A 72,089-nucleotide genomic window follows, 5' to 3' on the forward strand; every position below is an offset into this window, starting at 1 on the left:
ATGCTGTAAAAACAAAGCACAGCAGTTCAGGCAGCATCCGACGAGCAGTAAAATTGACGCTTCGGGCAAAAGCCCTTCATCAAGTCATTGGAGAAACATATTTTAGATAATTACCAGCTACTTCAACGTGATTTGGAAATGCAAATTCTCTGCAGATTTCACATGTTGACCAGCATAAGAGGTACAGTTACTAAGTTTGCAGATGTTGCCAAAATTGGAGGTGTAGTGAACAGCGAAGAGGGTTACCTCAGATTACAACAGGATCTTGACCAGATGGGCCAATGGGCTGAAAAGTATAACTCTATATGTTTTGTAAAGTCAATTCTGAGGAAACCAGGAAGAAACTGGAGATCAAGATTTGTATATTAAAATAGCTCAATTCAGGGATCTATGAAGTTGGATATTGACGTATATAACAATTAACTGAAGATTAGAAATGAAAACTGGATCAAGTCATTTGGTCTTTAGTAAATGAGATTATTCCCAAACCTTAGTCTCGACCTCTCTTTCCAGTACTATTTCCAATGAATCTAGATCCAGGTATACACCTTTGACATACTATGTTTTGTTTGATGTTCTCCCATCACCTACATACCAAATCTTAGCATCAATTACTCACACAATATATGAAATCAAAATTAGAGTTGTGCTGGAAAAGCACCGCAAGTCAGGCAGCATCTGAGCAGGAAAATTGATATTTTGGGCAAATGCCCTTCGTCAGGATTGAGGCGGGGAGCCTCCGGGGTGGAGAGATGTATGAAATTGTCAATCGAACAAGCTCATTTTGCTTAACCAACCCTTTGAAGACAAAAGCAACATCCTTCATGCAAGGAATATTGCTATGGAAGAAAACTGAAACAGATGTAGGTCAACAGAAGTTAACAGAAGTATTTTAAGAAATTATCCACCATAAATCAAAAGTAAACATTAAGTGCACCTGGTCAGTAGCCAAATTCTCATCAGTCAAGATATCTCCACACGAATTCCAAACTCAATTACTTAGTGAAATACTAAGCTCCAAAAATATCTTTAACTTGTGTCACTTCACAGGAAACATGTTCTAATTTCTTATTCTATATCAAAGCAGTATCTTGCCTTTGAAAATTGTCTCTTCCCATTCACAGTTCAATGTACACGCAGTCACATCGTCCTGAATTTCCTTTTATAGAGAATGATTAACACTTGTTGAAAAAAAATCTTCTTTTGAGTCAGTGGTGGATTCAATTGTAAATTAGACTATTGCTGAAAAAATACACAGTCTATCAAGACTTTTCATCTCTCATTCATCAAGACAATTCATAAGAATACCAAAATAAAAAATGCATTTATAATGTATGAAAGGAGAGTGCAAATTAGCTGGCAACAGAACTTTAATTGTTAGCAATACAGGAATGGAGTAGATCATTCTCTCCATGAGTCTGCCCGACAATTTAAAGTGATTTTGGCAGTTGGATGACTTCAGTGTTTTTTTCTCATCCACCCCTGTACATCACTGGTAATCAGTAACCTATCAATCTCTACCTTAAATATACTCTGAGACAGAATTTCCACAGTTCTCTGTGGTAGAGATTTCCAAAAGGTTCATAGCACTTTGATTTAAAAAAAAAGGTTCTCCTCATCTTAGATGGCATTCCCCTTATTTATAAAGTATTACCACTAGTTCTCGACTCTCTAACCAGGAGAGACATCTTGACTGCATCTATCTTGTCTACCCCTTTAAGTATTTAATACGTTTCAATGAGATCACCTCTAATTCTTCTAAACTTTAGAGATTAGTTTGTTTGCACAATCTCTCTTCATAGAACGTTCCTGCATTCCTGGAAAGACGACTGCCAAACATTCATTGCACTCTCTTTGTGGCAATAATATCTTTCCTGAGATAAAGAGACCAAAACTGATGCAGCTTACTATTGCACTCAAATCCTCATGCAATAAAGAGTAACATTCCATTAGCTTTCCAAAAGATTGCTGCATTTGCATGTTAGCTTGCAATGATTTATTGACAATTGCACTTCAGTTGTTTCGTTCATCGACACTTTCAAACTCATACAATTCAAGAAATATTCTGCACATTTGTTTCTCCCACAAATGTGAAAAAACTCCTGTTTTTCTACATTGCATTCCATCTGCCTTGTTCTTGTCCTTTCACTAAACCAATACAAATCCTCCTGCTGCTTTTCATCTTCCTCACAACACACACTTCACTTAGTTTTGTATCATCTACAAATTTGGAAATATCACATTTAGTTCCATCTCCAAATCATTGACAAATATTGTAAAGAGCTGGATTCGAAATACTGATCCTAAATATTGATGTTTGAGGTGACCTACTAGTCATAACCTGCCAATTCAAGAATTATCCATTTATTCCTGCTGTCTGTTTTCTGTCCATTAGCCAATCATTAATCTATGCCAGTACATTATGTCCCATTGAATGTAATTCGATTTTACTAATCGGCTTCCTGTAGGGGATTTTATCAAAAGTCCTCTAAAAATCTAAGTCCACTTTGTCCATAAACTCTCCTTTATCCATTTTGTTAGCAACATCTTCAAAAAATTCCAAGTTAATCAAAATAATTTCCCATTCATAATCCACAAGGATTATGCCCAGTTAGATAATTATCAACCAATTCTCTATTTATCCCACTCTTTATAATAGATTCTAGCATTTTTCTATTACTAATGTAAGACTAACAGGTTTATAGTTCCGAGTTTTCTCTCTTGCTCCTTTCTTAGAAATAGAGATACTGCCATTGTATCCATTGGCGTAGACTAACAATTTGGTTTAAACAAGGTTTGTTTAAATCATTGACTCTGATAGATCAGGTACTGCTCTGAGAAAAGAACGAGAGAATGACTGTCATTTTGTTCGGTTGAAATATATGCAATGTGCAGGAAGTGTAACAATACCTTAGGAATGTGTTGGTTTAGCTCAGTTGGCTGGCTGGTTGGTTCACAAAGCAGTAAGAAGCCAGCAGTGTGGGTTCCATTCCCATCAATGAGGTTACCATAAAATACTCAACCTCTTCCCCTTGCCTGAGGTGTAGTGATCATCCCCAGTTGTCTTTCTCAAATGAGAGTGCAGCTCTGTAGTCTGGTAAGACCATGATGACACAACAACTTTAAGAGCACCTTAAGCTGGTGTGATTGAAGATACTGCCAGTAGCAAATCCATCCCTTATTCAATTTACATGAAGGATGAGGGGGAAAAAAACTAGACAAAATGCAAGATGGATTACTGATTCAAGCAAGACATGATATATTTTGATTTGTTTTAACACCAAGAGGTTCCTATTTATTGATGAATGCTCATTTTTAGTCATCATAAACATTCATAACTAAAAATTCTTAGCCAAGTTGTTTTAAACTTAATGATATAACTCTCACAAGGTAGTGCTTAATATTATGAATGAATGGAAAATCAACTCACAAAGTTTTTTTTCCTTCATTTTGCAATGACAGCACAACTTTCTAAATAAACCCTGAGGCCGATGCAAAGATGATGTTCGACTTTAGAGGATGGTTTTCAAAAGGTCAAGAACATGCTATAGGGGAGGCACATAGAACAAATACAATGTAGTACAGGCCCTTTGGCCCTTGATGTTGCACCAATCTGAAGTCTATCTATCCTACTCTATTCCAGTTTCATCTATATAGAACATAGAACATAGAAAAATACAGCGCAGTACAGGCCCTTTGGCCCTCGATGTTGCACTGATCCAAGCCCACCTAACCTACACTAGCCCACTATCCTCTATATGCCTATCCAATGCCCATTTAAATGCCCATAAAGAGGGAGAGTCCACCACTGCTACTGGCAGGGCATTCCATGAACTCACGACTCACTGAGTAAAGAATCTACCACTAACATCTGTCCTATACCTACCACCCCTTAATTTAAAGCTATGCCCCCTCGTAATAGCTGACTCCATAGTTGGAAAAAGGATATGTTTATTCAATGACCATTTAAATGCCCTTAAAGTTGGCGAGTCCACGACTGTTGCAGGCAGTGCGTTCCACGCCCCTACGACTCTCTGAGTAAAGAAACTACCTTTGACTTGTATCTATCACTCCTCAATTTAAAGCTATGTCCCCTTGTAGGCACAATCTCCCCTGCACATATTGCCTATCACTGATAAGCCTATTCCTTTCCAAATATAAATAGATTTTATCCCTCAATATCTTTTCCAGCAACGTTCCCACCACTGACATTAGGCTCACAGGTCTATAGTTACCTGAAATACTCTACTACCCTTCTTATACAGGGGGAACAACAACAGCAGCCCTCCAGTCCTCTGGCACCTCACCTGTGTCTAAGGATGCTACAAAGATATCTTTCAGGGCCCAAGCTGTTTCCTTTCTTGCTTCCCTCAGCAACCTAGGATAGATCCCATCTTGTTCTGGGGATTTGTCCACGTCAATATCCTTTAGCTGACCCAACACATCTTCCCTCCTTATGTCAACTTGATGCAGAGTAAACAAGCTTCTATCTCTAATCTCAACATTAATCATGTCCCTCTCCTCAGTGAACACTGATGCAAAGTACTCATTGAGAATCTCACCCATTTTCTCAGGTTTAACGAACAATCTTCCTTCCTTATCCTTTAGTGGACTAACCCTTTCTCTAGTTACCCTCTTGCTTCTTATATAAGAATAAACAGCCTTGGAATTCTCTTTAATTCTGATCACTAAAGTTATTTCATGACCCCTTGTAGCCCATTTGATTCCTCATTTAAGATTGGTCCTACTCTCCTGATATTCCTCCAAGGTCTGTTCTGTTCTTAGTTGTCTGGATATTATGTACCTTTTCCTCTTGGCTAGTTACACGTTTATCCTGTCATCCATGGATCATGAACCTTGCTTTTCCTATCCCTTGTTTTTTAAGGGGCATGCCTATCCGGCGCTATTTTCAACCTATCTTTGAAAGCTTCCCACATATCAAATATGGACTTCCCTTCACATTTCCCAGCTCCTGCCTAATTTTGATATAATTGGCCTTGGCCCAGTTTGGTACTCTTCCCTTAGGACCACTCTCATCTTTGTCTAACAGTATTCTAAAACTTACAGAATTATAGTCACTATTCCCAAAGAACTCCCCCACTGCAAATTCTACCACCTGGCCTGGCTCCCCAACACCAGTTCTAATATGGCCTCTTCCATCATTGGACTATTGACATACTGCTCTAGAAAACATTCCTGGATGTTCCTTACAAATTCTGCCCCATCCAGACCTCTGACACTAAATGCATCCCAGTCAATGTCGGGAAAATTAAAATCTCCCATCACCACTACCCTGTTGTTTCTACATCTTTCCATAATTTGTTTTATCTATTTGTTCTTCTACCTCATGTTCACTGTTGGAAGGCATGTAATACAGCCCAACAATGTAACTACACCTTTCTTATTTCTCAGCTCCACCCATAATGTTTTACTGCTCAAGCCCTCCATGGTGTCCTCCTTTAGCACAGCTATGATATCATCCCTGGCCAGCAATGCAACTCCTCCCCCCACTTTTACTTCCTTCCCTGTCCTGTCTGAAGCATCTATATCCTGGAGCATTTAGTTACCAATCACACTCTTCCTTCAACCAGGACTCTGTGATCGCCATAATGTCATACTCATAGGCACCAATCCAAGCCCTAAGTTCATCTGCCTTACCCTCTATACTCTTTGCATTAAAGTATATGCACTTCAGGCCGCCGTTTTTTTTTTGCATTCATCTGCTTTCTGCCTACTCTTCCCCCTATTATTGTTAACTTCATAATCCTTACACTCCAGTTTCCACCTCACTGTCTACTACTTGTCTCTTCTGGTTCCCAGCCCCCTGCCATATTTGTTTAAACCCTCTCCAACAGCAGTAGCAAAAACTCCCCCAAGAACATTAGTTCCAGTCTAGTTCAGATATAGACCATCCAATTTGTGATGGTCCCGTCTTCCCCAGTACGGGTTCCAATGTCCCACAAATCCGAACCCCTTCCTCCTGCACCATCCCTTAAGTCACGTGTTTATCCTGCCTATTCTTTCATTTCTACCCTGACTAGCACGTGGCATTAGTGTCAATCCTGAGATCACTACCTTTGAGGTCCTACTCTTTAACTTCTCTCCTAGCTTCCTGAATTCAGCTTTCAGGACCTCATCTCATTTTTTGCTTATATCATTGGTGCCTATATGCACCACAACAACTGGCTGTTTACCATCCCCTTTCAGAATGCTCTGCAGCTGATTGGTGACATCACTGACCCGAGCACCTGGGAGGCAACATACCATCTGGGAGTCTCATTTTCGGCCACAGAACCACCTTTCTACTCTCCTTACAATAAAATCCCCCATGCCTATGGCCCTACAAGTCTTTTTCCCGCCCTTCTGAACAGCAATGCCCACCACAGTGCCATGATCCTGGTGAGCCATCACCCCAACAGCATCAAAACGGTGTACCTGTTTTGGAGGGATATAATTGCAGGGGGCACCTGCACTGCCTTCCTACTCTTTCTCTGCCTTTTGGTCACCCTTTCACTGTCTCTCTCAGCAATTCTAATCTGCGGTGTGACCAATTCTGTAAAGATGCAATCTACAACCTCCTCAACATCAGTCCACTGCTCCACAGTGAGTCTATCAGCAGCTCCAGAGCCATCATGCGGTTCAAACAAGAGCTCCATCTGGACACACTTCTTGCAAGTACAAGAGTCAGGATCGTCAGCCACATCCCTGAGCTCCCACATCAGGCAAGAGGCACATGCCACGGGTCTGAGGTCCCCTGCCATTGTAAGCCTTAGCTTTATATCAACTAACTAAAACCAAACAATGCACTTAAATGTATAAAAGAAGAGAAAGAAAAGAAAGCTTTACCTTCCAAAGTTCTTTTCCTCTGGTTACAGAAGGGGGTGGGGGCGTGGGCAGGAGATACTACATGTGCAGTATCTTGGGTTAGCCACGGCCCAAATTTATACAAAGTCCTTCCCAGCAAACTCCTGGTCTTCAACATCACCTCCGCTTTGTCTCCCGCTGCTCCCAGACTGGGAAAATATCTTATATGTTTCAATTAAGTCACCTCTCAAACTTCTCTGCAACAAAACCAGCCTCAAGTCCCTCAGCCTTCACTTCATAGCAGGCAACATCTCAGTAAATCTACTCTGAACCCTTTCCAAAGCTTCCACATCCTTCCTATAATGTGGTGACCAGAACTGTACGCAATACTTCAAAAGTGGCCGCACCAAAGTCTTGTACTACTGTCGCAATGCCTCAGTATCCAAAACTCAATCCCTCTTACAATGAAAGCTAACATACCATATGTCTTCTTAACAACCCTATCAACCTGGGATCTATGTACATGGACACCAAGATCTCTTTGCTCATCTACACTACTAAGAAACTTACCATTAGTCCAATACTCTATTCCTATTACTCCTTCCAAAGTGAGTCACCTCACACTTTTCCACATTAAACTCCATTTTCCACCTCTCAGCCCAACTCTGCAGCTTATCTATGTCCCTCTGCAACCTGCAACATCCTTCCACACTATCCAAAATTCCACCAACCTTAGTGTCAGCCATACGTTTACTGACCCATCTTTCTACGCCCTTATCCAGGTCATTTATAAAAATGACAAACAGCAGTGGATCCAAAACAGATCCTTGTGGTACACCACTAGTAGCTGAACTCTAGGATGATCATTTCCCATCAAACACCACCTCCTGTCTTCTTTCAGCTAGCCAATTTGTGATCCAAACTGTGAAATCAACCTCAATCCCACCCATCTGTACTTTGTGCAATAGCCTACTGTGGGGAACCTTATCAAACACCTTACTGAAATCCTCATACACCACATCAACCACTTTACCATCATCCACTTGTTTGTCATGTTCTCAAATAACTCAATAAGATTTGTGAGGCACGATCTACCTTTCACAAAACCACGCTGACTATCCCTAGTCAAATTATTCCTCTCCAGATGATTACAAATCCTATCTCTTATAACATTTACCAACACTTTGCCCACAGCCGAAGTAAGGCTCATTGGTCTATAATTACTAGGGTTGTCTCTATTCCCCGTCTTAAACAAGGGGACATTTGCTATCCTCCAGTCTTCTGGCACTATTCCTGGAGTCAATGACAATATAAAGATCAAAGTCAAGGGCTCTGCAATCTCCTTCCTACCTTTCCAGAGAACCCTAGAATAAATTCATCCAGCCCAGGGGACTTATCTGTCTCCACACTTTCCAGAATTCCTAACAACTCCTTCTTATGAACCTCACGAGGTGATGGCCTAGTGGTTTTATCACTGGCTTATTATTCCAGGGAAAGTGAGGATTTCAGATGCTGGACATCAGAGTCATAAAGTGTGCTGCTGGAAAAGCACAGTTGGTCAGGCAATATCCAAGGAGCAGGAGAATCAATGTTTCGGGGACAAGCCCTTCATCATGAACCTGGAGGTATGAAGGGGGGTGAGAGATAAATATGAGGGTGTGGATGGTGCTGAGGGAACGTAGCTGGGATGGCGACAGATAGATGCAGGTGGGGGTTGATAGTGATAGGTCAGAAGGAAGGGTGGCGCAGATAGGTGGGAAAGAAGATGGATAGGTAGGACAGTTCAAGAGGGTGGTGTCAAGTTGGAGTGTTGGATCTGGGATGAAGTGAGGAGAGGGGAAATAAGGAAACTGGTGAAATTGACATTGATGCCGTGTAGTTGGAGGATCCAAGGGTTGAAGATGAGGTGTTCTCCCTCCAGGCGTCAGGAGGCTTGGAGGAGGCCCAGGACTTGCATTTGCTTGGTGGAATGGGAGGAGGAGTTGAAGTGGTTGGTCGGTGCATATGTCCTAGAAACATTCTGTGAGTTGGCGTCAGTTCTCCATAGTGTAGAGGAGATCACATCAAGGGCAACGAACACAATCAGTGATGCGTTTGGATGTGCGGGAAATTCTCTGTCGGATGTGGAAGGATCCTTTGGGGCCTTGGATGAAGTTGAGGGGTTAGGTGTGGATGCATGTTTTACATCTCTTGCAGTTGCAAGGGAAGGTCCTGGGAGTGGAGTGTGGGTTGTTGGGTGACATGGACCTAACGAGGGAGTTACTGAGGGAATGGTCTCTGCAGAATGCAGATAGGGTTTGGGAGGCAACTACATCTCTGGTGGTGCAGTCTGACTGTAGGTGGTGGAAATGGATATTAGTGTGGTAGAAGGTGAGGATCAGGGGTGGGGAGGGTTGGGGGAGCAGTGGTTTCTATCCTTGTTGTAGGTGGATGGGTGGGGTTCAAGGGCAAAGCAGCAGGAAGTGAAGAAGATGCACTGGAGGGCATTGTTGACTATGTGGGAGGCGAAATTACAATCCTTGAAATAGGAGACCGTCCCCAGCACATCTTCTCCACTTCCCGCATCTCCGCCCTTGAACCCTCCCCTCCAACCCGGCACCACCCTCTTGAACTGTCCTACCTGCCCATCTTCCTTCCCATCTATCTGCTTCACCCTCCCCCTGACCAATCACCATCACCTCCACCTGCATGCACCTATCACCTTCCCAGCTACCTTGCCCCCAGCACCATTGCCACCCTCCAACTTATGTCTTTGCCCCCTTTCTTCCCATCCCCCAACATTCCTGATGAAGAACATATGCCCAATACGTTAACTCTCTTGCTATTCAGATGCTGCCGGACTTGCTGTGCTTTTCCAGCACTGCATTTTTCAAATATTGATTCGAAGATTAGGATTTTATTTTGGGGACCCAGGCTTGAATCCTGCCATGGTGGATGTTGGAATTTGAATTCAATTTTTTTTTAAAATTTGGAATTAAACCTAATAATGACCATGAAACCATTATCGATGGTCAGAAAAAAAAATCCATCTGGTTCACTGATGCCCTTTTTGGGAAGGTAGCTGTCATCCTTACCTGATCTGGTCAACATACGACTCCGGATCCATATCAATGTGATTGACTCACAACTGCCCCAGGCAATTAGAGATGGGTATCTATCCAGTGAAATCCACTTTCAAATGTAAATCAATTTTTAAAAAAAAAACCAATGCTGACCTCCATGGATATCCTAGCCCATTATAATCTCTCCATTCTAATACTCAGATCTGCTGAAACTTCTGCTGCAGGCTTAAATGTTTCCAGCAGGACTATGTCGCAAGAGCATTATCGGACATAGAGACTCTGATATCATAGAAAAGGACACCTACTCAGTTACATGGACTTATAAGTGATTTTCAATCTACTCTCCCTTTGCCTGACAGTGCTCTTCAGACGCAGATTACAAACTATTGATGGCACTAATAGATGAGAAAGAATTAACATGGGAGCTTCCATCATAGTCGAGGGTGTGTTGCTGGGAAAGCACAGCAGGTCAGGCAGCATCTGAGGAGCAGGAGAATCGACGTCTCAGGCATAAGCCCTCCCTCAGGAATGCAGTCCTAACTTTCTTCAAGCTGCCACCAGACAGTGATTGTGGCCTCACCTTATGAGGTTCACCTATAAAACAGTATACATACAGGGAAACTGCAGGCAGGAGCACTCTCCAGATATATTTCTGATGCGTTCGTGATGGATAATTGACCACAGTTTGTTCATGAATTCTTCAGCCAAACCTTCTGGATTTGAACAAGTCGTAAACTCGCTGAGGTACCACAATTAAGGAACCTTGGATGATGAGAACAGAGGAGCTTCTCATCAAAAGGAAGAAGGTGGCTTACATAAGGTAGAGGAAGCAAGGATCTAGCAGAACTTGAGACAATTACAGGCTTGTTAGAAAGGAGATCAGAAATGGACTGAGGAGAGCCAGGAGGGGGCACAAAAAAGGCTTGGCAAGAGGGATTAGGGAGAACCCAAAGATATTTTACTCATGTGTGAGGAATAAGAGAATGATCAGGGAGAAGGTAGGGCCGATCAGGGATAGCATAAGGAACTTATGTGTGGAGTCTGAGCAGATAGGGGAAGCCCTAAATGAGTTTTTTGCTTCAGTTTTCACAAGGAAAGGGACCTTGTTTTGAATGAGAACTTTGATGAGCTGGGATACAGTCTTGACCAAATCAAGATTGATGAAATTGATGTGCTGGAAATTTTAGCAAACATTAAAATTGATAAGTCCCCAGGGCCAGACCAGACTTATCCTAGGCTGCTCCGGGAAGCGAGAAAGGAGGTTGCTAAGCCGCTGGCGAAGATCTTTGCTTCCTCACTCTCCACGGGAGTCGTACCGGAGGATTGGAAGGAGGCGAATGTTGTTCCTCTTTTCAAGAAGGATATTAGGGAAATCCCTGGCAATTACAGAACAGTCAATCTTATGTCTGTGGTCAGCAAAGTTTTGGAAATAATTCTGAGGGATAGGATTTATCACTATTTGGAAAAGCATAGCTTGATTAAAGACAGTCAGCTTGGCTTTGTGAGGGGCAGGTCATGTCTCACAAATCTTATTGAGTTCTTTGAGGAGGTGACAAAACAGGTCGACGAAGGTCGAGCAGTGGATATGATATATATGGACTTCAACAAGGCATTTGATAAGGTTCCCCATGGTAAGGTTCCTCATTCATAAAGTCAGGAAGTATGGGATACAGGGAGATTTAGCTATCTGGATTCAGAATTGGTTGGCTGACAGAAGGCAGAGAGTGGTTGTAGATGGAACAACCTGCCTGGAGGTCAGAATTGAGCGGGGTCCCACAGCACTCTGTTCTTGGGCATCTGCTCTTTGTAGTTTTTATAATTGACTTGGATGAGGAGGTTGAGGGGTGGGTTAGTACATTTGCAGATGACACAAAGGTTGGAGGTGCTGTTGATAATATCAAGGGCTACTGCAGGCTGCAATGCAACATTGAGAGGATGCAGAGCTGAGCTGAGAAATGGCAAATGGAGTTCAACTTGGATAAATGCAGAGTGATGCATTTTGGAAGATCGAACTTGAATGCTGAATATAGAATTAAAGACAGGATTCTTGGTAGTGTGGAAGAACAGAGGGATCTTGGTTGCTACAGCTCTACAAGTCCCTGGTGAGACCACATTTGGAATATTGTGTCCAGTTCTGGTCGCCCTAATATAGGAAAGATACAGAGGCTTTGGAGAGGATGCAAAGAAGGTTTACCAGGATGCTGCCTGGACTGGAGGACTGTCTTATATAAAAAGGTTGACTAAGCTTAGACTTTTCTCTCTGGAGAGAAGGAGGAAGAGGGGTGACCTGATCGAGGGATACAAGATAATGAGAGGAATGGATAGAGTCAATAGCCAGAGACTTTTCCCCAGGGCTGGATTGATTGGCACGCGGAGTCACAGTTTGAAGATATTAGGAGGAAGGTATAAAGGAGAGTCTGAGGTAGGTTCTTTACGCCGAGAATTGTGAATACATGGAATGAGTTACCAGCAGTGGTGGTGGAAGCAGAGTCATTAGGGACATTTAAGCAACTGCTGGACATGCACATGGACAGTAATGAATTGAGAAGTGTATAGGTTAAGTTATTGTATTTTACATTAGGATTAATCCTCGGCACAACGTTGTGGGTCAAAGGGACTGTTCTGTGTTTTTTCTATGTTCTATGTTCTAATTGAATAGTGAAGTCAATTATAAGATTCAAATGTTTAAGTTTAATTTTAAGGAAAATATTATTTTTGATACAATTGCTAAATTATCAGACCATCCACTCCAGCATGGCCTATCACCATTAGATCTGCTAATGAGCAGAAAGCTGAAATGTCAGTATCCTATTGTACTCAAGTAGCTGAGTCTACATTTACACTCACACAAATAATGAGAACCATTCAGCAGCAATCCTATTAGGCACAGCAGGGCATGCATTACAATGGGTATCATCTAGTGTATGCAGGACTTTAACCTAAAAGGCATTGGTCATTGAAGGTGCTGTAGATCAGAAACATTCCCATCTTGCTCTTATAGCTCAAGGAGTCAAAGGAAAGAATGCAAGGCACTACATCCCATTGCAGATTAATTGACCATCATTCGTTAATCAGATGAAACCAATGAAGAACATCATAATGCAAATGACTCACAGTCCTCACACTGTCAGAGGCAAAATTCAAAGTCAACAATCTACATCCACTGACCATCACTAAATTGGAAAAGAATGTAAGGTAAGAGAACAGGGAAATCTCTAAACCACATGAAGTTGTGATGTCAAGGACTAAGGATGAGAGGTTGTTAGAAAGTAATTATATGCACAAATGTAGAGATATCTTTAATTGGAAGAATACTTGGGGGGAAATGTTGTATAAGGCTGTCAGGATCTGAAGTGATTAATGCCATGGAATGTCTTCAGCACCATCCACAATGATAATATACCACCAGCAGAAAAAAAATCTTAGGATCCTGAAGAAGCCAGACCTACTGTCTGTGTATTCCATATAGTCTTTCGCATAGAACATACAGTAGTACAGTACAGGAGCAGGACCGATGGTCTACCATGAGTCTGCCAACCAAAGTACTGCTCTAAACTAATCCCATCTGCATGTATACTGTCCATATCCATCTCCTCTGCTTGTTCATGTGTCTATCTAAATGCATCTTAAACTTTCCATTACATTTGCTTCTACCACCTCCTCTGGCAGTATGTTCCAGGCAGCTACCACCCTCTGTGTTAAACACGCTCTCTGCATGTCTCCTTTAAACTTACCCCCTCTCTCTGTTACCCTATGCACCCATGTACAGTATTTGACATTTCAGCCCCAGGAAAAAGACTGACTATCCACCCTATCTATGCCTCTCATAGTTTTATATACTTCTATCAGGTCGCCCATCAGCCCCCGAAGCGGTTGTGAAAATAATCTAAGTTTGTATAACCTCTCCTTATGGATAATACACTCCTATCCAGCTAACATTCTGATAAACTTCTTCTACACCTTCTCTAAAACCTTTAAATCCTTCCTATAGTGTTGTGACCAGAGTTGCGCACAGCACTCCAAATGTATCCTGACCAATGTGTTGTTCAGAGGTGACATGTTTAGCCACCATTGTAACTTGTACATAGCTGTTATCATACAATAAACGACATCCTGTTTAAGCCTAAAACATCTACTCATTCTGCTATCACGTGACTTCCCTGTACTACATCAAATCAAGCAATCCTATCCCTGAGAGTGGATGGAGGCAGAGTGCTTGTACAATGTGTTGAACAGCAGCATGGATTGGTTATAGAGCAATTTTTTTTATTCATTCATGAAATGTGAGTGTTGCTGGCTGGGCCAGCAGTGATTACTGATCCTTAGTCACTTTTGATGAAGCACTGTTGACCTGCCTTCTCGAAACATTATATTCCTTTTGTCCCACAATGCCATTTAAAACAGGTATTTCTCAATCTTACACTGACTACTGATTGTTGCCTTCCTGTGACAAATATCAAGTTGTTTACAAGAGCTTGTTATTGTATTATTCACAATCTTATGTTAATAGATAAGGAGGTAGATAATAGGATTTTAGTATTGTTCTTATTGTTGGTCTTCACATACCCTTGTTAATATGTAAGGAAGCATGTTAATAGGAACAGGAAGCAGTTACTAGGACCTATAACTAGTGCTGCCAGTCTTATTCAGGAAAACAAATATCTTTGCCTGCAACTGGGAATAAAATACACATATATGGCTCCAGACCATTTTGGCATTTTGGAGGGAGCCAGATTCCCACTGTGATTTCCGGTCTCAGCCTGTCAGAGGACATGTACACAATCAAACATTGTTAAAAATCACACAACACCAGGTTATAAACAAGTAAAATAGAAATTTTTACATTTGTGGTTCTCAACTTCATCACTCATTGCTGCCTTGTCCTTCCAGATGGTAATGGTCATGGACATGGACAGTGCTGTCTAAGGAGCTTAGGTAAATTTCTGCAGTCAGCTCGAAATGGTATACGCTGGTTCTACTGAGCATAAAGTAGTAGAGCGAGTGAATGGTTGTGAATGTGGTGCCAATCACACATGTTGCCTTGTCCCAGATGGTGTAAAGCTTCTTCAGTATTGTTGAGATTGCATTTATCCAAACAAGCTGGAATATTGTGTACAGTTCTGGTTGCCCCATTACAGGAAAATTGTGGAAGCATTGGAAAAGGTGCAGAGGAGATTTACCAGGATGTTGCCTGGTCTGGAGCAAAGGTCTTATGAGGAAAGCCTGAGAGACGTGGGTCTATTCTCATTGGAAAGCAGAAGGCTAAGAGGGGATTTGATAGAGACATACAAGATGATCAGAGGATTAGATAAGGTGGCCAGTGAGAGTCCTTTTCCTAGGATGATGGAGTCAACTTGTATGAGGGGCAAAACTTCAAATTGAGGGGTGATAAATATAAGACAGATGCCAGAGGCAAAGAATCCTCACTGGCCACCTTATCTAATCCTCTGATCACCTTATATGAGAGTGGTAAGGGTATGGAATGGCCTGCCTGCCAATGTAGTTAACTCAGTCACATTAGGGAAACTTAAACAATCGCTGGATAAGCACATGGATAATGATAGGATAATGTTGGGGGATCAGCTTAGATTAGTTCACAGCTTGGCACAACATCAAGAGCTGAAGGGCCTGTTCTGCACTGTATTGTTCTATGTTCTGTATTCCATCACATTCCTGACTTGTATCTTGCAGATAATCGAGGACTATGGGGAATCAGGAGGTGATTTATTTCCTGCAGAATTATTGAATATCTTCCTGAATAGTGGAGAAACATTGTGCTTTAGGGCTGTTATTTAAGAGATAAATATTGGTTAAGGCACTAGGGAGAACTTCATTGCTTGTTCAAACAATGAACACTATATAGGACATTTTAAGAAGATAAACAAAACTTTGCTTTAATATTTCATCTAAACATTACCTCATCTGCCAACTCTCCCTCGGTGCAGTTCTGAAATACTGGCCTGGAGCTTTTTCTTACATTAGAAATGCTACACGAATTCAAGGATTTTTAAAGAAATAATTGATGCTGTTTTCTGTTACAGTATTGGCACAAACATGTTTCATGCATCAGTTTAAATAGTGAACAGAAGAATCAGGGATATGGAGAACATTATATCCTTGTCATTCAGCTGACAAAAGCAGGGTAAATCTAATCTAACCATCTTCTCTTGACTATAAGCAAAGTAAAGGAAGGTATCATTGCTATCAAGAAATGCTCACTCAACAGCAAGCTGTTCAATAATGCTCAGTTGGGGTTCATGAGGGCAACTTAGCTTCAGATTTCATTACATCCTGTCTATACACGGTATTGAACTCAAGAAATAAGAGGAGAGTGGCCACTTTTGTCAACAATGTGTCATTTGTGTGAGTTTGGCATCAAGGAGCCTGAGCAAATTTAAATTAGTGGGGATCAGGGTGAAAACTTTCTACTGGTTCATGACACCAGTTACTGGTTAGGACAAAACACGATGGTTATGAGAGTTGGAGATCAATTGTATCAGCTCCAGGTCATTATTATAGGAGTTCCTCAAGGTAATTTTGTAGGCCTGAACATTTTTTAGCTGCTTCATTTATGGTTGTCTCTTCACTGTAGAAATGACAGTTCTCAGTGTTTAATACCATTTGTACATCCTCAGATTCTGAAGCAATCTTGCATGCAATAAGATGTGGATAGAATTCAGGCTTCAGCTAAGAAGTAACAAGCAACATTGATGCTGCACAAGTGCCAGCAATCACTCATTGCAACAAGAGGTATCTATCATTAAATATCTCCTTGACATCAATGGAATTACCATTGTAGAATTAGAATATAGAACATAGAAAAGTACAACACACAACAGGCCCTTTGACCCACGAACTTGTGCTGAGGATTATTCCTAATGTAAAATAAAACAACCTCACCTACGCACCCCTCCATTCACTGCTGTCCATGTGCATGCCCAGCAGTCACTTAAATGTCTCTAATGTCTCTGCTTCCAACATGACTGCTGGCAACGCATTCCATGCATTCACAACTCTCTGAGTAAAGAACCTACCTCTGATGTCCCCTCTATACCTTCGTTCTAATATCTTAAAACTATGACCCCTCGTGCTAGTCCGTCCTGCCCTGGGGAAGATTCTCTGACTATTGACTCTATCCATGCCTCTCAATACCTTGTACACCTCGATCAGGTTACCTCTCATCCTCCTTCTCTCCAGAGAGAAAAGTCTGAGCTTAGTCAACCTCTCTTCATTAGACAAACTCTCCAGTCCAGGCAGCATCCTGGTAAACCTTCTTTGCACCCTCTCAAAGCCTCTGTATCTTTCCTACAGTAGGACAACCATAACAGGACACCATATTCCAAGTGTGATCTCACTAGGGACTTGTAGAGCTGCAGCAAAACCTCGTGGCTCTTAAACTCGATCCCCCTGTTAATGAAAGCCAAAACACCATATGCTTTCTTAACAACCCTACCACTTGGATGGCAACTTTGAGAGTTCTATGGACTTGAACACCAATATCCCTCCTCACCAATGTTCCTCCACACTACCAAGAATCCTGTCTTTAATCCTATATTCAGCAGTCAAGTTCAACCTTCCAAGATGCATTACTTTGCATTTATCCAGGTTGAACTCCATCTGCCATTTCTAAGCCCAGCTCTGCATCCTGTCTATGTCACGCTGCAGCCTGCAATAGCCTTCGATACTATCAACAGCACCTCCAACCTTTGTGTCATCTGCAACTTTACTAATCCACCTCTCAATCTCCTCATCCAAGTTATTTATAAAAACTACAAAGAGCAGAGGCCCAAGGACAGACCCCTGTGGGACACCACTCAACATTGACCTCTAGGCAGAATACTTTCCATCTACAACCTCTGCCTTCTGTCAGCCAATCAATTCTAAATCCAGATAGCCAAATCTCCCTGTATCCCATGCCTCCTGACTTTATGAATGATTCTGCCATGGGGAACCTTATCAAATGCCTTGCTGAAGTCCAAATACACTACATCCACTGCTCGACCTTTGTCAACCTGTTTTGTCACCTCCTCAAAGAACTCAGTAAGATTTCTGAGGCATGACCGGCCCCTCACAAAGCCATGCTGACTGCCTTTAATTACATTATGTTCTCGTCATCCAAGGCTCCTTAATCTTACCCCTTCTTTCCTGCCTCAGAGGAACAAATTTGTGCATCACTCGCAACAACTGCTCCTTAAATAGTCACATGTCTGCTGTGCTCTTCCTGTGGAACAATTGCTCCCAGTCTGTATTTCCCAACTCCTGTCTGATAGCATCATAGTTTCCTTTTCCCCAATTAAATATCTTCTCTTGATAACTGCTCCTTTCCTTCTCCAAGACTATGGAGAATGTGACCAAAGTGTTGTCTCACTACAAGATCCAACACCTGTCCTGGCTCATTGTCGAGTACCAAATCCAAAATGACCTCTCCCCTCATTGGCTTGTCTACATACTGAAAGCCTCCTGAACAAAGCTGACAAAAATGACTCCATCCAAACCACCTGCACTGAGGAGATTCCAGTCGATATTGGGAAAGTTGAAACCACCCATAAAAGCAACCCTACTAAATCTACATTTTTCCAAAATCTGCTGGCCTATCAGTTCTTCAATCTCTCTACTGCTATTGGGCGGTCTGTAGAAAACCCCCAGTGAGGTGGCTGCTCCCTGGCTGCTCCTAACATCCACCCATACTGATTCAGTAGACAAACCTTCCTCAACAATCTTTGTTTCTGTCGCTGTGATGCACTCTCTGATTAGCAATGCTACACCCCTCCTCTTTTCCCATCCTCCCTGTTCTTTTTAAATGTTCTAATCCCTGGAACATCAAACAACCCTTCTTGCCCTTATGAAACCCATGTCTCCATTATAGCCCCAAGTACTGATCTACGCTCTAAGTTCATTGCTCTTATGTCTGACACTCTTTGCGCTAAAGCAGATACATTTTAACTGGTTAGATTAGACTAGATTAGATTCCCTACAGTGTGGAAACAGGCCCTTTGGCCCAATCAGTCCACACCGATCCTCTGAAGAATAACCCATCCAGACCCATTTCCCTCTGACTAATGCACCTAACACTGTGGGCAATTTAGCATTGCCAATTCATCTGACCTGCATATCTTTGGACTATGGGAAGAAACCAGAGCACCCAGAGGAAACCCATGCAGACACAGGGAGAACGTGCAAACTCCACACAGACAGTCGCCCCAGGCTGGAATCAAACCTGGGACCCTGGTGCTGTGAGGCAGTGGTGTTAACCACTGAGCCACCATGCCGCCCCTTTGTTTCATCACGTGAGAAACCTTCCCGATAGATTTGCTACATCCTGTCACTGCCCCATCTACAACCACGTCCCTCTTATTTAACATCTCCACCATTAACATCCTACTGGTTACTATTGATTGGAAAGTGAACTGGACCAGGATATAAATACTGTGACTATACAATCAGATCTGAAGATGAAACTTTTATAGTGAAGAATTTATCTCCTGACTCTCCAAAGTTTCTTCAATTCTTACAAAATAGAAGTCAGGAGTGTAGTGGGGTACTTATCCAAAAGTGCAGCCTATTTCATTTTCATTCTATCCATTTTAAATACGCTCTCTCTCTAGTGACGAGCAGTGGCAGCAATGCGTACCATCTTATTAATGTATTGGAACAAGTCATGAAGGTTCCTTCAACAGCATATTCTAAAACCTCTTTCACTTAAAAGGATCTGGAAAGCAGATGCATTAAATACCACCACATGCAAATTCTCCATCACGCCACAAGCTACTTTAGAACTACATCACTGTTCCCTTACGGTTTCTGCATTAAACTCATGGAACTGCTTGCCTAACAATACTATGTGTACACCTCCAACAGATGGACTGCAGCAATTCAAGAAGATGACTCAAATATGTCTGCCTCAAGCACAATGAATAGTGGGGATCAAATATTCATTTTGCTAACAATGCTCACATCAATGGCTGAATAAAATAAAACAAACATTCAGGTTTCAAATGCTAAATTAATTTCAGCAAGTTGAAAAATGTACCCCAAATTGTCCACACATTCTTTGGCTATGAACAAGATATCTAACTCACATTTCACTTTAATGGTCAGATGGCCTCCACTCAAAAGCATAGAAGGGAGATGAATGTTGCTGTTATGTTTCGACAGTGTATAATTAAATCCCTCTATTGTCACATCTGGCAGCCTGTGCCACAGAATCAGATACTTTGGAAAATGAATCTCAGCTCAATGTTTTAACAAATACACTGCAGATCTAATAAAGAGCGGTCGTTAATCTTTCACACCTTGAAACCATTCTTCTGCTGAGTATCTAATATCTATTATCGCATTTAAATGCCCCATAGCTTGTCACTGCTGGTTTACAGTGTAACTTGGCATTGCCTTCATATGAATTTGAATACATCCTGGGATATGCTTAATTAAATTTGGTAGCATTGCATAATATTGAAAATTCATGTACTTTTTAAATTATGACATTCACATTGTTATAGATGTCTGAGCAACTTGTACAATGATGAGATTTGTGGCAGAGTCTTTTAAGGGTCCAGTGAATCCCACCTCTATTTCAGAGTCATCTCATTCAATCTTTTATGCATTTCACAAACAGCATGGAAAGTTTCTCATTAGGAGGAAGAGAGTTGCCAATGAAATGTTTAACTGTTTTATTGATGCCACAACTCACCTCATTAATATTCATTACCGAACTCATCAAAAAAGCCAGACATCAAGAAAATCCAACATACAAACCAAAAGAGCTATCTGGCAGATTCAGCTCGCCACTTCCTCCAAACAGCTCCATGCTGCACATGATCACTCAGCATCTTGGAGCAAGATGTGTGGACCAGCCATGCACACCCCTCATCCAGGAAGGACATACTGGCACTGGAATGTGTCCAGCGGAGATTCACACGGATGATCCCTGGAATGGTAGGTCTAACATATGAGGAACGGCTGAGGATCCTGGGATTGTATTCATTGGAGTTTAGAAGATTAAGGGGAGACTTAATAGAGACGTACAAGATAATACATGGCTTGGAAAGGGTGGACGCTAGGAAATTGTTTCCATTAGGCGAGGAGACTAGGACCCGTGGACACAGCCTTAGAATTAGAGGGGGTCAATTCAGAACAGAAATGAGGAGACATTTCTTCAGCCAGAGAGTGGTGGGCCTGTGGAATTCATTGCCACGGAGTGCAGTGGAGGCCGGGACGCTAAATGTCTTCAAGGCAGAGATTGATAGATTCTTGTTGTCTCGAGGAATTAAGGGCTACGGGGAGAATGCCAGTAAGTGGAGTTGAAATGCCCATCAGCCATGATTGAATGGCGGAGTGGACTTGATGGGCCGAAAGGCCTTACTTCCACTCCTATGTCTTATGGTCTTAAGGTCTTATCCACAGACATTGGCATCCAGCATCTGCTAACCACCCATGACTACCATAGCATTCCACTGGCAAAGGCCCATGGCGAGCCGTTCTTGGAAGGCCACTGCAAGGCCACCTTGAACACACGAATAAGCACCCAGCTCTTGGATTAAACCAGCTGTATCTCAGCTTTGCTCACTTGCTCTCTTCCCACCTCCCTTAACTTCCAGCATCCATGCCTTGCCTTGTCATGCTAATTGGAGCTGTCACACAGCCAAGCAGATTTGCTTCTTGGCCAGCAGTCCTCAGTAAAGTGGACATACAGCGTGATGTATGGAAGTGTACAAATACAATCTCATACCAGCATCATGCACCAGAAGATTATGCAGCAAACACACTGCATGTGCAGCATCTAGCAGAATGATGCCAAATCCTATAGGAATAGGCCTTACTGAAGTCCATGGAGGCACCCATCAGTAAGGGTGACCTAGAACAATGAGCCAAGGCTAGTGTATAATATCAGTCAAGGGAATTGTGCACAGCCAGGTATCCGCTCTGGGTTGTACTGATCGAGGTGTCCATGTTTCTCCAGACCAGGCTGTAGGTCACACTCCATCCTCTGATTCCATAGCAGACGGAGATAGGGTGAACATGGTAAGGGAAATCTACAGCAATCAGTCAAGGAGCTGGGCACTTCTTGTCCAGGGCTATCCAATCACGTCACTCAAGGGTACGGCCAAGGTCAGTGCATTCACAGAAACTAAGAGGAAGGGGATAGGAGATATTACCACTGGATATGTCACTGGGCAAGCTAATCATTAGGACTGGATCCACTGGTGAAGGCAGGATCACTGTTATGAAGGGGGCAACAGTATCTGTAAAGGGGCAGAGTTTTTAAGGCATGGCTAGGAAGGGGATAATGTGGAACACAGTCAGGAGCAGTCAGGAGCAGCCTTGCTTCGGTTTTCACCAAGGAAAGGGAACTTGTTGCGAATGAAAACTTTGAGGAGCTGGGATACAGGCTTGACCAGATCAAGATTGATGAAGTTGATGTGCTGGAAATTTTGGAAAACACAAAGATTAAGAAGTCCCCAGGGCCAGACCAAATTTATCCTAGGCTGCTCCGGGAAATGAGAAAGGAGGTTGCTAAGCCACTGGCAAGGATCTTTGCCTCCTCACTCTCCACGGGAGTCGTACCGGAGGATTGGAAGGAGGTGAATGTTGTTCCTCTTTTCAAGAAGGATAATAGGGAAATCTCTGGCAATTACAGTCCAGTCAGTCTTACGTCTGTGGTCAGCAAAGTTTTGGAAATAATTCTGAGGGATAGGATTTATGACTATTTGGCCAAGCATAGCGTGACTAAAGGCAGTCAGCATGGCTTTGTGAGGGGCAAGTTATGCCTCACAAATCTTATTGAGTTCTTTGAGGAGGTGACAAAACAAGTCGACAAAGGTCGAACAGTGGATGTGGTGTATATGGACTTCAACAAAGCATTTGATAAGGTTCCCCATGGTAGGCTCATTCAAAAAGTCAGGAAGTATGGGATACAGGGAGATTTGGCTATCTGGATTCAGAATTGGTTGGCTGACAGAAGACAGAGAGTGGTTATAGATGGAAGGTACTCTGCCTGGAGGTCAGTGTTGAGTGGTGTCCTGCAGGGTTCTGTTTCTTCGGCCTCTGCTCTTTATAGTTTTTATAAATGGCTTTGTGCATAGGAAATCATGTCTCACAAACTTGATTGAGTTTTTTGAAGAAGTAACAAAGTGGATTAATATGGGCAGAGCGGTAGATTTGATCTATATGGACTTCTGTAAGGTGTTCGACAAGGTTCCCCATGGGAGACTGATTAGCAAGGTTAGATCTCACTGAATACAGGGAGAACTAGCCATTTGGATACAGCACTGGATCAAAGGTAGAAGACAGAGGGTGGTGGTGGAGGGTTGTTTTTCAAACTGGAGGCCTGTGACCAGTGGAGTGCCACAAGGATCAGTGCTGGGTCCACTACTTTTTTGTCATTTACATAAATGATTTGGGTGCGAGCGTAAGAGGTACAGTTAGTAAGCTTGCAGATGACACCAAAATTACAACAGGACCTTGACCAGATGGGCCAATGGGCTGAGAAGTGGCAGATAGAGTTTAATTCAGAAAAATGCGAGGTGCTGCATTTTGGGAAAGCAAATCTTAGCAGGACTTATACACTTAATGGTAAGGTCCTAAGGAGTGTTGCTGAACTAAAAGACATGGAGTGCAGGTTCAAAGCTCCTTGAAAGTGGAGTTGCAGGTAGATAGGATAGTGAAGAAGGCGTCTGGTATGCTTTCTTTTATTGATCAGAGTATTGAGTACAGGGGTTGGGAGATAATGTTGTGGCTGTACAGGACATTGGTTAGGCCATTGTTGGAATATTGCATGCAATTCTGGTCTCCTTCCAATCGGAAAAATGTTGTGAAACTTGAAAGGATTCAGAAAAGATCTACAAGGATTTTGCCAGGGTTGGAGGATCTGAGCTATAGGGAGAGGCCGAACAGGCTGGGGTTGTTTTCCTTGGAGCATCGGAAGCTGAGGGGTGACTTTATAGAGGTTTACAAGATTATGAGGGGCATGGATAGGATAAATAGACAAAGTCTTTTCCCTGTGGTGGGAGAATCCATAACTAGAGGTCATAGGTTTAGGGTGAGAGGGGAAAGATATAAAAGGGACCTAACGGGCAACTTTTTCATGCAGAGGGTGGTACATGTATGGAATGACCTGTCGGAGGGAGTGGTGGAGGCTGGTACAATTGCAACATTTAAACAGTATTTGGATGTGTTTGGAGGGATATGGGCCAGGTGCTGGCAGGTGGGATTAGATTGGGTTGGGATATCTGGTCGGCATGGACAGGTTGGACCGAAGGATCTGTTTCCGTGCTGTACATCTCTATGACTCTATGACTCTATAACTTGGACGAGGAGGTTGAGGGATGGGTTAGTAAATTTGAAGATGACACAAACTTTGGAGGTGCCTGCAGCGCAACATAGACAGGATACAGAGCTGGCCTGAGAAATGGCAGATGGAGTTCAACCTGGATAATGCGAAGTGATGCATTTTGGTAGGTCGAACTCAAATGCTGCATATAGGGTTAAAGACAGGATTCTTGGCAGTGTGGAGGAACATAGGTGTCTGGGTGTTCAAGTACATAGATCCCTCGAAGTTGTCACCCAAGTGGATAAGGTTGTTAAGAAAGCATACGGTGTTTTGGCTTTCATTAACAGGGGGATTGAGTTTAAGAGCCACGAGCTTTTGCTACAGATTTACAAGTCCCTGGTGAGACCACATTTGGAATATTGTGTCCAGTTATGGTCGCCCTTCTATAGGAAAGATACAGAGGCTTTGGAGAGGGTGCAAAGAAGGTTTACCAGGATGCTGCCTGGACTGGAGGGCTGTCTAATAAAATGAGGTTGACTAAGCTTGAACTTTTCTCTCTGGAGAGATGGAGGAAAAGAGGAGACCTGATCGAGTTATAAAAGATAATGAGAGGAATGGATAGAGTCAATAGCCAGAGACTTTTCCCCAGAGAGTTGTGAATGCATAGAATGCATTGCCAGCTGTGGTGGTGGAGGCAGAGTCATTAGGGACATTTAATTGACTGCTGGACATGCACATGGATAGCAGTGGGTTTAGGGGTGCATAGGTTAAGTTATTGTATTTTACATTAAGATTAAACCTCGACACATCATGCGCCAAAGGGCCTGTTCTGTGCTGTACTTTTGTATGTTCTATGTTCTAGATATCCACTGAGTGCTGCTTTATGCCAGGTATGGATTTTGGTAAGATGCGATAATTTCCCTCCCCTCTCCGTACTTCCACATCAAACTATACAATCGGTCATCTCATCTTTACAATACATACAGATACAGTAAGAGATTATGAATGAATTTAAAAGATTCTCCAGGTCTACTTTCACCTTTAACTGTTTCATGGATATCTCTTATCAAGTACCTTTCCACCTTAGTCTTCAATTGCCCAATTACAAAAATCTTCTTACTTTAAATTTTATCCCATTTATCAGAATCACTTTGATTGCATTAAAATCTGTTCGTCTGTGTCAATGCCTTGATTATTTAAAACATGATTTCTTGCTTTTCAGGTCACAATAACCATGTTGTCAAGGAGACGTAGATGTCAGACTCCTGCTCTTCAGTGCATTATTGCCATGCATTCCCGTGCGTTAGTTACTTCAGATGTAACACGGCTTACATCAGTATCCTAAATCCCATTCTCAAACACTTTATCTGTTGCAGAAGACAACAGATGGCCGAAGTGGCCAAGGTGAAGTCTCTGAAAGCTTTTAGCCTTTAATGTCAATAAGTAAGTTATAAATCTGCAGGAGGCCTGTGTCTCTCATTGTGGTCAGGTGGCTCATGACAGCTTTTTAAAAATGCAAAAGCAAGATCCGCCATGGCTCTGATTGGATGCCCAATAGTTTGATAATGTCCAATCATGTCTGTAAATTTAGAAATCCAAATCAAAGTTCAGTCTAAAATCATGCATCTAAGCCCCACAGGATGTGCGTAAGATTTAAAAAGCCGTCAGTAGAAAGGGTTGAATCTCTGCCAAGTCATCAGCTGATGTCATGTTGTATTTTGTTTTAGGTTTTTCACACTTACATCTCTAGTTAAAATTATTTCCTCATGGAAAGTAGAGCGACTTATGCATTCTCAGAGAGAACAAGAGAGATGAGGAGATTTGAACTCAAAAAAGAGGGGAGAGAATAAAAGAAAACCAGAGACAATTGACATTAAGCAAAACGGAGCTCCAAAGAGATAAAGAAATTAGGGAAAACAAAACAGAAATCGCTTGGAAAGGCTCAGCAGGTTTGGCAACATCTTTGGAGAGAAATCAGAGCTAACATTTCAGATCGAGTGACTTGCTCAGAACGGATGGTAGCTAGGAAAATGTCAACTTATATACAGAAGACAGGGTGGGGAGGAATAAACGATAAACGTGGATGGATCCCCTGAGTAAGCTAAACAAAAGCTCAGAATAAATAAAAACCTCAGACACATATTTTGATTCCAAAAGGAAATTTGATTTAAGCAATAGTCAATGGTCTGTGCCTAAATTTAATGAGGATGGAGTCAAAAGGTATATTATCTAGTTTGATTGTGATCCTGTGAAATTTCCCCATTGTTTCATTTTGCCCTTTGATGTTTGGTCAGCTGAGACATCAATTTGCCTCTTCAACAGTTTTGAGGGACATCTGAGCTTTTGTAGGCTTTCAAATATTCTAATGAAATTGTGCTCATCATTGTTAGTTTGCAAAACTGTCCAGGGTGATGTAATTTTTATTTTAACTGATCTTTTGAAGAAGGAATGGTTTTTAACTGGCTCTGCAAGCAATATTGGTTTATTGTGATGGATTTGAGCTTTGCGAAAGCTGTTATTGAATTCATGAATTTTATTAATAGTGGATACTGAGTGATTAGTTTTGAGCTTTGATCAGGATGTGTGAGCCGGGGGGCGGTGATGTTCTGGACTAAGTGCAGCGATTTAGGAAGGCTTTGTACTGATTTGCAGAACTTTATCAATATTTCTGTCAACAGAGGTGGGACTTTTTATCTCAGTATTGACCTCACTCTACATCTGGTGGCTAGCCCAATTCCAGACTTTTTCTATCTCTGCCAGATAAAGCTGCTGCGTTGTTAACATGATGATGGATCATAATCTCAAGAAATCCCCAACTCTCAATTGCTACTTCCAAGATGAAAATCTAGTCCCAGGTTTGTCAACTTCATATATCACCAGTGGCCTCTTAATAGTATATAGTAGTATATAATAATAGTATATATTACTATTATACTTTTATATTTTAAAGATGTTAGATATTGAATTCAGTATTCTTAAGCAAAATAACTACTGATTGAAATTACAGACATTTCCCAATCAACCTGTGTAGAGATGTAGTTACATACTTCTAGAATAGCTTGGACTTGAAACCAGTCCTTCTGACTCAGAGGTGTAGGGACATTAATACTGCACTGTAAGAACCACTGAGTAGAATAATAATCATGTAATTGTACAACAGATATTTAATTACAGAAAAGCAATCAACTTTACTGAATTTTTCCTTGGCCATTATGCCTGCCAATATTTTTTCGTCTATTGTTCTTGAATGACTTTTGGATTCCCCTTATGTTTGACATATTCAAACAAAAATATATTTGTTTTGAACCTATCAAGTTATACAAGTATATTTTGATACCACTTGCAATCTACAGATGCCATAGATGTAAGCATATGTTATAGAACATAGAACATTACAACGCAGTACAGGCCCGTCAGCCCTCAAAGTTGCACCGACCTGTGGAACTAATCTGAAGCCCATCTAACCTACGCTATTCCATTATCATCCATATGTTTATCTAATGACCACTTAAATGCCCTTAAAGTTGGTGAGTCTACTACTGTTGCAGGCAGGGTGTTCCATACCCTTACTACTTTCTGAGTATAGAATCTACCTCTAACATCTGTCCTATATTTATCACCCCTCAATTTAAAGCTATGTCCCCATATGCTAGGCATCACCATCTGAGGAAAAAGGCTGCCAGTGTCCACCCTATCTAACCCTCTGATTATCTTCTATGTTTCAATTAAGTCACCTCTCAACCTTCTCTCTAACAAAAACAGTCTCAAGTCCATCAGCCTTCCCTCCATAGCAGTTGAAAATGTGTTGCTGGTTAAAGCACAGCAGGTTAGGCAGCATCCAAGGAATAGGAAATTCGACGTTTCGGGCATAAGCCCTTCATCAGGCTTATGCCCGAAACGTCGAATTTCCTATTCCTTGGATGCTGCCTAACCTGCTGTGCCTTAACCAGCAACACATTTTCAACTGTGATCTCCAGCATCTGCAGACCTCATTTTTTTCCCTCCATAGCAGGCAACATCATAGTAAATCTCCTCTGAACCCTTTCCAAAGCTTCCACACTCTTCCTATAATGTGATAACCAGACCTGTACGCAATACTCCAAGTGCAGCTGCGCCAAAGTCTTGTACTACTATAGTAACGCCTGGTGGCTCCGAAACTCAATCCCTCTACCAATAAAAACTAACATACATATGCCTTCTTAACAATTCTATCAACCTGGATGGCAACTTTCAGGGATCTATGTACATGGATACCGAGATCGCTCTGCTCATCCACACTACCAAGAATCTGATCATTAGCCCAGTACTCTTTATTCCTTCCAAAGCAAATCACCTCACACTTTTCTGCATTAAACTCCTTTCCACCTCTCAGCACAAATTTGCAGCTTATCTATGTCCCTTTGTAACCTGCAACATCCTTCCACACTATCTGCAACTCCACTGACCTTAGTGTCAACCACAAATTTACTAACCCATCTTTCTATGCCCTCAACTAGGTCATTTATAAAAATGACAAACAGCAGTGGATCCAAAACAGATCCTTGTGGTACACCACTAGTAGCTGAACTCCAGGATGAACATTTCCCATCAACCACCATCCTCTGTCATTTTACAGCTAGCCAATTTCTGATCCAAACCGTTAAATCACCCTCAATCCCATGCCTCTGTATTTTCTGCAATAGGCTACCATGGGGAACCTTATCAAATGCCTTACAGAAATCCATATAAACTACATCAACAGCTTTATCTTCAACAACCTGTTTGGTCACCATCTCAAATAACTCAATAAGGTTTGTGAGGCACAATCTACCCTTCACAAAACCGTGTTGACTATCCCTAATCAACTTATTTCTCTCGAGATGATTATAAATCCTATCTCTTATAACCTTTTCCAACACTTTACTCACAACCGAAGTCAGGCTCATTGGTCTATAATTACTGGAGTTGTCTCTACTCCCCTTCTTGAACAAGGGAACAACATTTGCTATCCTCCAGTCTTCTGGCACTATTCCTGTAGACATGATTTGGAGAAGCCAGTGTTAGACTGGGGTGGACAAAGTTATAGCCTGGTTATAGCCCAACAGGTTTATTTGGAGGCACTAGCTTTTAAAACATTGCTTCTTCATCAGGTGGTTGTGAAACAGAACTATAAGACACTGAATTTATAGCAAAAGATTACAGTGTCATGCAGCTACAACGATATACTGAATAAACCTAGGTTAAAGAACCGAAACTAGCAAACCCATTCTAAAAGATGAAAATCTTAATCTAGGTTTGTTCATTATCTCATTTCAGCTGCATGATATTGTAATCTTTTGTTATAATTTCAGTATTTTATGATCCTGCTTCACAACCACCTCACGAAGAAGCAGTGCTTTGAAAGCTAGCGCCTCCAAATAAACCTATTGGACTATAACCTTGTATTGTGCGATTTTTAATTTTATTCATGTAGATGATGATGACATAAAGATCAAAGCCAAAGGCTCTGCAATCACCTCCTTAGCTTCCCAGATAATCCTAGGATAAATCCCATCTGGCCCAGGGGATTTATCTATTTTCACACTTTCCCAGAATTGCTAACACCTTCTCCTTAATCCTGTCTAGTTTAGTCAATATCTCAGTATTGTCCTTGAAAATATTATCTTTTTCTTGTGTGAATACTAATGAAAAATATTCATTTAGCATTTCTCCTATCTCCTTGAACGCCACACACAATTTCCCACTACTGTCCTTGACTGGCCATAATCTTACCTTCGTCATTCTTCTATTCCTAACATACCTATAGAAAGCTTTAGGATTTTGCTTGCGCCTACCTGCCAAAGACTTCTCATAATAACTCCTGGTTCTTATTAGCTCTCTCTTTCAGTCATAGAGTCATAGAGATGTACAGCATGGAAACAGACCCTTCAGTCCAACTCGTCCATGCCGACCAGATATCCCAACCCAATCTAGTCCCACCTGCCAGCACCCAGCCCATATCCCTCCAAACCCTTCCTATTCATTTACCCATCCAAATGCCTCTTAAATGTTGCAATTGTACCAGCCTCCACCACATCCTCTGGCAGCTCATTCCTTCCTAGCTAACTTGTAACTCTCAAGTGCCCTAACTGAGCCTTCACTGCTGATCTTTACATAAGCCTCTTTCTTCCTCTTGACAAGAGATTCAACTTCTTTCATAAACCACGTGTCTAGTAAACCATATGTTGCCTGTTATTTCAGTGAACGTGTTCCAGTGCAACAGAAAATGGTTACAATCTCAATTGGAATGCATGGGCTTCACTTCGTTCACAGTTAATTCACATATAGGAGAAAGTGAGGACTGCAGATGCTGGTGATCAGAGTCGAGAGTGAGGTGTTGGAAAAACACAACAGGTCAGACAGCATCCGAGAAGCAAGACAATTCCTTCATCAGGAATGAGGTAAGGGCTTATGCCCAAAACATTGATTCTCCTGTTCCTCGGATGCTGCCTGATCTGCTGTGTTTGTCCAGCACCATACTCTCGACTCTGATTCATGTGTCGGCCAGGCAGAATAAGAATTAGAAACAAAAAAAACTGCAGATGCTGGAATCCAAGGTAGACAAGCAGGAGGCTGGAAGAACACAGCAAGCCAGGCAGCATCGGTGGGGGGGAAGGCGATGTTTTGGGTGTAACCCTAAATGTTGAATTCTCCATCTCCTGCTGCTGCCTGGCTTGCTGTGTTGTTCCAGCCTCCTGCTTGTCTAGGCAGGATAAGGGTGGTAGAGTTTTCCTTTTGAAGGACATGAAAAGAAAAGAATAGAATACAATGGAATAGAATATCATTTGTTATCACATGTAGTCATGTACAGAAGTACAGGAATACAGTGAAAAATTTTACGATGTTGTTTCTTAGGTACAAGTGCAAATCTTACATACAAAAGAGCAATAAAAATAAAAGTGGTTGCATTACTTTATGGTGTTTAAAGAATACTATAGAAATAAGAGAAAGTTAAAGGATTGACATTACAGCCAGATTTTAAAAATTCAAATAAACATGACATTGTAGCAGCTCAACGCTGGGACATCCACACATGGACTGACCACCCACACCAGACACCCAACCATCATTGCTCTGCTCCAGGCCTCCAATCCTCTCCATACTAGCTCTCAGGTTCTCCAAGGTACGTTTCAGAACTGTTTCCCCACACCAGCCTCCACCCGGGACCCACTCCTTCTGCAGGCTGCTACTCCGTGACTGCTTCCCCTCACTGGCCTCTGGTGTAATATTAATGAATGTGAGTGTTATAACTAATTTTTATGACAAATAGCTTCCTGAGCATGATTTATGAGGCTTACATCTGATCTGCCTTATGTCGACATCTAATTAAAAAATTCCGTACAAAAGTCTATCCATTTCATTTTGGATATTTTCAACTGGCAATCACTTCATCAACCCCTTGAAGATCAAACTATCAAATCTTTGCTTATCATTAGGCGAAGAATGCTTGCTGACATGCCTGACTAACCTAGCTCTTATTATAAAGTTACATACCTTGTTCTGGAGTCTTTCATCTGAGAAAGAGGTTTCTGTCCATTTTCCTTATCAAATCCATTATTCCTCTTAAAACATCCGAATTGGATGTTCTAATGAGTACAAGTTGCATAAATAGAACCATGCCTTGTCCCATCATTTATATTTTGCTTCCTGTCAAACTTTCAGAGAGTTCATGCTTCATGTTCTTTTGAGTCTGCTAACAAATAATTAATATTGATGGATCATAAAATTGTTGCCAATTATGAAAATGTCAATGGACTGGAATCTGCAGTCAGCAGGAAAACAAGGGTGTCTGCTGTTGACCTTGAATAAAACTGCTCAACATGACCTAGTGATCTGTGTGGTATGGTTTATCCCTTTCCCAATGGCAATTTACATCAACTTGGGAGGTCATTGGTATTTGCATAGTTTCCAACAATTTTTGTTACCTAATTAACATGAATTATTTGTTAACAAGAGGGAACAACTGTGATCATATGAATGGGCTCGTATTCCAATGGACCAGATTAACATTCCAGAGACACAAGTTGAAAATCCTCTACCGCTACTGGGGGATTTTAAATTCCATTAATTTCTACCATCGGTTGGAAGAATGGTTAGCACTGCTGCCTCACAGCTCCAGGGACCCAGGTTTGATTCAAGCCTTGTGTGACTCTCTGTGTGGAGTCTGCATATTCTCCTTGTGTCTCTGTGGGTTTCTGCTGGGTGCTCCTCCCACATCCAATGATATGCAGCTTAGGTGGATGTTCCATTCTAAGTTGCCTTATAAGTGGCGAGGGATGTCCAGGCTAGGTAGATTAACATTGGTATGTTTGGAATTGCAGGACAGGGTGGAGAGTCAGAATAGACTTGATGGGCTGAATGGTCTTTTTCCACATTTTAGGGATTCTATCATCTGGAACAAAAAGCTAACCTCAGAAAAGACGATCCTGAAATTACTGACTTATTGTATAAACAAAGAATAACATTCACTAGTTGTGTTTAAAGGGAGAAATCTGTGCACTTATGCAGTCTGACCTACATACAATGCCTGCCCTTTGAATTAACCAGACAAATGGATAATAAATTCAGGCCTTGCCAGCAATGCTTACTGATGAATGAAAATAAATATATCTTGGATTTAACAAATAACGACTCACAATTAATGATGATATTGAACTATTTCCACATGTCAGAACCTGGAAGCTGGATGGACATAAAATACTTTAATTTTAATTTGAATTATCAGAGAATTAAGTAATAGATTATATTTGGAGTAATGGTGAAACTGAAATGAAGATAAACAAACAAACATAGAAAAACGTGAAATTTTACAAATTGTTAAGGCAAATCAGGGCAGGACTTTTACACTTAATGATAAGGTATAGAGAAATGTTGCCGATTTTGGGGTGCAGGTACATAGTTCCTTAAAAGTGTCATCACATGTAGACAGGGAAGTGAAGAAGGGGTTTGATATGCACGTATTTATAGATCAGTGCATTGAGTATAGGAGTCGAGAGTGTGGTGCTGGAAAATCACAGCAGGTCAAGCAGCATTCGAGCAGTAGGAAAGTCGATGTTTTAGGCATAAGCCCTTCATCAAGAATGAGCGTGGCTGAATAGCTTCAGGGCAGAGGAGATAACCTGGGGGTGCGGGGTGGTGGGTGGGTGGGGGGGCGGGGAATGCAGTGAGAGACGGACTCAATAAGATCCTGGTAGAGAAAGGTGGAGAACTTCTTCAAAGTAGGCATCCTTGTGAGAGGCTTCGCAGTAAGGTTAAAGTCAACTAGGAGAAAGTGAGGACTGCAGATGCTGGAAATCAGAGTCAGGAGTATTCCAGCATCACAGTCTTCACTCTGATCTCCAGCATCTGCAGTCCTCACTTTCTCCATTGAGTATGGGAGTTGGGATGTCATGTTGCTCCTGTACAGGACATTGGTTATGCTATTTTTGGAATGTTGTGTGCAATTCTGGTCATCCTGCTATAGGAAGGATGTTATGAAACTTGAAATGGTTCAGTAAAGATTTACAAGGATGTTGCCAGGGTTGGAGGATTTGAGCTATAGGGCGAGGCTGAATAGGCTGGAGCTCAGAGGCTGAGAAGTGACCTTATGGAGGTTTATAAAATCATGAAGGATATTGATAGGGTAAATAGTCAAGGTCTTTTCGCTGAGGTAGGGAGGTCAAAACTAGAAGGCATAGGTTTAAGGTGGGAGGGGAAAATTTTAAAGGGATAATCTTTTCACACAGGGGGTGGCACATTTATGGAATGAGTTGCCAGAGGAAGTGGTGGAGGCTGGTACAACTACAATGTTTAAAAACATCTGGATGGGTGCATGAATAGGATGCATTTAGAGGGATTTGGGCCAACTGCTGGCAAATGGGATGAGATTGATTTAGGATATCTACTTGGCATGGACAAGTTGGAATGAAGGGTCTGTTTCCATGCTGTTAATCTCTATGACTCAATGACTCTATAACCAAAGGGTATGTAGCGAAACTGGGAATATGGAGTTGAGTTAGAGGATCAGCTATGATCATACTGAATGGCAGAATCCTGCTCCTAGTTTCTTTATTTCAATGTTTTATGTGTTTCTGAATTAATGTCTACTTTGGAAGATATTAGATTAGATTAGATTAGACTTACAGTGTGGAAACAGGCCCTTCGGCCCAACAAGTCCACACCGACCCGCCGAAGCGCAACCCACCCATTCCCCTACATTTACCCCTTGCCTAACACTACTGTACATTGAGAGGTTTTCTTCTCTAATTTGACAAATTCTATGTTCTATTTGTTTCAGTTTTGAAATTAAATCATCCTCACAATATTAATTTGGATGCAATATCCTCCCAGTCTGATTATTTATATTTCTTTCTGAAATGGTTTTAAATGTAATGTTTTTTGTGCTACTGCTGTCTGCTATCCTGTGGGAGGATTTACACACACTTTGCGTTAAAATGGAGGGTGTCTGCCTTTATTAGTTAAAATAGCAATTCCACTTACAAGTGGCTCTAATGGATGATTCCCACCTTTTCACTTAAAACAGAGGGGGTTGGGGAGTGGGGGAGTTGGGGGGGCGGCGGGTCTGCCTTTATTAGTTAAAATAGCAATCCCACCTGCAAGTGGTTGCAATGGATAATCCCCATCTGTTCCATATGAATGTTGCAGTTTACGGTCTCAATAAATGATTCCAGTTCACTTACCAGCTTTACTGAATGAATCCCTTTGCCTGTGGTTTTAATAAGTAATGCTGGCCTTAATCACCATTTTTCCAAATGACTCCTACTGTTCACAGCTTTACAAGATAAATCCACTTCTTGAATGTTTATTCAGTAGATGATTCCTGTCTGTCACAGATAATTCTGCTTTCACAATTTAACTGAACGTGTTCCATCTTTAATGTGATTTTAATAAAAGATCTGCACCCTTTTTGGAGCCTTTATAAATTCTTCTATCATCCTTCTTCCATTACACTGAAGGTTCCAATCTGCCCTTTTGTTGACTTAACTTCGAATTGAAGATGTCTGTGGGTCTATGAGCTCAGTTCAAATTACTTTTGCGGACCTTTTCCTTACCTGGTGTAACCATACCTCCTGGTGCCAGTCTGCTATGGCAGTAACACTTGTTCTGAGCTATAAGTACTTTCTTTAAATTTTTCTTTACTAGATTGCAATGCTGTGCTGGTTTTTAAATGTTTCCTTGCCTACCAAGAATTTTTAACTTGAATCGTGCGGCCTCGCATTCACTCCTCAACTAAATCCCATGGCTTCTCCTGCAGACCACTATCACGCAATGCAATCCAGATCTGCTCTGGAGTAAGTATTTATCCTTCCCCAGTGATTTCCTGCTGCAGTACATCCTTTACAAGATTTGCAAAGCTTTTATCCTGCTCTGGACAATGTTTCCATTTTGAGAATTGCCACTAGGGTCCCTCCTGTAAGGTTCCTAGCTAAACCAAAAATGAACAAAGAACTACAAATGCTGAAAATCTGAAACTCAAAGTTCAGAAGAAGGGTCACTGGATTCAAAGCTTTATCTCTTTTTCTCTCCACAAATGCTGCCTGACCCTCTGAGTTTCTCCAGCACTTTTTGTTTTTGTCTGAAATAAGCCTTCTTTGTTATCTAATAACAGTGACTCTTCTGTAGGTAATCCACTACCACTAGATGGGCTCAAGGTAATGCAAAGACAAGGGAGAATTGGTCATAGAAAACTAACTCAAATGTCACTTACCCAGCATAATGGTAGAGATGTCAATAACACAAAATGCCAAGAATAGTTTTAGATGTAGGTTTACTCGCTGAGCTGCAAGGTTCATTTCCAGACATTTCATTATCTTACTAGATAACACCTTCAGTGGGCCTCAGGCAAAGTAATACTGAAAATTCCTGCTTTCTATATATATGTTTGGATTTCTTTGAGTTGTTGACATCATTTCCTGTGGTGATGTTATTTCCTGTTGTGAAGTCACTTCCAGTTCCTTTTCTCAGGGGGTGGTCGATGGGGGTCTAACTCAATGTGTTTGTTGATAGAGTTCCGGTTGGAATGCCAAGCTTCTAGGAATTCCCGTGCATGTCTTTGTTTGGCTTGTCCTGGGATAGATGTGTTGTCCCAGTCAAAATGGTGTCTTTCCTCATCCGTGTGTGAGGATACGAGTGAGGTTGGGTCATGTTATTTTGCCGGGCATTTCCTGAAGAAGGGCTTATGCCCGAAACGTCAATTCTCCTGCTCCTTGGATGCTGCCTGACCTGCTATGCTTTTCCAGCAACATATTTTTCAGCTCATGTCTTTTTGTGGCTAGTTGGTGTTCATGTATCCTGGTGGCTAGTTTTCTGCCTGTTTGTCCAATGTAGTGTTTGATACAGTCCTTGCACTGCATTTTGTAAATGCCAAGTGGTCTGAGTAGTCTGGTAGTCATTTCTGAGATGTCATAGTCATAGTGTCATAGAGATGTACAGCCTGGAAACAGACCCTGCTATTCAACCCATTCATGCCGACCAGATATCCCAGCCCAATCTAGTCCTGCCTGCCAGCACCCGGCCCATATCCCTCCAAACCCTTCCTATTCATATGTCCATCCAAATGCCTCTTAAATGTTGCAATTATACCAGCATCCACCACTTCCTCTGGCAGCTCATTCCATACATGTACCACCCTCTGCATGAAAAAGTTGCCCCTTAGGTCTCTTTTATATCTTTTCTCTCTCACCGTAAACCTATGCTTTCTAGTTCTGGACTCCCTGACCCAGGGAAAAGACTTTTCCCATTTACCCTATCCATACCCCTCATAATTTTGTAAACCTCTATAAGGTCACCCCTCAGCCTCCGATGCTCCAGGCAACTCTCTGTGTGGAGTTTGCACATTCTCCCTGTGCCTGCATGGGTTTTATCCCACAATCCAAAAGCGTGCAGGTTAGGTGAATTGGCCATGCTAAATGCCCGTAGTGTTAGGTGAATGGGTAAATATAGGGGAATGGGTCTGGGTGGGTTGCGCTTCGGCTGGTCAGTGTGGACTTGTTGGGTCAAAGGGCCTGTTTCCACACTGTAAGTAATCTAATCTAACCTAATCTAAAAAACACAGTCCCAGCCTGTTCAGCCTCTCCCTATAGCTCAAATCCTCCAACCCTGGCAACATCTTTGTAAATCTTTTCTGAACCCTTTCAAGTTTCACAACACCTTTCCGATAGGAAGAGACCAGAAGTGCACGCAATATTCCAACAGTGGCCTAACCAATGTCCTGTACAGCTGCAACATGACATCCCAACTCCTGTACTCAATACTCTGACCAATAACGGAAAGCATACCAAACGCTTTCTTCACTATCCTATCTACCTGTGACTCCACTTTCAAGGAGCTATGAACCTGCACTCCAATGTCTTTTTGTTCAGCAACACTCCTTAGGACCTTACCAATAAGTGTATAAGTCATGCTAAGATTTTCTTTCCCAAAATGCAGCACCTCGCATTTATCTGAATTAAACTCCATCTGCCACTTCTCAGCCTATTGGCCCATCTGGTCAAGATCCTGTGTAATCTGAGGTAACAGCTGCAAATGTGTTGCTGGTCAAAGCACAGCAGGTTAGGCAGCATCTCAGGAATAGAGAATTCGTAACCCTCTTCACTGTCCATTACACCTCCAATTTTGGTGTCATCTGCAAACTTACTAACTGTACCTCTTATGCTTGCATCCAAATCATTTATGTAAATGACAAAAGAGTAGAGGACCCAGCACCGATCCTTGTGGCACTCCACTGGTCACAGGCTTACAGTCTGAAAAACAACCCTCCACCACCACCCTCTGTCTCCTACCTTTGAGCCAGTTCTGTATCCAAATGCTTAGTTCTTCCTGTATTCCATGAGATCTAACCTTGCTAATCAGTCTCCCATGGGGAACCTTGTTGAATGCCTTACTGAAGTCCATATAGGTACCATCTACTGCTCTGCCCTCATCAATCCTCTTTGTCACTTCTTCAAAAAACTCAATCAAGTTTGTGAGACATGATGGCCCACGCATAAAGCCATGTTGACTATCTGTAATCAGTCCTTGCCTTTCCAAATACATGTACATTCTGTCCCTCAGGATTTCCTCCAACAGTTTGCCCACCACCGAGGTCAGGCTCACCTGTCTATAGTTCTCTGGCTTGTCCTTACCACCCTTCTTAAACAGTGGCACCACGTTTGCCAACCTTCAGTCTTCCGGCACCTCACCTGTGACCATCGATGATACAAATATCTCAGCAAAAGGCCCAACAATCACTTCTCTAGCTTCCCATAGAGTTCTCAGGTACACCTGATCATGATCTGGGGATTTATCCACCTTTAACTGTTTCAAGACATCCAGCACTTCCTCCTCTATAATCTGGATATTTTGCAAGATGTCACCATCTATTTCCCTACAGTCTATACCACAAACCCACCAACACACTAAAACAGCAGCTAATGAACTTGAAAGACCCTGTACAGACTACGAGCAAAACTAATGTCATTTACAAAATACCGGGCAAGGACTGTGACAAACACCACATTGGACAAACAGGCAGAAAGCTAGCCATCAACTCGCCACAAAAAGACATGACCCTCTCTCACTGGTATCCTTACGTATGGATGAGGAAGGACATCACTTTGACTGGAACAACACATCCATCCTAGGTCAAGCCAAACAAAGACATGCATGAGAATTCCTAGAAGCATGACATTCCAACCAGAACTCTATCAGCAAACACATTGAGTTAGACCCCATCTATCACCCCCTGAGAAAAGGAACTGGAGGTGACTTCACCACAGGAAATAACATCACCAACCCAAAGAAACTCAAATACATAAATAGAACGTAGGAAGTTTCAGTATTGCTTTGCCTGAGGCCCACTGGAGATGCTACCTTGTAAGGTAATGAAATGTCTGGTAATGAACCTTGCAGTTCAGTGAGCAAACCTACATCCAAAACCTCAACCTGAGCTACAAATCTTCTCAAAACCTACCAAGAATAGTCATTTTGGCAACTGTATCACAACTGTAAAAATTCTTTTCACCTAGTAAAAGGAATCAATTGTTCCCAAAATGTATTTGCAAACATTTTTGAAAGGTTTCCAACCTGCTGTCATTGAGGGCTATGCCATTGCATGAAGTTATCAAAACACTATTACATGAGTCACTGTTATGAAAGAAATAATGTGCTTTCTTTCCAGGTATTTAATTAGTTCCTTTTAAAAGGGTTCATATACTTCCAGTGATGTGATTTTGTGAACAGGAAAGGACAGGCTGGGAGCATAGTGAATAATTTTCAGAAAATGAGCATAACATCATTGACAGAGCTCTAAAAGACAAATATGCTTTCGCTGGTATCTGGGTGGCAGCAACATTAATAAAAATCAAACCACACCGAAGTTGTAATTGCTCATTCGACGCCTGGAATTTTACTTCAGAAATTATTTTCACATAATTGAATTAAATTAATTGAAAATTCCCGGTATACCGAGCATATTCATTGAGTCTTACAGAGGTTAACTCACTTGGAAGAGAATACTGAGGTGAATTTGATGCAGGAAAAATCTCAGCAATCTGAAAATGTTAAATGCATTGGAATAACATGAGGTGCTTTATAAATTAAACTTTGCTGCACAAGAGAGATTTTCATTCAACAACAATAATAGAGTCTTTTGTTTGTGCGACAGGATGAACAATAAGGTAACACCTGAATGTACGTATATATTGCTGCACATTAGATTTTATGTTGAGTTGGCTAAAATCTCCTACAATGATTAAGTAAATGATCAACATTTCATTAACCATATTTAACATTGTCTGAAACCTTTGTTTGCACTTCATTTATTTTGCTTGAAAAAATATTTGGCTATCTCATTACTCTCCCTGATACAGAACGCAATTTGGTTAAATGACATTCCATTACTCATATGGATAATCTCTGAGATAAATGGCTCGAAGAATTGAGTAGTACAATAGAATTTCACCAGAAATAATGCAGCAGTCCCCAAAGGTTCAAAACCTAAATATGAGTTGCCTGTTACTCCCTACACTGGATTTACTCTTTATGCTCAGAGGAACACTGTGTACATCTAATTTTAACATATCCATTATTTCATAAACCTAATCTTTGTTCATTATGTTGTGGGGGAGTTGAGCAATAATTGCTTTCAGATTACATGCAAGAAACTATTTGCAAACTCAAACTTTTGATATGAGCCCTTGAGGAAATCTGCACTGATCTCATGAAACTAGGCCACCTTTATTTATTAAAAGAATAAGGTACAGAATGAAACTCCAAAATAAACACGCTGGCAGTTCAATTCTGCTAAATTGAAGAATTCCTCTTCTGACCTATCAAAGCAGTTACTGGTGCTGCTGAACAATTCTACTTATTAGAATTATTTGTATTCTTTCATTAGATGTGCCCCAGCAATTATTGCCCTTGAGAATGTATTGATGAGGCGTCTTATTTAACCACTGCATTCTGTTTGGTATAGGTAGTCCCACAAGACCATTTGGGATGGAGTTCCAGGATTTTGACCCAGTGATACTGAAGGTCAATTTAAGATAATCAGTGGCTTTGACAGGAGCATGCAGATGTGGTGTTCCTCTGTAATTTCTGAGATGGCAGTGATCATGGGTTTGGATGGTGCCATCTAAGGAGGCTTGGTAAATTTCTACAATGTATCTTATAGATAGTACAGATTGCTGCTACTGAATCTTGGTGGTAGAGGGAATGAATATTTGTGGATATGGTAGTAATCAATCAGGCAGCTTTGCTTGTGGATGGTCATAGAATTATAGAGATCGACAGCACAGGAAAAGGTCTACCAAATCTGCACAGTCTAAAACAGCCACCTAATTATTCTAATTCCATTTTTTTGCACTGAGACAATCGTCTTTCATGACTTGACATCGCAGGTGTATATTTAAGTACATTTAAATGTTATGAGTTTCTGTCTCTACCGCTCTTACCGTAGTGAGTTCCAGATTCCTGCCACCCTCTGGGTGAAAAGAAAATGTCCTCACATCCTCACCTGGCCCTTACCAGCCTTTGGTCCATCCACCAAGAGGAAAGGTTTCTTCCCCTTAACTTTATACATCTTATTCATGACCAATAACACCACCCCTCTCACCCCAAGGCTTCTGTGCTCCAAGGAAAACAACCCTAGTCTAGTCCAATCTCTTTTCATAACTAAAACTCCTCAGACCAACAGCATCCTGTTAATTCCCCTCTGCATCCTCTCCAGTGCTATTACCTTTGTCTTCTAATGCAGATTCAGAACTGCGCACAAGACGCTAGCTATGGAAAATCTAATGTTTTATACAGTGCCAGAATTACCTTGATGTGGTTAAACTCCATGCCATGATTAATAAAGGCAAGTGTCCCACATTCTTTCTTAACCACTTTATTTTCACTACCAGTTGACATACACACCAAGCTCTCTCTGATCCCTAGTGCTTCCTAGTAATAACATCCATCGTGTAATCCCTTGCCTTATTTGTCCTGTCAAGTGTATCACCTCACACCTATTCGCATTGAATTCCATTTGCCACTGATCAGCCCATCCATATCCTCCCGTCATCTAAAGTGATTCTTTTTATTATTTGCCACCACTCCAATTTTTGCATTGTCTGCTGATCAACCCTGCTACATTTAAATTAACAACAAACAGCAAGGACCCTAAACTTGATCCCTGTGGAAAGGCTAATAGTCACAAAAACACCCCTCAACCATTACACTCTGCTTCCCACTACTCAGCCAATTCTGGATCCAATTTGCCAAATTTCCTTGGATGCCATAGGCTCTTACCTTCTCTACTTTTCTTCCACATTGTTCCTTGGTAAAAACTTTGCAGAAGTTCAAATAGACTACATTGAATGCATTGCCCTCATCCAGACACCTGGTTACCTCTTTGAAAAATTTGATTAAGTTGTTCAGTTAAGCTTCTTGAACGCACCCATCAGGCAAATGCAGAGTTTTCCATCACACTCCTGACTTGTGCCTTTTAAGTGGAGGACAGGTTTTGGGAGTCAAGAGGTGAGTTAGTGTCTGCAATTAGCAACTAGCTTCTGACATGCTGTTGTAGCCACAATGTTAATATGGCAAGTTATTTGCATTTCTGTTCAATGGCCAGCCCCCATAACATTGCGACTGGGGTTTCAGTGATGATAATGTCATTGAATATCAAGAGGTGATAGTTAAATTCCCTCTTGTTGGAGATGGTCATTGAGTGGTACTTGTGTGATGCAAATGTTCCTTATGCACTGTCTGCCCAAGCTTTTATTCTCAGTCTTGAAGTCTTGTTTGTGCTTTCATGTGACATGGGCATTCCTCGTAAGATAAGCACTTGTTACCGTTGTTTAATTCCCCTTGATTTGAATGGCTTGTTCAACAATTTTTTGGGTTTTTTTTAGATTCCCTACAGTGTGGAAACTGGCCCTTCGGCCCAACCAGTCCACACTGACCCTCCAAAGAATAACCCACCCAGATCCATTTCCCTCTGACTAATGCACCTAACACTATGGGTAATTTAGCATGGCCAATTCACCTAACCTGTACATCTTTGGACAGTGGGAAGAAACTGGAGTTCCTGGAGGAAACCCAAGCAGACACAGGGAGAATGTGCAAAATCCACACAGGCAGTCACCCAAGGCTGGAATTGAACCTGAGACCCTAGTGATGCAGCAGTGCTAACCACTGAGCCATCGTGCTGTATTTCTGAGTTCAGTTACTTTGTGCCTGGAGTCACATGTAAGCCAGACCAGGTAAGGATGGTAGATTTCCCTCCTGATAAGGCATTCAGAAAACTGGATGCCAAATAGACTTTTATGACAATGAGTGATAGTTTCACAGTCACCCCATTCCTGAGATTCAAATTTTTAAAAATGCATCACCGTGGGCCTTGAATCATTGTCTCCAAAGCATTAAATAAAAACAGAGATTGCTGGAGAAACCCAGCAGATCTGGCAGCATCCGTGGAGAGAAAACAATTAATGCTTTAAGTCAAGTTAACGTTGTTCAGAACAAGAACAAACATTGCTCTGAAGAATGGATGCTGAATTTGAGATGTTAACTCCGCTGATTTTCTGCAACAATTTCTGTTTTTGTCTGTACAGCATTATCCTGGGCCTTGTGTTAATTAGTCCAGTACAGTGAAATACCACAGATATAGTTGCAATGAAACATACCAGAAAATGAGAATGTTTTTGCTGGAAATAATTATTTTTAAAGCATTGGCTGTGATAGTTAACTGGTATTGGATAAGGTGTGGAAGAACATACTGTTTGCACTTCTGAAAACACAAAAATATTGCAGATGCTGTGAATTGGAAATATGAACTGAAAGTGCAAGAGAAATCCAGTAGGTCTGGCAGTATCTTCAGAGAAACTGTGTTAGCATTTCAAGTTCAGTATGATGTTTCTTTCAAAGTGATAAGAGGTGGCAAACTGATGGATTTTATACAATAGAAAATGGTGGGGACGAACTAGTGCAAAAGAAGGGAAGATCAGGTGAAGGTTAGAGGGCAAGCGAGGTCAGCGATCATGAGTGCCAAGGTAGCTATGGGAGATGGCAGGCTTCCAGCAAATGTTAGTAGATAGCCTGTCCCTACAAACTGAGACAGAGATGTTAAGGAAATGAAGAGTTAGAGATGGGGTCAGAGATTAAGAGGGTCAAAGATTAAGGGGGAGGCAATGGCCTAGTAGTATTATCACTAGACTATTTAATCCAGAGACCCCAGTAATGATTTGGGGACCTAGAATACCACCATGAGAGATGGTGGAATATGAATTCAATTAAAAAATTGGAATTAAGAGTTCAATGATGACCATGAAGCTGATGCTTATAGTCAGAAAAGCCCTTCTGATTCACGAACGTCCTTTAGGGAAGGAAAATGCCATCCTTACCCAGTCTGGCTAAAATGTGACTTCAGACCCACAGCAATGTGCTTGACTCTTAACTGCCCTCTGGGCAATTAGGAATGGACAATAAATGCTGGCCTAGCCAGCAACACCCACATCTCATGAAGGACTAGTAAAAAGTCAGGAGAAGGTGAGAAAGAATAGACCTTCATAGCAAAATTGATAAATGTTTCCAGATCCAGGATTAGAATAGTTAGGTGCTTGAATTTGACTAGCACAGACTCAATGGGCTGAATGCCCTTTTTCTGCTCTGTAGACTTCTCTGATACTACCTGGGAAAGAGATGGTAGTGGCACAGATAGGAACATAGGAACAGGAGTAGCCTATTCAGCTCCTCAATCCTGCTCCACCACTCAGTCAATTTCCTATCCATATCAGTCATTTCCCCTCAATTCTCTGGGCTTCCACTTTAGGTGACAGTCATTTGGGCTGGACTTTATTAAAAGCATTCTGTAAGTCCAAACAAACGACCCTTTTCTGGCAGCTGCATGCTTTTCTCTCGCAATCTATGTTACGATTAAAATCCCCCATTTATACTACTATGTGTTTGCTTTGTAGTTGCCTAATTTCAGCATTTTTGCAATCAAGCACTTCTGAGCTGCTCACAGGTTGCATATCGATATGACACCCATTGTACCTTTAGTTCCTTTACAGTTCCGCAGTTCCATCCACAAGGTCTCCACAGGGTGTATTCCCCTCATTACATTCTCCCTCACCATAAAAGTGATTTTGTTTCTAATCAGTAATGCGACTCCACCCCCTCTGCTGTTTTCTCTCTCCCTTCTGTAAACTTTATAACTTGTTATGTTTAATTCCTAGACCTGTCCATCGTGCAGCTATGGCTTCCTAATGGCTATTAGATCATAGCTTTCAGTTTGAATCTGTGCTTGTGGCTCATTTCATTTGTTCCTCACACTCAATGCATCTGTGTATGAACTCTCTAATTTTGGCTATACACTTTATCCTGTCCTTCAGCATCTTTTTATTATTTCTCCTTCCTAGTTTACTCAATTCACTCTGAGTCTGTGCCCTCAAATCCTAGTCTATCCTATAAATGGAAACATTATCTCCACATCCACGCTATCCAGGCCTTTCAGTGGTCTAGACATTTCAATGAGATCACCTATCATCCTTCTAAACTTCATTGAATACAAACCCTGAGTTGCCAACTGCTCTTCATATGACACGTCCACCATGCCAGGGATCATTTTTGTGAGAGTCAGCTGGAATCCTTCCAAGGCTGACAGTCCCTCTGGTCTTGTGATCTTATGGGTAACTGGGCCACATGGTACCAATTGAAGCTCAGCAAGCATAATGGGAAATTATGGCCAACTTTACATAAACATCAGATCAACTTGTTGTGAAAGGAAAAAGTAAAATTCTGATGAAGACTTGTCTAGACTTGAAAAGTTAGCTTGCTCGCTCTCAATGGATGCTGCCTAATCCATTGTGATCTCCAGCATTTGTTGTTTTCAGAGAAGTCAAACCAGACTGCTAACCAGGTAAATGGCTAATGCTAATGGTCTCCTTCCTATTGGAAGGATGTTGTGAAACTTGAAAGAGTTCAGAAAAGATTTACATGGATGTTGCCGGAGTTGGAGCTATAGGGAGAGGCTGAACAGGCTGGGGCTGTTTTCTCTGGAACGTCGGAGGCTGAGGGGTGACCTCATAGAGGTTTATAAAATCATGAGGGGCGTGGATAGGGTAAATAGACAAAGTCTTTTCCCTGAGGTAGGGGACTCCAGAAGTAGAGGGCGTAGGTTTAGTGTGAGAGGGGAAAGGTTTAAAAGGGATCGAAAGGGCACCTTTATCACGCAGAGGGTAGTGCTTGTATGGAATGAGCTGCTAGAGGAAGTGGTGGGGGCTAGTACAATTACAATATTTAAAAGGCATTTGGGTGGGTATATGAATAGGGAAGGTTTAGAGGAATATGAGCGAAGGGCTGGCAAATGGGACTAGATTCGGTTAGGATATATGGTCAGCATGGATGAGTTGGACTGAAGGGTCTGTTTCCATGTTGTACATCTCTATGACTCTATAACCTCTGTGATCACTAAAAGGGATAAAATAATACTGATAAGAGGAATCATGGACGCAGATATCTCCTGTTCACAGGACTCTTGGAAAATTAGCTTCAAACTATTAGCCAGAGCCACTGCCTACCTCAGTATTTATCATTTTCCCCTAATTTCTCTGGAGAAGATGGCAGTGAGTTGCTTTCCTGTATCACTCTAGTTGTTGCGGTTTAGGTTCACTCACAGTACTGTTAGGGAGGACATTCCAAGATATTGACCCAGCAACTGTGAAGGAACAGCGAGATAGTTCTCAATCAGGCAGTGTGTGGTTTGGCAAGGTATTTACAGATGTTGGTCCTCCAGTGTATTTGCTGCCCTTGTGTTTCTAGATGTGCGAGGTCATGGGTTTAGGTGGCAGGTACTCTCAAAGGTGACTTTGTGAATTGTTGCAATGCAAATTGTAGATGCTGCTTATCTGTGTTGGTTGTTGGGGAATTGAATATGAAAGTGATTGATTAATTGCTGATCAGCCTGACTGTTCTGGATGGTGTCAAGCTTGATTAGATTAGATTCCCTACAGTGTGCAAACAGGCTCTTCAGCCCAACAAGTCCACACCGACCCTCCAAAGAGCAACCCAGCCAGACCCATTCCCTGACATTTACCCCTAACTAACCTAGCTAACACGATGTGCAATTTTGCATGGCCAATTCACCTAACTTGCATATCTTTAGACTGTGGGAAGAAACCGGAGCACCCAAAGGAAACTCACACAGACACAGGGAGAATGTGGAAACTCCACACCGACAGTTGCCCGAGGTGTGAATTGAACCTTGGTCCCTGGCGATGTGAGGCAGCAGTGCTAACCACTGAGCCACCATGCCGCCTTCTTGTATTATTGGAGCCTCACTCATCCAGACAAAAAATGGGGAGTATTCCATTGCACTCCAGACTTGTGGCTTGGAGATAATGAACATTCTGTGGGATGTCAGGAGGTGAGTTACTCACCTCGAAATTCCTCACCTCTGGTTGCTTTTCTACCTGTAATGGTTACATGATTGATTTAGTTTTGTTTCAGGGTGTTGAAATTGGGGATGCCATTGAATGTCAAGTGGGGAATGGTTAGATTTTAGATCAGAGTTTAGATCAGAGTAGTGCTGGAAAAGCACAGCAGGTCAGGCAGCATCTGAGGAGCAGGAAAACTGACGTTTTGGGCAAAAGCCCTTCATCAGTTTTGTCTTGTTGGCATGAGCCATTGCCTGACACTTTTGTGACACAGATATTCTTTAAAACACAAAACCTTATATGCTGTCCAAGTCTGGCAGCATATGGGTATAGACGAAACTGCTTCAATATTTGCACAAACATGAATGATGTAGAATATTGTGCAACCACCAGCAAACATCCCAGTCCTAATTTTATGATGGAGGGAAGGGCATTGATGAGATAACTGAAGATGGATGAGCCTAGGACACTACACAGAGACATTCCTCTCCCATTGATATTCTTGAATTGAGATGATTGAACCTCAAAAGCTGTAACTAATGTATTTTGTGCTCAATACTCACATATAGTCGGTTCTGCTATAGCACCTGTTTCTTCATACAAATTGCCTTTAACCGGATTGAAAAACTTAGACCATTATTTATAGAATGTGAACTTTCCTTACCTGTATTGGCTATAATGTGATTCTGACCCCATTTGTTTAAATGGCGTAGCTTTGTTATTTTCTTATCGCGCAAGATTGCCGAAAATGGAACTATCGCATTTTATCAGAGCTGACTGTACTCATGTAGATTTCCTTCAGCCAGTTTCACTATACAAAGAGTTTCAGATGGTACAGTGATTCAGTGGTTAGCACAGCTGCCTCACAGTGCCAGGGACTCAGCTTCAATTCCTCAGGTGACTGTGTGGAGTTTGCACATTCTCCCCATGTCTGCGTGGGTTTCCCCCTGGAGCTCCAGTTTCCTCCCACAGTCCAAAGATGTGCAGGTTAGGTGGATTGGCCATGGGCAATACAAGGATAGGGTAGGGTTGGGTCTGGGTGGACTGCTGTTTGAGCACTTGCTGGGCTGAATGGCCTGTTTCCACACTATAGGGATTCTATGAAGCCTCGGTCAATCTCTCTACTCTCCAGCATCCCACCAAATCATGTTAAGGGCTACTTGCATTGAAGAACCACATGTTGTAGCAGAACCGACTGTATAGGAATGCCTAGCACAAAAGAATTTATTAAATTGTAATAAATCAGTGTTCCCCAAATCACATACGCACACGTGCATGCACTCATGCATGTTCACACACACGCACACACACAATCTCTCCACTCACCCAGCAGCACCTCACCCTCACCTCTAAGCCTGCTGAAATCCATTGCATAGTTATATGGTTACCATCACTGATATCAGCTTTTTATGTCAGCTTTATTTAATTAACTGAAATGGTAAGTGATAGGTTGTTGAGAGAACAATGGAATCCATGGTTCAGTGGTAGTATTCTTCTTCCCTGAGTAAAACGCATGTGACACAGCACCCAATGGAGAGACTACAGCTCACTATTTAAAAGAGCAACAACAAAGCTAGTGGAAAAAAATGGTCAACACCTTACCCTCCCCATTTCATAATCAACTGATTTATCTGATTGTAACATCAAATCCACATTCCTGCCCATCCCCAACGACCTTGACTCCCCTGTTAATCAAACAATTAATCAGTGCAGGTTTTCTGACTTACCTTTGCCTTACTTTAACTGTAATAGGATTACCTTCTATTTCTCCCTCATATATTTATCAGCTTCTCTTGAATTAGAGGTGTGCAGCACATAAGCAGTGATATTAAAGATATAGCTTTTTCTTACCAAGTAAATGCAATAAGCATGCAACAAGTATATATGGCACCAAACTAGGAAATATATGAGAATGCTATTAACAATATGGGAGAAGGTAAGATGGCAGCAGAGTAGAAGTGCAGCATAGACGCATCCACTTTTTCTTCCTTCCAAGCCTGTATTTTCTTACTTTAATCTACTTACCTTTTGTGGGGAGATCGAGCCAATGCATAGGACAGTGAGACATTGCAGGGGCGAATGAGAGAGCAGGCCCACCGCAGCTACCATCAACATCCCCCCAGTATCTGCATCTGCAGCCACAAGAGCAGGCAGCCCAAGATCTCCTAGTATCTGTAGCATCATTAACTCTGCACATCCCTGGATAATATGGGGCAATGTAGCATGATCAATCTACCTAGCCTGTACACCTTTGACTGTGGGAGGCAACCTACATAGACATGGAGAATATGCAAACTCCACACAGACAGTTACCTGAGGGTAGAATTGAGCTTGGGTTCCTGATGCTGTGAGGCCACAGTGCTAACCACTGAGCCACCATGCTGCCCATTGTACTATAAAGTTGAACTTCTAACTTTATTTCTTTATTTTATACCTAAGATTTCGTATCTAGGTACCTTTGTACCTAAGATGGTGCCAGGAATGGTGACGTTGTACACTTTTCACTGTTCTCCTGTAACCCTGTACTTGAGTACACGTGACAACAAAATGTAATTTTTATGGTAATTTTATTGGAGATTTTTTAACATTTTTTACAAAATTACAAAGTAATACAAACAAATATAAACACAAATATACAATTTATATATATATATATATATAAATAATAACCAAAACAAAGGAAAAAGAGAAAAAAAACTCAGCTAACTACTAATCTAACCTACTAACAACCAAAGCATAAAATAAGATATCTTACATTACTAATAAGAAATTAAGTAATAATTAAATAATTAAATATGTACTCAAAATGGATTAACATCAAGTCGTAGTAGGACATGCATTCATATGGGATTCCTCGCCTGGGGGGAATTCAGCCAGAACCATTACCACAACTAGACAACAAAAGCCCTTGACAATGTGGCCAAAGTGGCTGTGTCTATATAGTTCAAAAAGGGCTGCCATATTTTATAGAATAATTCAGGTTTTTGGTGCATCATATTTGTGAGGAAGTCAAGGAGGATATATTCCATGATTAACCTAGTCCTGGAGGGCCCTCAGCTACCCAATTAACTAAGATATTTTTTCCTTATACAGAAAGAGAGAATGGAGAATAATTTCGTCCCGTGCACATCCAGGGAGGGCAGATTTGAAAAGCCCAGGAGAAGTGACACTGGATCCAATCCAATTTCCATTCCCAAGATTTCTGTCAGAGCATTTGTTGCTCTGTCCCAGTGTTTGCGGATTTGTGACATGTCCAAAAAAAGTGTGTGTGAATGCCCACTTCTACTTTACATTTCGGACACATTGGGGATGTTCCTACTCTAAATTTTGCCAGTCGTTCCAGTGCTATTTGAGCCCTGTGGAATATCTTTAATTGAATAGCTTGAGTTCTATTGCAAATAGAGATCTTTCTGGCATTTTCCCAGATGTCCTCCAACACTTCTGAAGGGATTTCTAACCCCAATTCCTGGTTCCAGATTTTAAACAGTCGTTCCATGTCTTTTGATACCTCGTTATGTGATGAGTGATAAAGAGTACTGACCGAGGGTGGACCCATTGGCCAGAGCACTCTTCTCTCCCTATCCAATTTGCAGGGACTGTCTAAAAATATGGTCTCCTTCTGTATATAATCTCGTATTTGGAAATACCAAAAAAAGTCTCCATTAGGCAGTCCAAACTTCTGGTGCGCTGCTCAAAAGACATCATAAACTCCCCATCGAGCAGGTCCCCTAAGCAAGAGACACCTCTGGACCTCCAGGTTTTAAATGTAGCATCTATCTGCCCTGGCTGAAAACTCCATGCTCCCACCATTGGAGAGATTTTTTTGTAAGTTACCCTCATCTTGCCGCATAATCCTCCAAGCTTTAATTGTATTTAGTACAATAGGGTTTTTACAATAGTCCATAATAGCTCTCATCTTATCTAAAAATAAAAGATTAATGAGGGGTCACTTTCCTTGGGAGGTTTCGATATCTAGCCAGATTGATTGTGCGTCACAAGAGACCCATTCAGATACATCGCCTGATGGAGAGCTCAACTGATACCTCAGAAAGTCTGGAAAGTCCAGTCCTCCCTTTGCTTGTGGAAGCTGTAGTTTCTCTAATTTGATAAGGGGTCGTCTATGATTCCAAATAAAGGAACCAAGCCAGCCGTGTAGTTTAGTCAGTCTCGGCAACATCAAAGGGGGCATTCTCATTGGATATAAGAGACGAGGCAGAATATTCATTTTAACTACAGCTAGTCTGCCTAACCAGGATATTGGGAGATCTCCTCAGCGTTGAAGGTCCTGCCTTAATTTCTCTAGTAGGTGTATAGAATTGGCTTTATACAGCTGACCAAATACTGGGGTGATAAAAATACCTAAGTATAGAAAACCATCCAGTGACCACCAAAAAGGAAAACAAGATCCGTCCAATAAATTGGATGGCCTCTGATTTCGTAAAATTGATTTTGAAGCCTGAGAACATACTAAATAGATTAATTACTTGAATTAAGCATGGTACGGATATCAGAGGATTACTTAAAAACAGGAGGACATCATCTGCATAGAGAGTGATTTTATGTTTACCCGAACCAACCCTCGGAGTCACTGTGTTAGAGTCAGTTCGTATAGCTTCCGCTAGTGGTTCAATTATTAGCGTGAATAATTACGGTGAGAGAGGACATCTCTGACGACAGCCCCTACCCACGCTGAAGCTATCCGAACCTAAACCATTGGTAATCATGACTGCTTTGGAGTGATAGTATAGAATTGAGACCCATTTAGAAAATACCTCTCCAACACCAAATCTTTCCAGTATATAAAATAGATATGACCATTCAACCCGGTCAAATGCCTTTTCTGCATCCAAGGAGACAACTATCCCCAGTATTCTTTCCTGATGACAGGCTTGTATCATATTTAAGACCCTTCTAAGTTTGTGCGAAGATTTGTAGCTCGGGTGCTTGTTGTAGTGGTTCTGTTCGCCGAGCTGGAAGTTTTAGTTGCAAACGTTTCGTCCCCTGGCTAGGAGACATCATCAGTGCTGTGGAGCTTCCTGCGAAGCGCTTCTTTGATGTTTCTTCCGGTATTTATAGTGGTCTGTCCTTGCCGCTTCCGGGTGTCAGTTTCAGCTGTCCGCTGTAGTGGTTGGTATATTGGGTCCAGGTCGATGTGTTTGTTGATGGAGTTTGTGGATGAATGCCATGCCTCTAGGAATTCCCTGGCTGTTCTCTGTCTGGCTTGCCCTATGATAGTAGTGTTTTCCCAGTCGAATTCATGTTGCTTGTTTTCTGAGTGTGTGGCTACTAGGGATAGCTGGTCGTGTCGTTTCGTGGCTAATTGGTGTTCACGTATGCGGATTGTTAGCGGTCTTCCTGTTTGTCCTATATAGTGTTTTGTGCAGTCCTTCCATGGTATTTTATACACTACATTAGTTTTGCTCATGTTGGGTATTGGCTCCTTTGTTCTAGTAAGTTGTTGTCTGAGCGTGGCTGTTGGTTTGTGTGCCGTTATGAGTCCTAAGGGTCTCAGTAGTCTGGCTGTCAGTTCTGAAACGCTCCTGATGTATGGTAGTGTGGCTAGTCCTTTTGGTTGTGGCATGTCCTCGTTCTGTGGTCTATCTCTTAGGCATCTGTTGATAAAGTTGCGCGGGTATCCGTTTTTGGTGAATACCTTGTATAGGTGTTCCTCTTCCTCTTTTCGCATTTCTGGTGTACTGCAGTGTGTTGTAGCTCTTTTGAATAGTGTCCTGATACAGCTTCGTTTGTGTGTGTTGGGGTGGTTACTTTCATAGTTTAGGACTTGGTCTGTGTGTGTTGTTTTCCTGTGTACCCTTGTGGTGAATTCTCCATTCGGTGTTCTCTGTACTATCACGTCTAGGAATGGGAGTTGGCTATCCTTTTCTACTTCTCTCGTGAATCGGATTCCTGTGAGTGTGGCGTTGATGATCCGGTGTTTTTTTACTATTTCCATGTTCACCACAAGGGTACACAGGAAAACAACACACACAGACCAAGTCCTAAACTATGAAAGTAACCACCCCAACACACACAAACGAAGCTGCATCAGGACACTATTCAAAAGAGCTACAACACACTGCAGTACACCAGAACTGCGAAAAGAGGAAGAGGAACACCTATACAAGGTATTCGCCAAAAACGGATACCCGCGCAACTTTATCAACAGATGCCTAAGAGATAGACCACGGAACGAGGACATGCCACAACCAAAAGGACTAGCCACACTACCATACATCAGGAGCGTTTCAGAACTGACAGCCAGACTACTGAGACCCTTAGGACTCATAACGGCACACAAACCAACAGCCACGCTCAGACAACAACTTACTAGAACAAAGGAGCCAATACCCAACATGAGCAAAACTAATGTAGTGTATAAAATATCATGCAAGGACTGCACAAAACACTATATAGGACAAACAGAAAGACCGCTAACAATCCGCATACGTGAACACCAATTAGCCACGAAACGACACGACCAGCTATCCCTAGTAGCCACACACTCAGACAACAAGCAACATGAATTCGACTGGGAAAACACTACTATCATAGGGCAAGCCAGACAGAGAACTGCCAGGGAATTCCTAGAGGCATGGCATTCATCCACAAACTCCATCAACAAACACATCGACCTGGACCCAATATACCAACCACTACAGCGGACAGCTGAAACTGACACCCGGAAGCGGCAAGGACAGACCACTATAAATACCGGAAGAAACATCAAAGAAGCGCTTCGCAGGAGGCTCCACAGCACTGATGATGTCTCCTAGCCAGGGGACGAAACGTTTGCAACTAAAACTTCCAGCTCGGCGAACAGAACCACTACAAGACCCTTCTAATGTTGTTAGATGACCTATGGCTCTTGATAAACCTTGTCTGGTCCTCTTTTATGATATATGGTAAGACCCTCACAAATCTTAATGCTAACGTTTTAGAAAGGATTTTAAAATCTGTATTTAGCAAGGTCTATATGATGAGCAATCTTCTGGGGCCTTTCCTTTTTCAAGAATGAGAAAAATATTTGCTTCTCTTAACGAAGGCGGGAGGAAGCCTTGACTGTGTGAGTAATTATACATGTCTATAAGCGGACCAACTAGTTCCCCTATGAGTTCTTTATAAAATTCAACCTGGAATCCATCTGGTCCAGGTGCTTTACCACTCCAAAGCTATTGAATTGCACTGAGTACTTCCTGGGTTACCAGGGGCGCATTTAGAATCGACACCTGCTCTAAGGTTAAATTTGGAAAGGCCAATTTTTTAAAGAAGGGCTCCATCTTCTTAGTTCTATCCTTACACCCTACAATTTATACAGTTCACAATAGACCTTTCTAAAGGCTGTATTTATCCTTTTACGATCACATGTCAGAGTACCAGCACTTTCCCAAATGGACGTAATAGCTTGAGGAACCTTTATTTCCCTAGCAAGATACACTAAGTATCTGCCAAGCTTGTCACCATATTCATATAGTCTTTGCATTGCAAATAGTATTTCCCTCTTTGCTGTTTCGGTAAGAGCGGTATTCAAGGCTGTTCTAAGGGCTGTGATCCTTTGTAGCTTAGTAATGGAGTGCCTATCAACATACGCTGTCTCAGCTGCCTTCAAGCAAGCCTCGAGCAGGCACTATTGTTTTACCTTTTGTCTTTTCTGGGTCGCGGAATATGAGATGATCAATCCTCACACATAAGCCTTAATGGTCTCCCACATCGTCGATGGGTTACTGGCGGTAACTGAATTATTTTCCAAAAAGGTTTTGAGTTCTTGAGAGAAATATTCCATAAATTTGCTATCCTTCATTAAAAAGGAATCCATACGTCAATGTCAGGGGCCTGTCCCATCGTCCCTAGTCTTAACTTCCATATATACTGCGGCATGATCAGAAATTGCTATGTTACCAGTTCAAAAGGGTCGAGGGAGCAAAAAACATATCAATTCTAGTATGACACCTATGTGGGTTAGAGTAGAAAGTAAAGTCTTTGTCCTGGGGGTGAAGACACCTCCACACATCTACTAGCCCTAGCTCCTTATTCAGATCCACCAATTGTCTGGATCTAAGAGATATACCCAAAGTACTCTTGGATATCCTATCTGTCTCTGAGTCCATAATACAATTAAAATCTCTTCCTATAATTGTATAGCGGGCCCCAAAAGCCATCAACTTGGAGAAAGCTTCTGTTACAAATTTGAAGGGGTATGTCGGGGGACTGTAAAGAGTTAAAATCCCACACTCCTCTCCATTTATTAAGGCTTTGATCAGCATATACCGTCCAAATTCATCTTTAATCTAGCTTAAGATTTTAAAAGGAAGATTCTTCTGAATGAGGATTACTACTCCCCTACTTTTTGAGCTAAAAAATGAAAAAAAGGCCTGGTCATATCCACCCTATTGTAATTTTAAGAGCTATTTGTCAAGTAGATGTGTTTCATGTAAAAGAACTATATTACCCCTTTCTTTTTTAAGGTTTGATAGTATCTTCTTCCTTTTGATTGGTGAATTATTCCCCTTGACATTCCAGGTTCACCACCTAAATGAATAGCTAGCCACAATCGTCCAGGCAAGCCCGAGACCCCCCAGGAGGAATAACCCCACCCAAAACACCCTGAGTAAAGACCATGAAAAATGCACAAAAGCAAAATTTCTTTAAGACATGTACTCCAATACAATTAAAAACTATTCCTAAGTTAAAAAAAATATAAAACACATTTGAAAGGAGATTTTCCCCTTTGCTTCCAGGGAGCATAACTACCTATCAATAACCCCTCCATAACCTCTCCTAACTAGTGCCCCGCCCTCGACCCAGGCATTATAAAATGGAGTAGACAAATTCAAGTGTTCTATAAAACCAAAGTTAAAAGTGAGTGACCCACTTCCCCTCCCCCCCACCACCACACCAACACCTAGGTGTATTTAGCAAACATAATGCAAATAAGAATATATAAAACTACAAAGTTACAATCCTAGCAAAAAAGATAGGACAAAACAAACCTCTCTCCCACATAAATCAAATAGGCTACACAGCCTATAAAAAGAGAAATCACATAAAACACATAAGTCCCCCTACCTGCCCCCTAGAAAAGGTAATGACCAAAAAAGGGAGGGAGAAGGAAAGAAGTGGTAAACTGGGGGTTGGCAAAACAAAATCGTTATCCATACGATTTGAATCTTACAGTCTGTTTAAGAGAGTCCAAAAATTCTTTAGCCTTGTCTGGTAATCCAAAGTTGTATACAAATCCTTCGTGGCTGAAGCGCAGCGTTGCTGGATAACGCAAGGAATATTAGATATTTAGGTCTCTCTTTGGCTCTCCTTCATCTCATCAAATGCCCTCCCCTTGCGGACCACGGCTGGAGAGAAATCTTGGAATAACATAATCCTGGAACCCTTGTGCTTCATGGCCTAGGGATCCTTCTCCAGGACTCTGGGAGGCTTCCAGGAGCATCTGTTTCTCTTTATAGCATTGGAGCAGGAACAGAACCAGGCAGGTGTGCTGGTACGGCCCGGCCTGTGTATGGCAACCTGGTGGGCCCACACCTCCTGTACCTGGCCTGATCCAGACTCCAATTTTAATATTTCAGGGAGCCATTGCTCCAAAAAAAGTGCAAGCTGGCCTTCCTCCTCCCGACAACCGAATATTTTTTCCACGACCCCGATTATCGGGGTGCTCGAGAGCCCAAACCGGGTCCACAGCTGATTCGGCGGCAGCTTCCGAAGTCACGGCCTTTTGCTCCGCCCCTCCAACGCGTTGCTCGAGGTTTTCAATTTCTTGGTCGTGCTTCTGCAGCACTCCTACCTGGACCTGGATTCTTCGATAAATGTGTTGATCTTCTCCTGCAGCTTGTTGATCACGGAGATCAGGCTTGCCTCTGCAGGTAAGTCCCCTGAGGCGGCCGCAGGCATCTCTGCTGCTGCTGGAGGGGATGGGGAAGGGGTCCCGGCCTGTTGCGAACTTCAGGAAGTTTTGCCCTTAGTCATTTTAAGAACAGCACCAAACTGTTCAAGTTTGATGCAAAATGACTAAGTATGCTGGGCAAAAGCTATTTTAAATGAAGTAAAAGGTGTGGTGAAGGCAGGTGCCCCACTTTGCCGGAGTCTTAGGCAGAGCACTACAGACTCAGACTTGCTGAGTGGCCACCATCTTGAATCCCCCAAAATGTAATCTTAATTCTAGAACATCTTCTGAATATTCCCCACCTGGAGCAATAACTTTGATGCAAATTGTGTTGTTTCTCTGCTACCGAAATTGTTTGTGAATTGTGAACATGTGTTTATAAAGAAGGTGTTATTGATTTTGCTACAGCTAACAAGTGCAGAAAACCTTTATCTCTGTACCCACCTTTCTTCATTTGCAATTGCTGGTTTTTTAGTGTGTTGCTTAATTATTTTTGCATCTTTTCTCGTTTCTTGTGCGTTAAAATAATTCATTGTTGTCCCAGCTGTGATGGTGAGCTGTACATAAGTGTTAATGCTGGCACCATAATGTCAGCCCAAATAAGAATTGCCACCCACCGTGTGTCTGGGTGCAGGCACCTAATTGGTATGTGAGGTATGGTGTCGGTGTTATTAAGATAGTCAGAGACTTTATGGGTAGAATTTCAATTTGACATTTGAGTGCAATGTTGGCACTGTTGATCAGCTGCCCACTTTGGAAACTGGCCAATTTTCATGTCAATAGAGTTCTCTAGTACAAAATTGAAAACCCCTTCATGTTTAAAGATCTTGAACTATCACTCTTACTCTGATGTGTCCCTAATAAACTAATCGCATTATCCACCTAATGCACACCAGCATATAATTCAATTAAAATGGTTTAAGCACCCATTAAATCTGCCAAAGCATAATGGGGGTCTGTTCATTTGTCAGAGCGTCCTGCATAATAAGGAATACCTTTGCCCTTTGCAACTACAGGGAATGTCAGATTCACAATTGATTTTTCTTTATATGCAAGGACTATACAGAACTGCTGTAGTAGCTGCATGTACATAAAGATTTTTTAATAAATAAAATGTGTTCTTGCAATATAAGAACATTCTGTTAGGATACGGACAAAGTACTAAAATTACTTCATACACATCATGAATGTATTTAACATAAGGGAAATTCTCAAATGCTGTAAAATTGCAGCCAAAGAAAAACCTCACATCAGTTTACTAATTGAACATACATGGTTCGATCATGCCCATTTACTTACTCCTTTTCTTCCAGTTGTCTTGGTTGAATTGAACACCCTTGAGTGTGCAGCAAACTTCATGTTTTCGAAATCCAGTGTGATTTGGCTTCCACAAGATTTCCAATCACAACACACGCCCCAGTAAAGAAAGCTACATGAAAGACAGGAATTCAAGGCATTCATGCCATTATTTATTAATTTTTTAAAAAATGATTCTGCAGGATCTGGTCAGTAGAAGAGCAAGCTGCATTCTGAGGTAACAACTTTGATTAATATAGCACTCACCATGGAAAACATGGGATGGCAATGGCATAAAGAGTTCAATGTCATAGAGTTATAGAGATGTACAGCATAGAAACAGACCCTTCGGTCCAACCTGTCCATGCTGACCAGATATCCCAACCTAATCTAGTCCCACCTTCCAGCATCCGGCCCATATTCTTCCAAACCCTCCCTATTCATATAGCCATCCAAATGCCGCTTAAATGTTGCAGTTGTACCAGCCTCCACCACTTCCTCCGGCAGCTCATTCCATTCATATACCACCCTCTGCGTGAAAAAGTTTCTCCTTAGCTCTCTTTTATATCTTTTCCCTCTCACCCTAAACCTATGCCCTCGGGATCTGGACTCCCTGACACCAGGGAAAAGAATTTGTCTATTTATCCTTCCATTCCCCTCATAATTTTGTAAACTTCTATAAGGTCACCCCTCAGCCACTGACGCTCCAGGGAAAACAGCCCCAGCCTCTTCAGCCTCTCCCCATAGCTCAAATCCTCCAACCCTGGCAAATATCCTTGTAAATCTTTTTGAACCCTTTCATATTTCACAACAGACCTCATCTGTGGCCACAATAAGGATTTAAAGATGTCTGTCAATGCTCCAGCAATTTGTTCTCTTGCCTTCCTCAATAGTCTGGGATACATCCCATCAGGACACGGGGCCTTATCTACTTTAATACTTTTTAAGATGCACAACATCTCTTCCTTTTTAATAGCAACTTGGCTTAGAAATTCAACATTCTCTAGCCTGAGAGTATCCTCCACCAATTCCTTCTCTTTTGATGAATACCAACACAAAGTATTCATTTAGAACTCACCTACTTCTTCTGGTTTCAGACACAGATTCCTTCTTTTGTCCTTGCATAGACCAACCATATCCCTGGCTATTTTCTTGCTTTTTAGATATACATGAAAAGCCTCGGGATTCTCCTTAATCCTGTTTGCTAATGAGTTTTTATGACCCCTTTTAGTCCTTCTAAGTCCTTATTTAAGTTCTTTCCTACTTTCCTTAAATACTTCAAAGGCTTTATCAGTTCCATCCGCCTTGACCTTACTTATGTCCTGATCAGAAGCAGTAAGGATTAAAGGTGCATTTCTAGTCTGCTTCATCTGACATCACAATTGCCCTTTAGGGAAGGAAATCTACCATCATCTGGCCTTTATGAGACTCTAGCAATGAGCTGAAAATGTGTTGCTGGAAAAGCGCAGCAGGTCAGGCAGCATCCAAGGAGCAGGAGAATCGACGTTTTGGGCATAAGCCCTTCTTCAGGAATGAGGAAAGTGTGCCAAGTAGGCTAAGATAAAAGGTAGGAAGGAGGGACTTGGGGGAGGGGCATTGGAAATGCGATAGGTGGAAGGAGGTTAAGTGAGGGTGATAAGGTGAGGATGATAGGCCAGAGTGGGGGTGGGGGCGGAGAGGTCAGGAAGAAGATTGCAGGTTAGGAAGGTGGTGCTGAGTTCGAGGGTTGGGACTGAGACAGGGTGGGGGGAGGGAAAATGAGGAAACTGGAGAAATCTGAGTTCATCCTTTGTTGTTGGAAGGTTCCTAGGCGGAAGATGAGTGCTCTTCCTCCAGCCATTGTGTTGCTATGGTCTGGCGATGGAGGAGTCCAAGGACCTGCATGTCCTTGGTGGAGTGGGAGGGGGAGTTGAAATGTTGAGCCACGGGGTGGTTGGGTTGGTTTGTCCAGGTGTCCCAGAGGTGTTCTCTGAAACGTTCCGCAAGTAGGCGGCCTGTCTCCCCAGTATAGAGGAGATCACATTGGGTGCAGCGGATGCAGTAAATGATGTGTGTGGAGGTGCAGATGAATTTGTGGTGGATATGGAGAGGTTGACTTCTTTCTGGGCAATTAAGGATAGGTAATGCATGTTGACCCAGCCAGCAGGACCTACACTCCATGAATGAATGAACCAAACCCAAAATGAAGCGCACCATTGTTTGTGCTACAACCAAGCACCTATAATATAATGAGATTGTTTTGAAAGTCACCGTGGGGATTATAGTCATGCCTCACAACCACCAATTACTCTATATCAAGCTTTACCAAGAGAAGATTACAACTATCCCAAAGGAAATACACAAAACATCAATTACAGTATCTGGCAGTGCTATCCAAAACTTCATTTTAACTATTCATCACCCTCGCATTATACGTCTGGTTTGAGCACTAAAAAGCAGGAGGGGGCAGGGTATCATGGTGTCCTGATCCTAATTGAGTAGATCTTAGCAAGCTCTTATTGTGCCTCTTATTTGGCACTTAATTGGTCAAAATGAGTACTTGACACAACCAGGAATGCAGTTGGCTGATTTTTATTCATTCACGAGATGTGCGCATCACTGGCTGGGCCAACATTTATTGCCCAACCCTAGTTGCTCCTATGGCGATATGGCAAGCCAGCTTCTAATATCGTCACAGTCCATTTGGTTTAGGCACATCCACAATGACTTTAAGGAGGGCGCTCCACCATTTTGACCCACAGACACTGAAAAAATACAGTGAGATATTTCCAAGGCAGGATGGTTTGGAGGGGATCTTGCAAGCAATGGTGCATCTGCTGCCCTTGTCCTTCTAGGTAGTGTAGTCTTCGGGCTTGAAGGTGCTGACTGAGGAGCCTTGGTGAATTTCTGCATCGCATCTGTAGTTGGTACACTCCACTGCTACTGAGTGTTGCTGGTGGAAGGACTGAGTGTTTGTGGAAGGTGTGCGAATTGAGCAGGCTGATTTCTCCAGGATGGTGTCAAGCGCCATGACAGTTGATTGAAGTGCTCTCATCTAGACAAGTGGGGTGCATTCCTGTGCCTTGTAGATGGTAGACAGGCTTTGGGGAGTCAGAAGGTGAGTTCCCCCAGCAGGATTCCTAACCTCTACCCTGGTCTTGGAGCTCCAGTGTTTACACAGCTTGTCCTGTTCAGGATTTGAAGATGCCGGTGTTGGACTAGGGTGTACAAAGTTAAAAATCCTGGTGTTGTGTGATTTTTAACTTTGTCCTGTTCAGTTTCTGGTCAATGGTAACCCCAGGATATTGATGGTGGGAATTCAGCCATTGTGGTTCAAAGGATGCTCTTTTGCTTTGATTTGATTTATTTATGTTTCATGTAATTATTAAAAATACATGAAAAGTGTCATTTAGTGCTGCCATTCTCTGGCACCTTCTTAAACACAGAAAATAAATCAAAACACAGAATACAAAGCCAGAAAACAGAACAATGAAATTCATTGTATTGTCTTATCTCAATAAAGTTAGGTTGTCTTGGGAATAGTTCCCATTTCTAACTCAGCCATGGGACTGATCCAGGCTCCTCCAAGCTGGTTACATTCTCTCATATCGGAGATGGTCATTGCCTGACACTTGTTTAGTGAAAATGTTTTATGACACTTTTCAGCCCTAACCAGGAATGTGTCCAGACTTTTTTTGCATTTGGATGTGGACTGCTTCAGTATCTAGGGAGTCATGAATGCTCCTCATCATTGTACAATCATCAGCAAACATCGCCACTTCTGGCATTACATTTATATTATTAAACTTGGGAAAAGAAATCACAATTTCAAGACTTGGGAGTGTCATCTATTTGGGTGGCTGAGTTAATACTGAAGACTGAAATCTGATGAAATAAGAAAAGACCTGAATACATTTGTAGAATGCATTGTATAAATTGAACATATGCATTTTACTATAACTAGTTGCGAGGTGTTACATTTTAGTGAGAAGTATAAATAGGTCTCATAATTCTTGAAAAAAATAAAGCAGTGGAGAAACGATTCCCATGACCAAATTTATAAATCATTTGATATAACAATGCTAGCTAACAAGGTCATCAACATACAAACAATTCCCAGGGTGTAACTTTCAGAGAAAGGAGAGAAGAGAAGTTGTGTTTAACTAATGTCCCATCTTGATAAGACCACAATTCTGGTTTCCAAGCTGTGAAACTAATATGGAGGCATTGGAGAAGATGCAAAAGGACTTGAAGGTATAACATCAGAGCAGGAAGAATGAAGTGCTCCCAAATTTAAATCTTTAAAAATATTATGGGATTCAATAGCAGATACATCTAGATGTTTCCACTTGTTGGGGAGAACTTGATATCTATCATTATCTCTTAAACATAACATTATTCTGTCGCAGGGTGCAGTAGCTTATTAACAATGTCAATGCTGTGCTATTGGTGAAGTTCCAGCCGTAATCAAAAAGTGTCAAGATAATACACTTGGGGTAGAATACTGCCTCAATTTTCCTTTCTACTCTTTTCTGAAAATAGCTTTAGCAGGTTAAGTAGTCCCTAGTGAAACTCAGCAACAGAAATAAAACTAAATGGTTATAAAAATTTACAGAAGTAGCATGAAAACTTATCAAAATCTAATGAAAATAACATTGTCTGTGGTGATGATTTTTTTTCTATGTTGAGAATGAGGGCTTATTTTGTCAGGAGAAAGTGAGGACCGCAGATGCTGGAGATCAGAGTTGAGAGTATGGGGCTAGAAAAGCACAGCAGGTCAGGCAGCATCCGAGGAGCAGGAGAATCAGCGTTTGGGGCATAAGCCTTCATCAGGAATCAGGATGCCTGATGAAGCGCTTACGCCCGAAAAAAAGATTCTCTTGCTCCTTGGATGCTGCCTGACCTGCTGTGCTTTTCCAGCACCACACTCTTGGCTTATTTTATTAGCAGTTGGCAGATGCTAAACCCCTATTGAGTCTCAATGAGAAGAGGCTCTTCTCTTACGAAATAAGTGATATTTCTTGCATGATATTAATAGGTAGAACTTACATTGACTAGTTATAGATAATTTCAAAGATTATCATGATCAAGGGATGACATATCTGTCTCTATTGAAACTTAATGCTTGACTGCCTTCTCTTGACCTAAATGCTGTGTGATTTTGTTAAAAAAAAAGACAAGAAGTTGAAGTTTTTCAGCTTGCACTCCTCAAAACTAGGAAACAAGAAAGTCACTTGGGAAAAGAGATACCATTTTATGCAGCTTAACAGAGCGCGCTGACTGATTCAGCTATCATAGGCATGGAGATGCTACACAATCATATAAGTAGATTCTGATTGGTCAGAGCATTGTCATGGGAATGCAGCAGAGTTTGGCTGCCTCTATGACTCCCTTTTCTTAAAAAAAGTGTGCAATGTATATTCAAATACCTTTTGCCGACATAAAACCTGTTGAGTTCAGTTTCAATGACATTATATACTTCCAAATTGATAGGCCCAGCTCATTGCTGGTTACCATGAGAAACACATCATCAATGAAATGACAACCCACCTCCTGCCTTTACTTACTCCTGATAGGTCAGTGACACATTATGATATTTCAATCTGCAGTCATATCAAATAATTTCTTTACACAGCTTAAAATTCCATGCTGCACTCAAATATACAACTAAATGGAGCAATTAAATGAACTCCCTTTCCTCGGTATATTGGGTCTTTAGCTATTGTCTACCAAAAACTTTTGCTCACCATCAACTTACATGTTGACATTCATACAGTGTCTTCTTCAAGCATCAATGTTGTTCAAATGATAAATTCCTTTTCTTCAAAAAATGTTATCTTCTTTCTTCAGTATCAAATGATTCTGCCTTCCCTCCACTGATCACTCATGTCATGTGGTTCAGCTAAATGGAATTCCATTCCACACCTTTTTCACTTTTTTAGATGCCACCATAACCAAAATGCAGTGTTCAGGCATGTCAGGGTCTATCTACTTATCTGGTAGAGGATAGAGCACTCGTGAGTATAAACGGAAGAACAGCTGCCTTACTTTAATATTAATGTACATTATTGTGTCATAGCAATGTTTACATTAGTTTACATTAATTTGATATGGCTAAGTACTAAGGCAATTACTAAGGATTAACTAAGATCTCTCAAGACCTGCACAGAACACATTTGCTCCCTTTGGGTATTCACAAAGAACTCAACTGTTTCTCCCAAAGACTGTGTGATATTTTCAGATTTGGTGGAGCTTGAAGTAACTCAAAGATGAATTCCTTCAGAACTGTTGGTTTATGTAACTACCTCTCCTACCTCCATCCAGCATGCCTTACTCTCCTGCCTTTAGTCAGTTGATTTAAACACCCTCATCTCTCAATGTCTCCAACAATTAGAAAATGAACAAATATCCTGTTCCCAAATAAATGCTTCTTTTGCTATTTGCTGAAAACAGAATTCAGGAGACTCATTTTTAGCTCCAGGATAATACTGACAGGTTAACAATTCTATTCTCAAGAATCTCCATGTCATTCAGGACAAAACAACCAGCTTGATCCAAGTTAAAAATCACACAACACCAGGCTATAGTCCAACAGGTTTAATTGGAAGCACACTAGATTTTGGAACATCGCTCCTTCATCAGGTGATAGTGGAGGACTCAATCCTAAGACACAGAATTTATAGCAAAAATTTACAGCGTGATGTAACTGAAATTATACATTGAAAAATACCTTGATTGTTTGTTGATCAGCATCTCATCTAATACCTTACACATTTACTGCCTCCACCACCAATGCTCAATGACAGCAGTGTGTATCATATACAAGATGCACCATAGTGATGTGTCAGGGGTCCTTCAATAGCAGCTTTCTAATATTCAACCAATGCCATCTGGAAGGGCAAAAGCAGCAGACACATTGGAACTCCAGGACCTGCAAGTTCCCCTCCAAACCATTCACTATTCTGGGAGAAAGTGAAGACTGCAGATACTGGAGATTAGAGCTGAAAATGTGTTGCTGGAAAAGCGCAGCAGGTCAGGCAGCATCCAAGGAACAGGAGAATTGACGTTTTGGGCATGAGCTCCATGGCCTGCTATGCTTTTACAGCAACACATTTTCAGCTCATTCATTATTCTGACTTGGAATCATATCAACAAATCTTCATGGCTGCTGAGCAGAAATCTAAAATTCACTTCCTAACTAATATCTGTAACTTCACTACATGGACTACGGTGATTCAAGAAGGTTGCTCACCTTCTCAATGGCAGTTAGGAATGGGCAGTTAATGTTTTCCTTCTCAGTTAATTCATGACCCTTGAATTAATAGATAAAAGGTGCAGAAATGTATCCTATTTTGTGTTTCCTATGTACATTTAATAATTATAGTAGCATCTTGATTAAATTGACAAAGGTGTGGACACTTAAACACATGGAACCTTATCAATTTGCCTCAAATAGGAGTGTGCACAGCGATATCTAGAGACTATCTAGAGATTATCTAAGGTTACCTTTTATCCTTTATTAAGTAAACCCAGAGGCACATATAATGATGACAAGATTGATCCCCACTGCACTGGTTTTCAATGCTTTAATACTCACACCGAGGTTCTTTTAACACCAATAGCTACCCATTGAAAATAAGTTGTTTGCATTCAACTAACACAAATAAGAAAGGTTTGTGAAGGTTTGTAGCTCAGGTTGAGGTTTAGGGTGTAGGTTTGCTCGCTGAGCTGTAGGTTTGATATCCAGACGTTTCATTACCTGGCTAGGTAACATCATCAGTGGCGACCTCCAAGTGAAGCGAAGCTGTTGTCTCCTGCTTTCTATTTATATCTTTCTCCTGGATGGGGTTCCTGGAGTTTATAGTGATGTCATTTCCTGTTCGTTTTCTGAGGGGTTGATAGATGGCATCTAGATCTATGTGCTTGTTAATGGCATTGTGGTTGGAGTGTCAGGCCTCTAGGAATTCTCTGGCATGTCTTTGCTTAGCCTATCCCCGGATAGATGTGTTGTCCCAGTCGAAATGGTGGGTTTTTTTCATCCTTGTGCAGGGCTATGAGGGAGAGAGGGTCGTGTCTTTTTGTGGCTAGCTGGTGTTTATGTATCCTAGTGGCTAACTTTTTTCCTGTTTGTCCTCTCCCTCATAGCCCTGCACAAGGATGAAAACAAAACACCATTTCGACTGGGACAACACATCTATCCTGGGATAGGCTAAGCAAAGACATGCCAGAGAATTCCTAGAGGCCTGGCGCTCCAACCACTACACCATAAACAAGCACATAGATCTAGATGCCATCTATCAACCCCTCAGAAAATGAACAGGAAATGACATCACCACAAACCCCAGGAACCCCATCCAGGAGAAAGATATAAATAGAAAGCAGGAGACAACAGCTTCGCTTCACTTGGAGGTCGCCACTGATGATGTTACCTCACCAGGTAATGAAACATCTGGATATCAAACCTACACCCTAAACCCACAAATAAGAAAATTCAGGCAGCCCAACCTAGAACAGACACTTGAGTGATGTAATAGTTGAGAGCCTGCACTACGGAGGTGTTTCTAAAGTAAGAAGCCACCTTTCAGAAAGAAGCAAAGAGAAGAAGGAATTTGAAAAGAAATGCTGTTGGTATTCCCAAATCACCAAACATTAAATTCCATACATAGCCACGTGAGAGAACACAAAATTAAGACAAGCACAGATACAAAGAGTGTGTTTTTAAAAGGCCTATGCAGTCACAACCTAGATGAGTTTATCGATTAACCCAGCTTGAGATTATACTGTCTAGTTCTAAACTCTCCTGTAAGTGGAAACAACTTTCCTGCATCTACCCTGTCAAGCCCCTTAAGTTTCTTATATGTTTCAAAAGGTGTCCTGTCATGTTTCTAAACTCTAACGAGTGCAAACTCAACCTACTCAACCTCACCTCATAAGAAACTCCCTCCATACCAACACAGTAAACCTTTTCTGGACTGTTTCTAATGTCAGTACATCTTCCCTTGTTTAAGAGAAACAATACTGTTCATAATACTTATAGGTGGGGTCCGACTAGTACTATGTATCATTTTGGCAAGACATTCCTACTTTTATACTCCATTCTCTTTGAAATGAAGACCAAAATTCCATTTATCTGCCTATGACCTGCTAAACTAGTATGCTCACTTTTCCTTGGGACTCCCAAATCCCTCTGTGTTGCAGCTTTCTGCAGTCTTTCTCTATTTAAATGATATTCAACTTTTCTGTTCTTGTGCCAAAGCGCATACCATTACATTTCAACGGCCAAGTTTTTATCCACTTACTAAATCAATCTCTTTCCCTCTGTAGACAGTTTATGTCATTTCTTCTACTTGCCTTCCCACCATTTCTGTGTCATAAGCAAATTTAGTGACAATATATTTACTTCCATTATCCAAGTCATTAATATATATTGTAAATAATCATGGCCCCAGCACTGATCCCTGTGACACTCCAACAGTTATAGGTTCCCATCCTGAAAATGCCCCCTTTACCCCAACTCTCTGTCTTTTATTAATTATCCAATCCTTTGTGCATAGTTTAATACTACACAAGAGCCATGGCATCTTATTTTATTAATTAGCATTATGTGTATTTATTTATCTAATGCCTTTAGATGCACTTAAGTGCACAGTTGTCAGGTTCATCTCAGTCATAATTGGAATTTTCCTGGCGTGGTCTTTTGCCTTTTCTTTCTGAGACCTACCTATGCAGGTAAGACCTTCATGTTACCTGCATGCTCCCTTCCAGTCTCATCAAAGTTGTTGATCCTGTAGGCAACTGCCTGATCTCTTCAGCATGTCACCTACAGGCCCCCAGCAAAGCTGCTACCTGCCTTTACCAGCAGCACCAGTCCGGCAGCCCCCATACTCCTGGAGGCACATACAGCCTCTAATTGGGTGCAAATCTCTCCTCATGGTCAGTTAAGGGACTTGCGTTTACAATCCTGCAAGAACAGTACAGTTGAGGCACTCAAAATTCATCAGATTCCCAACACTGCACTTAAATTCCAGCCCAAATAATCTCTTATGAAATTTAGCTAAGTAGTAAAGCTGCAGAACCAAAAAGCAGATATGCCTCCTTATGCTATATGTGGTGGATCCATGCATTGGAAATGATTTGTTTGGGAAAGTGAAGACACATCACTGGAAACGATGTACACACACTGCCAGTTTTGTTCACACATTTACCCAGAGTGTCTTTCTACAATTTCTTGCCTGCAGCTGTTGAAAAGGTGCAGAGGCTTTTAAATGTAAAAAAAAATGAGGATGATTATACAAAGGGTGTCTCTTTAATTTATGGTCTGCATTTCTCAGACCTGTATGTTCGTATGTGAGTGCTTTGTCTCAAATCACACATTGATGCGCCATCTGTAGAACACTCAATATGTGACAAGTTAAAGTTTGGCTAATGTTCATATATTTCAGTAATGATTTATGTCCCAGACATAAATATGCATCTACACTATATTTCATTCGAAATCTCTAACAAGCGAAAATATATTTATTTAATTTCTAAAAGCAGGCAGTACATTCTTGGCGGTCCTTCTGTACTTGCATATGCACTTGACCTTTGAACTCAAAGCCATCTCCCTCAATTGAGCAATTGTGCTAAAATGCACATCGTGATTTGACTTTGTTTTAACTTTAAGGAAAAATACTTTCATGAATGTAACAGCTTTCAAATGCCAGGACTTCAAAGCACTTCATAGCTGATGAAGTATTCTGTGACATAGAATCACTGTTGTGATGTGGATAATCCAGGATTCAATTTTGCACAAGGCAATTTCTCATAAGTAGCAGTATGATAATAACCCAATCAGCTGGCATTTTACTGATGCGAATTAGAGATAGATATTAGTCAGGTTGCTAGGCAGAAGACTCCTGGTTTTCCCTGAACTAGTGCCCTGGTATCACACAAATGGGGATCTCAGTTTAACCCGTTATCGAGAGACAGCACCATCCAACAGTGCAGCAGACCTCACTTCTGGAATGACTGAGCTAATACTCGCTGGAATTTAGAAAAATGAGGAGAGGAGATCTCATTGAAACATATAAAATCCTGATGGGACTGGACAGGCTAGATGCAGGAAGAATGTTCCTGATTTTGGGGAAGTCCACACCTAGGGGTCACAGTCTAAGAATAAGGGGTAAGCCATTCAGAACTGAGATGAGGAGGAATGTCTTCACTCAGTGAGCTGTGAAACTGTGGAACTCTTTCCATAGGAAGGTGTTGGGCCAGTTCATCAGATATATTCATGAGGGAGCTGGACATGGCCCTTGTGGCTAAAAGGATCAAGGGGTATGGACAGAAAGCAGGAATGGGATACTGAGATTACATAATCAGCCATGATCATATTGAATGGTAGTGCAGGCTCGAAGGGCTGAATGGCATACTCCTGCACCCAGTTATTTTTGACTATGTGGTAATGTCAACCTCGAATTTGTGCTACAGAGATTTGAGTGAAGCTTGAACCCACACATCTTCAAGTCTCTTGTCATAGGCATGGATGCAGGGTATGTTCCTACTCACAAGTCTCATTTCTAGAACTGGAACTCAGTCTATGAGCAGATAAAAAGTACATCCGTATTAACACAGGTGCATGTTACTAAGGCCAGGCAGACCAAGTCCCCGTGAGCATATCCTACTCTTTGATAAATATATTTGCTGTAGCATCCACTTTTGTTTTCATGTTAAATCTCCTGACCTCTTCCCGATAATTTTAAGTTCAGAAAACAAGTATTTGAAGTCATTCCAGCCACATACACATGGGAACTTCTAAGTCAATCCTCCCCCCCTTTCATTACATTAGTCCATCTGTTTTCATGCCACATTCTTTGTATAGCAGTTAATCCCTATTTATATAGATGAAATATGTACGGTGTTAGACTTGACATGTAATCATTAGGTGAATACATTAGTACGTTTTTCTTTCCCTAACTTTGGCAAAACATAGAAACCAACAGCAGGAGTAAGCCATTCAGTTCATCAAGCCTGTTCCAACATTCAGTATGATCATGGCTGATCACCCAATTTAGGATGCTATTCCTGCTTTTGCCCCATACCCTTTGAACCCTTTAGCCATAAGAACTATATCTAACTCCATAATTATGACATGCTTTGCAAGGTTGGTCATGACTCACATCAACTCCAGCCTACCAGACTGCTTTGATCTTTTTCAATTCATGTACGATCACAACAGGTTCATGGCAGATGCCATCTCCCTGTCCCTAAACTTGTCCTTCAAACAGCTGGATAATCAGTTCTGAGGAAGGATCATCTTACTCACAGTGTTACTTCTGATTTCTCTCCACAGGTACTGCCAGACCTGCTGAGATTTTCCAGCAATTTTTATTTTTGTCTCTACATCAATCTCTTACTTATTGACTACATCTCCGCCTTCTACTCCATTAGTTCAAATAAACTCATCTCTAATTTCTGAGATATAGGTCTCAGCTGCCCCCCTCTGCAACTGGATCTTTGAGTTCCTGACCCATTGACCACAATCAATGAGACTAGGTCACAATATCTTCTCCACCATAATCCTCAACAATGGTGCCCTGCAAGGCTACATACTCAGCCCCCTATTATTCTCCTTATGACTGTGTGGCCAAATGCTGCCCAACTCGATTTACAACTCCATTTGCTGACAGTACCACCATTGTAGGTTGGATCTCAAACAATGATGAGATAGAGTACAGGAAAGAGATTGAGTGCGTAGTGGCGTGGTGTAAAGACAACAATCTCTCCATCAACATCATCAAAACAAAGGAGCTGGTCATTGATTTTAGGAAGCAGAGTGGAGGCCATGCCTCTGTCTGCATCAGTGGTGCTGAGGTGGAGATTGTCGAGAGCTTTAAGTTCCTATGAGTAAATATCATCAAAAATTTGTCCTGGTCCATGCACATCAATGTGACATTCAAGCAAGAACACTGATGCCTCTACTTCCTCAAGAGGCAATGGAAATTTGGTATTCCCACAAAGACTATTACCAATTTTTAGAGATGCACCATAGAAAGCATCCTAACTAGATGCATTATAGGTTTGGCATCTGCTCTTCTCAAGACCACAAGAAGCTACAGAGAATCATGCACACAACCTAGTCCATCACACAAGCTAGCCTTCTATCCATTGACTCCATCTGTACTTTCCACTGCCTTGGGAAAGCAACCAATGACCCCTCCCAAGCAGGTTATTCTCTCTTCCACCCTCTTCCATCAGGCAGAAGATATAAAACTTTAAATCCATAAACAAACAGATTCAAGAGCAGCTTCTTCTCCACTGTTATCAGGCTTTTGAATGGCCCTCTCAAATGTTAATGTTGATTTCTCTCTCTGTGCGCCTTCTCTCCAGCTGTTACTCTTCTCTGCACTCTGTTTGGCTACCCTGATGCATGTTGTATGGTACAATCCGCCTGTATAGCATGCAAAACAATACTTTTCCCTTTATCCTGGTACATGTGACAAAAATAAATTAAACTCAAAATTCAAACTTCTTTCTGAACACCTTTAACATGTTGGCCCCAACCATTTTCTGTAGCAAAGAATTCCACAGCCTCACCATTCTCTTTGTGAAGAAAGTTTTCCTCCTTTCTGTCCTAAATCAGCTATTCATTATCCTTCGACGATGACCCCTGGTTCTGAACTCCCTGGTCATCAGGCACATCCTTCCCGTGTTTACCCTGTCTAGTCCTGTTAGAATTGTGAAAGTTTCTATGTGATTACCCCCTCTGTCTTCTAAATTCCAGTGAATATAGTCCTAATCAATCCGTTCTTTCTCTATACATGAGCCACACTATTCTCAGAATCGGTCTGCTAAATCTTTTTGCACATCCTCCATCAAAAAGGATCCATCCTCAG

Source organism: Hemiscyllium ocellatum, chromosome 7, assembly GCF_020745735.1.
Source record: "Hemiscyllium ocellatum isolate sHemOce1 chromosome 7, sHemOce1.pat.X.cur, whole genome shotgun sequence".
NCBI classification, from domain to species: Eukaryota; Metazoa; Chordata; class Chondrichthyes; order Orectolobiformes; family Hemiscylliidae; genus Hemiscyllium; species Hemiscyllium ocellatum.